This window comes from Hibiscus syriacus, unplaced genomic scaffold (genome assembly GCF_006381635.1).
Source record: "Hibiscus syriacus cultivar Baekdansim isolate YM2019G1 unplaced genomic scaffold, ASM638163v2 tig00007432_pilon, whole genome shotgun sequence".
Classification (NCBI taxonomy): domain Eukaryota; kingdom Viridiplantae; phylum Streptophyta; class Magnoliopsida; order Malvales; family Malvaceae; genus Hibiscus; species Hibiscus syriacus.
The window spans coordinates 2,918-73,349 of NW_024062138.1; the positions used below are offsets into that span (position 1 = coordinate 2,918).

At 34.2% G+C, this 70,432-nt stretch overlaps 12 protein-coding genes and 3 pseudogenes across 13 annotated transcripts in view; 7 read left to right on the forward strand and 8 right to left on the reverse strand.

Moving 5' to 3' along the window:
* The first annotated feature begins 10,705 nt into the window (after window positions 1–10,705).
* On the forward strand, window positions 10,706–22,977 carry LOC120201522 (transcription factor MYC2-like). The gene is made up of 2 exons (XM_039202119.1): window positions 10,706–10,722; window positions 21,638–22,977. The coding sequence occupies exon 2, from the start codon at window positions 21,643–21,645 to the stop codon at window positions 22,975–22,977; it is 1,335 nt and encodes a 444-aa protein (XP_039058050.1). The 5' UTR covers window positions 10,706–10,722; window positions 21,638–21,642.
* LOC120201535 (auxin-responsive protein SAUR32-like) lies at window positions 13,703–14,436 on the forward strand. The gene has a single exon (XM_039202128.1). The coding sequence runs from the start codon at window positions 13,873–13,875 to the stop codon at window positions 14,224–14,226; it is 354 nt and encodes a 117-aa protein (XP_039058059.1). The 5' UTR covers window positions 13,703–13,872; the 3' UTR covers window positions 14,227–14,436.
* Window positions 16,450–19,097, reverse strand: LOC120201532 (ribosomal RNA small subunit methyltransferase NEP1-like). The gene is made up of 8 exons (XM_039202126.1): window positions 19,023–19,097; window positions 18,021–18,340; window positions 17,743–17,835; window positions 17,446–17,590; window positions 17,244–17,354; window positions 17,070–17,152; window positions 16,936–16,993; window positions 16,450–16,682 (listed from the first exon to the last, which is right to left on the reverse strand). Exons 2-8 carry the CDS (start codon window positions 18,312–18,314, stop codon window positions 16,603–16,605), a joined length of 864 nt encoding a protein of 287 aa, XP_039058057.1. The 5' UTR covers window positions 18,315–18,340; window positions 19,023–19,097; the 3' UTR covers window positions 16,450–16,602.
* Window positions 19,562–20,444, reverse strand: LOC120201531 (annotated as a pseudogene).
* A 6,014-nt stretch (window positions 22,978–28,991) lies between the features above and the next one.
* Window positions 28,992–30,818, forward strand: LOC120201536 (annotated as a pseudogene).
* Window positions 30,819–31,559: 741 nt separating this feature from the next.
* On the reverse strand, window positions 31,560–45,256 carry LOC120201526 (NAC domain-containing protein 43-like). Its single transcript, XM_039202121.1, has 4 exons — window positions 45,166–45,256; window positions 44,827–45,095; window positions 43,838–44,697; window positions 31,560–31,581 (listed from the first exon to the last, which is right to left on the reverse strand). The coding sequence occupies exons 1-3, from the start codon at window positions 45,254–45,256 to the stop codon at window positions 43,924–43,926; spliced, it is 1,134 nt and encodes a 377-aa protein (XP_039058052.1). The 3' UTR covers window positions 31,560–31,581; window positions 43,838–43,923.
* LOC120201530 (3-ketoacyl-CoA synthase 1-like) lies at window positions 32,683–34,438 on the forward strand. Its single transcript, XM_039202125.1, has one exon. The coding sequence runs from the start codon at window positions 32,718–32,720 to the stop codon at window positions 34,311–34,313; it is 1,596 nt and encodes a 531-aa protein (XP_039058056.1). The 5' UTR covers window positions 32,683–32,717; the 3' UTR covers window positions 34,314–34,438.
* Window positions 35,816–37,343, reverse strand: LOC120201524 (annotated as a pseudogene).
* On the forward strand, window positions 37,809–39,434 carry LOC120201525 (receptor-like protein EIX2). Its single transcript, XM_039202120.1, has 4 exons — window positions 37,809–38,253; window positions 38,321–38,377; window positions 38,672–38,939; window positions 39,041–39,434. The coding sequence occupies exons 1-4, from the start codon at window positions 37,809–37,811 to the stop codon at window positions 39,432–39,434; spliced, it is 1,164 nt and encodes a 387-aa protein (XP_039058051.1).
* Window positions 45,257–49,770: 4,514 nt separating the features above from the next.
* On the reverse strand, window positions 49,771–50,773 carry LOC120201533 (cytochrome B5-like). Its single transcript, XM_039202127.1, has 3 exons — window positions 50,566–50,773; window positions 50,271–50,337; window positions 49,771–50,197 (listed from the first exon to the last, which is right to left on the reverse strand). Exons 1-3 carry the CDS (start codon window positions 50,650–50,652, stop codon window positions 49,929–49,931), a joined length of 423 nt encoding a protein of 140 aa, XP_039058058.1. The 5' UTR covers window positions 50,653–50,773; the 3' UTR covers window positions 49,771–49,928.
* A 1,118-nt stretch (window positions 50,774–51,891) lies between these two features.
* LOC120201539 (uncharacterized membrane protein At1g16860-like) lies at window positions 51,892–53,877 on the reverse strand. Of its 2 annotated transcripts, none has more exons than XM_039202131.1 (4): window positions 53,352–53,877; window positions 53,013–53,168; window positions 52,288–52,499; window positions 51,892–52,188 (listed from the first exon to the last, which is right to left on the reverse strand). In XM_039202131.1, exons 1-4 carry the CDS (start codon window positions 53,670–53,672, stop codon window positions 52,020–52,022), a joined length of 858 nt encoding a protein of 285 aa, XP_039058062.1. In that variant the 5' UTR covers window positions 53,673–53,877; the 3' UTR covers window positions 51,892–52,019. The 2 variants fall into 2 exon arrangements, with proteins under 2 accessions (XP_039058062.1, XP_039058063.1); XM_039202132.1 differs by having other exon boundaries at window positions 52,047–52,208.
* A 1,058-nt stretch (window positions 53,878–54,935) lies between these two features.
* LOC120201540 (homeobox-leucine zipper protein ATHB-12-like) lies at window positions 54,936–55,880 on the reverse strand. Its single transcript, XM_039202133.1, has 2 exons — window positions 55,475–55,880; window positions 54,936–55,393 (listed from the first exon to the last, which is right to left on the reverse strand). The coding sequence occupies exons 1-2, from the start codon at window positions 55,850–55,852 to the stop codon at window positions 55,058–55,060; spliced, it is 714 nt and encodes a 237-aa protein (XP_039058064.1). The 5' UTR covers window positions 55,853–55,880; the 3' UTR covers window positions 54,936–55,057.
* An 8,231-nt stretch (window positions 55,881–64,111) lies between these two features.
* LOC120201527 (transcription factor MYC2-like) overlaps window positions 64,112–70,432 on the forward strand; it is a 12,222-nt gene continuing 5,901 nt past the window's right edge. The window contains exon 1 of the mRNA XM_039202123.1: window positions 64,112–64,128. The gene's annotated coding sequence lies outside the window, so the exon portion shown is untranslated. The remainder of the gene's footprint in view (window positions 64,129–70,432) is intronic.
* On the forward strand, window positions 67,111–67,835 carry LOC120201542 (auxin-responsive protein SAUR32-like). The gene has a single exon (XM_039202134.1). The coding sequence runs from the start codon at window positions 67,272–67,274 to the stop codon at window positions 67,623–67,625; it is 354 nt and encodes a 117-aa protein (XP_039058065.1). The 5' UTR covers window positions 67,111–67,271; the 3' UTR covers window positions 67,626–67,835.
* The window catches only part of LOC120201538 (ribosomal RNA small subunit methyltransferase nep-1-like), a 2,520-nt gene continuing 2,021 nt past the window's right edge, over window positions 69,934–70,432 (reverse strand). The window contains exons 6-8 of the mRNA XM_039202130.1: window positions 70,426–70,432; window positions 70,292–70,349; window positions 69,934–70,040 (exon numbers count right to left, since the gene is read on the reverse strand). The exon at window positions 70,426–70,432 is cut by the window's right edge and continues 76 nt beyond it. Coding sequence (XP_039058061.1) covers window positions 69,961–70,040; window positions 70,292–70,349; window positions 70,426–70,432 — 145 coding nt within the window. The 3' untranslated portion in view covers window positions 69,934–69,960. The remainder of the gene's footprint in view (window positions 70,041–70,291; window positions 70,350–70,425) is intronic.

Consider the following 70,432-nt stretch of genomic DNA (forward strand, 5'->3'; position numbering starts at 1 on the left):
AATGCGAAATGAAAATCGCAACGAGATAATCGCAATGCGAAATTATAAACGCATTGCGATTTTCATTTCCGCATTGCGATTTTCATTTCGCATTGCGATTCTCTCGTTGCGATTTTCATTTCGCATTGCGATTTTCATTTCGCATTGCGATAGTCATTTTTGCCTTCAACATAATGCAGATTGAAATCAACAAAATCAACCATTACATTTCAATCAATTAAACAAGCACAAATAAGAATTATGTTCGCATCAATTACACAAATCAACTTTTACAAATCATCTTTTACAAATCAATTAAACAATCAAAAAATAAGCAATAATTCTTATTTCCGATCATCTACTATTGAATCAACTTTTACAAATCAATTAAACAATCAAAAAACAATCAATTAAACTATTGAATCAACTTTTGCAGCTCGACATCATTTTCACGCAGTTCACTTCTGAGATTAACCTGCAGAAACCAAACATTTGTTCAAACAACACTTTCTACACATCTAAACCTACAAACAGCAAATTATTGAATTCTAGTTACTTAACCAAACATTTTCAAACCAAAAGTATATAAACTTACCAATTGTTTATGGACATTTTTATAACGCGGAAGCAGGTAGGCAGCGTCTCGTATATATCGATTTAGCCATATAATGCCGAAACCACAAGCCTACTGCAGCTTTATCTCTATCGGTGGGAGGTAGATACTTGATGCTTCCCGTCGTCAAACGCTCCAACGCCAAGCATACGAGAGGACCACAATCTCCTCTGGCTCCGCTCGTTTGTTGTGGCGCGGTCTCGTCTCTAATAACTGTAATATTGAGCTTCTTTGGCTTCTTGTTTCCAGAACGAGTCCAATAATTGATCGCATCCAAGAATTTAGCCAAATGAGAGCTCCATCCCTTAATAACATCTCTTAAATCAGCCAATGATATGTAATTTATCATGCTGTCATACACTATTGTCTTAAGGGATGGGAGCTGAAGCTCGACGAGAATCCAATGTTTACGTTCCAAAACAGGGATAAACACCTGCAATCATAAGTAATAATTCATTCATTTGCGCACTTATTTCATAAAACCTTTAAACTCAATCTAAATAAATACTAACCTTATCGACCTCCCACCATGCAGGATAAAGTTTAGCTTGTCCATTGCCCAAATCAAATGATTCATCTCGTGCATTCTTCAAGTGAACGGCGTGAAAAGACGTCGGCATTATTGTATATCGTATATTTTTATTTTTCTTAAGTTTTCTTATTATTAGAAGACGTGTCACCCACGCATCGATATGCTGTTTACAAAAAAAGACATATATTAGTGACTTACATAAATTTAAAAAAAAAATTAATCAAATTGAAATATAAGAAAAATATAAGACTTACCCCCCCATCGAAATAGCCATTGTCTTCGACCCCTAATAATACGCCCCACCAAGGCCGTTCAAGCAACAAAAAGATATCATCGGTGAGCTTGCATATGTCAGTGAAACACCCCTTGCTCCGCTCATGTAGATAAAAATCAACTGCGGTCTTAGCCCAAAGGGTGTTATCCAAAATTGTGTCCGGTAGTTGTTCCCTCTCCTCTTCAGATACCGGTATGGTACTGGCCGGTAACTCATACGAGAGCCAACTTGAATCCATCATGTCCGGCACGTCAGAGGGTTTCTCAAGAAGCCTACATATGACGCCATGTGAATCGGCTCTTGAATGGTGGGAGGGACCTCTTCAATGATGACAGTGGCCTCTTGAACGGTGGGAGGGGACTCTCGAGGAATGATATGGGGGGCCCCTTCAACGATAGGAGTGGACTCTTGAGGGATGACAGGCGAGTCGGGCTTCTTCTTGCGGTGTCTTCGCACTATTGGGGTGTACGGAGACTTAATAGCACGTGCACGCTGTCTGATGCGTGAACTCCGTCGTGCAAGCATAACCCGACGTAAAGCATCCACTCTATCGGGCCGCTAAATAATTAAATACAAAAATCAGTAAATAAACAGACATGATATTTAAACAGTGAAAACAAAGACAAATATGTTTCAAACTTGCATTGTATTCACCCAAGTCATTATTCTATCATAGTTCACAAAATGCATCAGATAACAAAGAAAAATATGTTTCAAACTAATACCCTGAAGTTAGTATTTGTCTTTGTTTTGTCTATTGGTTGAAGTAATGCAATCCATTCAAGTTTCAATTTGCAGAAGAAGAAATAGTTTACTTTCGCAACACGAAACTTAAAATCGCAACGCGAAACCAAAATCGCAACGACAGAATCGCAATGCGAAATGAAAATCGCAACGAAAGAATCGCAACGCGAAATGAAAATCGCAATGCGATTTTGGTTTCGCGTTGCGATCTTGTCGTTGCGATTTTGGTTTCGCGTTGCGATTCTGTCGTTGCGATTTTCATTTCGCGTTGCGATTTTGGTTTCGCGTTGCGATTTTAAGTTTCGTGTTGCGAAAGTAAACTATTTCTTCTTCTGCAAATTGAAACTTTCAACCAAAAGACAAAACAAAGACAAATACTATTTCACAGTGTTAAAGAATACACAGTTTAGCAGAATTGGCAGCAACCGAACAAATTTACTTTCAACCAAAAGACAAAACAAAGACAAATACTATTTCACAGTGTTAAAGAATACACAGTTTAGCAGAATTGGCAGCAACCGAACAAATTTACTTTCAACCAAAAGACAAAACAAAGACAAATACTATTTCACAGTGTTAAAGAATACACAGTTTAGCAGAATTGGCAGCAACCGAACAAATTTACTTTCAACCAAAAGACAAAACAAAGACAAATATATTTCACAGTGTTAAAGAATACACAGTTTAGCAGAATTGGCAGCAACCGAACAAATTTACTTTCAACCAAAAGACAAAACAAAGACAAATACTATTTCACAGTGTTAAAGAATACACAGTTTAGCAGAATTGGCAGCAACCGAATAAATTTACTAAGCAATCTAAGTGAAATGGCTAATCTAAGTGAAATTACGAGTAAATTTATCATTAAGTTAAATATGGAAAATCTTAAACTTACCTCGTTGCGTAGAGTATGAACCTCATTCTGCAACGATACTATCATCTCACGTAGAGCGGCAACCTCACCACGTAAAGTTGACACCTCCACACGCCATGCACCATCGTTATCGCGTAGAGTACCGATCTCCTCACGCAAGGCATTGACCTCATCACGTAACTCCCTTGACTCATCCCGTTGAGGTGGAGGTGGAGAACAGGGAGATAGGAGTCGTGGCATCTTTGCCGGTCGCCTATCATGAGGTGATGGTGGAGAAGAGGCTCGATGATGTGACGGGATAGGTGATGGCTCTCGTTCTAGAGGTGTATAGTCGGTTCGATCGGGTGATGGCTCTAGGTGAGGTGATGGCTCTCGAATTGGAGGAAGTGGATGCTGCTCATCATCCGTGCCATCAAAAAAATTCTGACTAGCTTGCCACCAATCAGTGGCAAGCTCTTCCTCCGTGGTGTCAGTCTTTGTAATGGAATGTTGGCCTCCTAAAATATAAAAACTCAAACAAAGTTAAACGTCTACTATTAATAACTTGTTTATATTATATGAAAGTATTTGTGTTAACTTACATTATTTATTGTGGCATATGGTATTAAGTCTTCCCAATCCAACAGAGTTTTCCTCTTCCAGGAAATAGCCCTGGGAATATCATTTGACGTTTTTATTGCATATGTACGCATGCTGGGGAAAGCCTCGAATATCCAAATCTACAAACAATAATAACAAAATTAGTAATTGTTAAATAATTAATTATAATTTTAGAAACATTATATAGAAATTCTTACCTTAAAGGCCCAAACAAAGCCTGACAAAGTGTATTTGGACCCATCGCCCCGCAAACTTTTGCGGTCATCAAAGGCAGACGACAACTTAGTCCAGGTAGCTTTCCATATATACGAACCCCACGGAAACAGATTCCATGCATTCAGGTCCTCTACCAATATTATTAGCTCCCGATGAATAGGTTGTCTGGCCTCTCTGCCTAAAAAGCCGGCATACACAAGTAGTAGAAGGCATACTCGGACAACATCGACGTCTTCCATCCGAGTGAAACCAGCTTTCTTATTAAATAATTTCTTCAGGTCGTCAACATGTAGGTTCGGCTTCTCCATTGACTCATCCGGAAAAACCCGGGATAACCATGATGGGCGGGCGATATGACGAGTGTACCGGCCTACATCATCGTGTCCGAATCGTAGACCAGTGATTAAGCAGAACTCCTTCCGCCCAAAGCAAGTATACGCTGGTGGAAAATGAAACCATATCTCTTCCTCACCACGTTGTATACTGTCGGGTAGATTTGATGTCATGGTCTGAAGCCACAAATGGGTCAAATTAGCATCTCCACCCGGATGCTGTACTCTCAGCCATGGCCCGAAGCAGGTTTCCTCAAACAATTGTCTTTGAGCAGGTGAAAGCTTCTTTGCAATTGTAGTGGCCAGGCTGACTTTATTTCTCAAGGTCAATTGAGCCGAAAAAAATTTCTACAAAAACAATAAACATACCAAGTTAGATATACCAAAAACTACACTGTGAAGATATACCAAAAACAATAAACATAAAAAGTAGTAGTTTATTCTTGAAACTAAAATTTGCAACACTGTTTTGTCTTTTGGTTGAAATGAAAATCGCAACGAGAGAATCGCAACGCGAGATGACAATCGCAACGAGAGAATCGCAACGCGAAATGAAAATCGCAACGAGAGAATCGCAACGCGAAATGAAAATCGCAATGCGATTTTGGTTTCGCGTTGCGATTCTCTCGTTGCGATTTTCATTTCGCGTTGCGATTCTCTCGTTGCGACAGTCATTCTCTCGTTGCGATTTTCATTTATCTCGTTGCGACTCTTCTGCAAATTGAAACTTGAATGGATTGCATTACTTCAACCAAAAGACAGAACAAAGACAAAGACAAATACTAACTTGAAAATCGCAACGAGAGAATAGCAACGCGAAATGAAAATCGCAACGACAGAATCGTAACGCGAAATGAAATCTAAGTGAAATGGTTAATCTATTATTGAAATGACCAGTAAACTTATCATCAGTTTCAATATGAAAAACCTACAATAATGCAAACATTTCAAAATAAAAATAATTAAAAAACTAACCCTCGGAGGTTGATTTTCCATTTCTGAATATTGTGAGGGATTTCTGACCGTGAATGGTTGTGAGGGATTTCGCCAGAGATGGGGACGGAAATCTTCGGAGATGGGGACGGATTTCTTCGCCGTAGAGAGTGAGAGATGGAGATGGGACTGAGTTGTGATTTTAGGTTTTAGGTTATGAGTTGCGATTACGGGATTTTGTCTTAATATTCTTTTTGTAATTTGAAAATAAAATACGCGTAGCGATTATAATGGCGCTTTAAATATCGCGTTGCGATTTACGGATACGCGTTGCGATTTTATGTATTATCGTTGCGATTTACGGATACGCGTTGCGATATACGGATACGCATTGCGATTTACCCATACGCGTTGCGATTTACGGATACACGTTGCGATTTACGGATACGCGTTGCGATTTATGTGTTCGCGTTGCGATTTTCATATTCGCGTTGCGATTATGGAAAATCGCAATGCGAATTTGTACTATCGCATCGCGATTTTCAAGAATCGCGTTGCGATTTTGGAAACTGATTTGCGATTCTGGAAACTGATTTGCGATTCTGGGGATCGCGTTGCGATTTTTATTTCGCGTTGCGATTTTGTTGGTCATTTTGGCAAATCCAAAAAAATTTGGTTAAAATCGTATATTATAACTTTTTTTTGGTCACTGAAGCGATTTTCTCATAAAAAAAATAGAGTAAGGGAGAGAAGAGCACGTGAACATTTTATGTGGAGATATGGGTGAAGGAATAAGTCAAGGCAGGTAGGTGGTGTTGGTAAAAAATACATAATCAGATAATGATAATTATAAAATAATGGAAGAGTGGGGCACGATTTGACATTTACGTGTTGTTCTTTTCTCATTTTCTGTCTGTCACACAAATTTCGAAGGCTGTAAGGGCATCGAAATGTGGAGCTAGTATCGTCGTCTCCCTTTGTCACTCTGTTGTGCAGTCGAACATTCGCTGTAAAGAAGATAGATTATAGAGCATTTTTTTGGCCTCTTCTATTTCGTCAAACTTTGCCTAATTTAATTCGCCGGAAAAAAAAAAAGAAACAATGAGCCAAAGAAAGAAAAAATGACATGCAGAAAAAGAGATGAGAACCCATTAATTCGCGGGAGCTGCCTGTACTGTAGAATGTCACTGCTCTCGCTGAGTTATTTTCCCGACGCCACCAAAGTTAAATTGACCTTAGTGGACTCTGACCAATCTGTCAGTCATTCGTCGCCTTGATTAGAGTAGACAGTACAATCTAAGTGGTTTTTCTTTATTATTTTCTTTTGGGATATCTTTTAACTATTTTCGTGTTTGATGACTGCACCAACCATCATCACCTTAATCTTCACTAATGTACTGATTTCTCAGTCAAACTTTGCTTGTACGAGGTGTTTAACATGGTAATCATCAAGGTAACCAGACGGTTGATATAGGGTTTATAATCCATACGAATAACACCCAAAGTAGACATAAAAAGTAGAATGTTAGACGGTGAAAAGATAGATATTAGTGTGCATGGTGGTCGTGGTCATTTCTGAAACTCAGAAAACAGCTAGTAGGGTCGAGTCTACAGCTATGTTTTATCTTTGTTTAACTGGTAAAATATGGATCTAGTGGTAGATTATTTGATATATATATATATATATATATATATATTATAAATGTAAAGGTGGGTTAGGTGAAAGATTTATATAGTATTTTTTTTCTATTCTATTTGTTTTTTTAATGAAACATATTGGTCTCATTAAAAATTCCTTCTAAACCTAGCAAGGGGAAAGAGTGCCCAAATTATATTAATCAAAGATCAATGACATCGTTTTTAACATTTTGAACAATGATGTCGGGACAAACCGACTCAAAAAACAAAGAACCACTCGAATTTAAAGTCCAACTGGCTAATGCATGAGCAACCTGATTACACTCTCTAGGAGTATACAAGATACAAAAATGAGGATGATCCTGAAAAATAGTACGAGCCTCTTGAACATACATCCCGAGGGTGGAAATATCTGTATAAGTTCGTGTAATCTTATGGACAAACATCAAGGAATCAATTTCAAACTGAATATCGTACCATCTCATATCACAAGCCATTCTAAGACCAGCGAGTAAAGCAGATAGTTCCGCAAAATCCGCATCAAAACATCCAACAGAAGATTGGGCCAAACCACCACAAACATGTCCACACTTATCACGAGCAACAACTCAAATTGTAGACAATCGGCGCTCCGCAACAAAGGCACCATCAACATTCACTTTGATAACTCCCTCCAAAGGTGGAGTCCATCGTATAGCAGTATTTGTAAAGGAAATATGTCCCTCACTTGATGGCTTGAACGTTTTTTATTCAAGGTAAATACATTTTTTATAAGTATAATGTGTATTTTCTTTTTTTTGGAAAAATATTGGAAGAATTATTTAAAGAATTTCAAAATATGAATAATTTTTTCACTATTTATGTACGAGATGGCTTGAGCATTTTTTATAATAAAAAGACTAATAATTACTAAAATTACGAGAGTAAAAAGTGTTTTAACTGATTAATTTTCTGCCAGTTATTGTAGTAATTTCTGCGTAATAAAAGGATTTACATAGCTGGTATTTAATCCTATATTTTTTACATTGGACGGTCCATTTATGGTTCAATGTTTTTCACTCCAAAGTCCAAACTTATAAGTAAAGAAGTTTTCTGATCATTTTAATCCACTCAAAGCACTTCTACTTGTCTCTTCAACAATTTTTTTTATCTTTATTATATAGATTTTATATCCATTGTTTACAACATTTAGTGGAAATTTATTATAAGATAACACTCCTGACACAAAGGGTTAAATATTTATTGTTCAGATTTAGTAATAAATTAAAGGGTAAAGTATAGTAATGGTCACTGAACATTTCTGAAGCTTGCATTTAGGTCCCCCAACTTTTAAAACTTGCAATACAGTCCCCCAACATTTATTCCGTTTGCAATATGGTCCCCCAACTTAAACCAACATTAGAAATTAGGGTAAATTATATAAAAGGTTATTGAACTTTTCAGACACTTGAATTTAGGTCCCCCAACTTTTAAAACTTGCAAAACAATCATCAATTTCATTCTAAACCCCAATTTCCAAAGTAATTCAATTTCATTCTAAACCCTAAATTCCAAAATAATTCAATTAAATTCAATTATGTCAGATTTATTATTATTTAATTTCATCTTATTTCATGCGATACGTATTTTTTATATAAATATAATAGTATAATTTTTATCCGTTGAAGAAATTTTTTAATTAAAAAAAGTAGTTAGGATATAGAAGAGGTTGAAAATAATTCGAATTTTAAATTTATAAAATGTTATTTTGACGTATAAATAAAAGTGTAAACTACTAGGTTGACAACTTAACTATCTAGCCCTTTTTACTTTTGTCATCGATCTTTTAAATTTATCAATCATACAACATAATTATTTAAATGTTTCAACTAAGCCACTAGTCGTTACCAATTGATACAAATGATGAAGTGGCAGTTAAAAGGAATTGACATTATTATACATTCAGTCTTTATTATTTATATAATCAATTTGGTCCTAAATTAAATAGAATTTAATAAATTAATCATTTAATTAGGATCTGACATGTGTTAGCACATGATCATGACACGTGTCATTGGTGACACATGTCACCACCTAATTATTTATATATGCTATCAATTTGGTCCTAAATTAAATAAAATTTAATAAATTAATCATTTAACCAGGATCTGACATGTGTTAACACATGATCATGATATATGTTATTGGTGACACGTGTCACCACCTAATTAGATGAAAATTAAGTTACAAAGAAGTAAAATTTGGGTCTTGGGCAAACTCAAACCTGAGTCACGCAAATGAAAGATACAGGGTGGAGCCACTAAGCTAACACCATCGTTTGTGTTAAGAGATATACAATAATACATATACTAATAGTATGACCAATGCCAGAAAAAAAAAGAATATAATGGAAAAATGAAATAATGAGATTTGAACTTCGGCGAAAAATTTGAAAGCAATAAATGATGGGAAAATATTATATTTTTTTACAATAAAAAATATTATATTTGATAAATTGTTTGATAGATTTAATATTTTTTTAATATTAGTTGATACAATATTTTAAAAGAATAAATTTAAGATTTATATATTTTTAAACTAAATTTAATAATTATATTTTTCATATTTATAATTCATGATTATATATATATAATCTTAAGTTGAGTATTTCTAATATAATTAATAATTTTAATTTCTTATTAAAAATAAATATTCAAAAAATATAAATGATTCATACATTAATATATGAATATATATTTTTTATTTATACATCTAAATATAAATATACATTTATATAAATATATTTTTATTCGTATATTGAAATATTTTGATTAAAATATAAACATATTTTAAATACTAGTTTATACAAGAAAAATAAAATATATCAAAAATATAAATGATTCATACATTTAAATATAAATTGAATCATTTATATTTTCTATACATCTATATTTAATAAGAAAATAAAATTATTGGGGGACTGTTTTGCAAGTTTTAAAAGTTGGGGACCTAAATTCAAGTGCCTGAAAAGTTCAATGATCGTTTATATAATTTACCCTAATTTTCTAATAGTGATTTAAGTTTGGGGACCATATTGCAAACGGAATAAATGTTGGGGACTGTATTGCAAGTTTTAAAAGTTGGGGGACCTAAATGCAAGCTTCTGAATTGTTCAGTGACCATTACTATACTTTACCCTAAATTAAATTAAATCTTATAGATAAAAAATATTATTTTTCGGTTTAATAGTTTGAGTCCATATTATTCTTAATACTAGGGTTTTTGCCAAAAAATCCCAACACCTTTTACTCTTCTTAACTACCCCTTGCCCATATTTTTCTCTTCATCGTCTCATTATAACTCAAAATGCCAAACCCACCAATCTATCATCTCTCAACCCCCCCCCCCCTTGAACAGAGGTGAGACTCTTGGGGGAACTAAAGGGATAAATAAGAGAAACACAAGTACACAACCCTTAGCATCAAACCCTCTTTTGAAGAAAGTTTGAATCCTGATGTTGTAAGGGAGCATTTCCTTTGAGGGGAATGTTGTCTGGATCGGGGACACTTGTTTTAAATCCATCGTTATTGGCTGCCAGTGTCGTCGGACCAGGCTTCATTCCCCCCAATCATTGCTCCCATATATGAACTTGATGCTTTGCAAAGGCTAAAATTTCAGATCAACCACTGCGGAATGTAAAGGTTCCGGTTTTCAGCTTTTGATGGTTATTCGAGTTTACGTTAGATCATTGGATTGGGTATGTTGTTAGTTACGTGTGGTGTGATGAAGAGTTTTGACTAATTTGATTTTTCATCATCATCATTTGTTTTTCCTGTGTGTTTCTGGCAGTACTAAGTTGTAGCCCTCCTTTCAGGGTCATCATTACTCTGATCTTTCCCATGATGTCTTTTTTATTTATCTCATCTGTCAGTTTCAGATCCGGCTTTGAACTTTGTCAAACGTTATCCCTTCTTTTCAGCGCTGTTCCCTTCTTTCTTCTTTTTCCTAGTCCATAGGGTTTCCTTTTGACAAAGCCTAAGCCGAGAGATGCAAGTTTATTTTTGATCAGCTTTCTTCTTCATTGAGATGCAACCTTAAACCCTTACATTGACCAACAACTCATTACATGCTTAGCCGAAAGGTTAGACATGGTGGAGTTAATGGTCTGAGCGGTGAAAGCTTATTGCATTTAAATCCTGGACGTTAGGAATCTACGAAACCAATGTCACAATCTTCTTCTTAATACTTGTACCTTCAGGCTACGACAGCTATAAATCTCCTAATTTCTATAGACAGAATTAATGTTGTATTAAATTTCCGTTGGACCAAATAGGTTGGATTACAACCTAGACGTTAATGCCTCTATTTCAACTACGAGCATAGTATTTAACAAGCATAGACGTTAAAGCTTGGTTTCATTTCATTTCACCGAAAGCTGCTAGCCACTTCCCATTAGCTGAAAGGACGTCTGATTTGGACACATGTCGGGTTTCCAACATGTAGATGGGTTTCTAACGTGGTTTTATGGCACTTTGAAGAATCTAAATGTCTAAACTCATTTACAAATTTAATATGTCATTCAACTCATCCAATTGGTAATTGTTTAAATTTAATAACTATAGTCTCAGGTGGAACCGAATCTTTGGCTTTGTATGGTACAAATCAAAAGCGTTACAATGACTTTTGAAAACTAGTTTTGATACTTTATTCGTAAGCGATGAAATTGAACAAGCCTCTATGTACCATTTATTTAACGCAAGGTTAAGATTCTAAAATCAAATCATAATCACAAAAAGAAAAAGTTGCTTTGGATGCATGTGGTGTACGAATAAAATGGACGGACCAACGATGATTTTAAAACAACAGCCTATGATTCCATTTCGTGGAGCCTCCATGTGTATGTATTTAGATAAGTTTATGTGTCGAATAATTAAATCGATTGATTATTTCATTTTAGAAAAATAGTGGCGAATAATTCCACTTTGGGTGGTGTTTGAAATGACACTCAAATCATTTATAATTGAAACTAACTTGATGTCACTTAATTTTAAAACTAATTCTATCTGTCCAATTGATAGAACTATTGAAATTTTATATGGCAATGAGCTATTTTTAATATTTTATATAAAGTTAATAAAAATGAAATTGCCATCTTAGTCTTACAAATGGCTCTACATGTGTTTGACCTTATTTTCTAATTGTTACGGCAAAATACGTACTCTTGGAGACACCATTGTCCTTTGCTATTTTAGCTTTTGTTTTTCCGTAGTGGCCAACGGTTAGATCTTTCAAGAACACAATACAATAACACTCTTATTGTTTTGTGAATAAAAAAGTATCATTAATATTTCTTTTTCCTATGAATTTTCTTTTCGATATTTCTCGGATCCTGACTCTGCATCAAAATTAGATTATTATTATAAAAATGTAGACATAAAAATCAACATTATTTTAAGTTTTAATTTAATATATTATACATAAACTTTAATTTTATACAATTATATATATTAAATTCTAATTTGATAAGAAATTATTAAAACCCTTATTAACTTAGCATTGTTTATTATAAATTGTAATAGATTTTTTAATTTATTTTTCTTGTAGTATCTTGTATTATAATATTCAAAGTTTATATTTACGAAAAACTCGTATGTGTTAAGAATGACAATTAGTTAAAAAAACGAAGTCATAAAATAAAGATATATATTGTATGAAAAAATAATATAAAAACATATAATAAATTTAAAATGCCGTAATATTAAATAAAATATACATTTAAAACTATAAGCCTTAAATACATTTATATTTAGGGTAAATTAAATGGTACATGACTATAAGATGTTATTTTGTTGAGTCACCTGACTATTAAAAGTTACAAAATGGTCTTGCGACTATAGGGAGTTACTTTGTTAGGTCCCCCAACTATTAAAAGTTATAAAATGATCACCTAACTAATTATTATGTTTCAAACTCATTATTTTTCGTTAAAAAATTAAAGACAGTCTGCGGTGGTTGTTAACTTGGTGACTGAGATATGATAAAATATGATCTCACAATCTCAAACGACTATCATATCTCAGTTACCATGTTAACGTTCAACTCAACTAACTGTTATTTTTAAATAGAAAATGAAGAGTTTGGAATATAATGAATAATCAAATGATTATCTTGTAACTTTTAATAGTCGAGTGACTCAACAAAACAATTCCCTATAATCGGGGAACCATTTTGTAACTTTCAATAAAATAATATGTTATAGTCGGGGATCATTTGTGTACTTTACCCTTATATTTATCAAATGAACTTGGATAAAATAAATCTTTAATTTATTTGTTTGTTTTTGTTTTCTACTCGATCAACATTGTTCCATAGAAACAAACGTTTGCACTGATTAGAAAAAAGAGAAACCACTAACACGTAAGGTGCAGTTGGAATAAACTTCTACTTATTATTTTTTTAAAAAGTAAATTTAGAAAATTCACAAAGCTGACTTCACCTTACCGCCTCTTCGATGCCTATTTGGACACGCTGGAGACCTCAATTTGTCCTTAAATAGTTTTAAAAAGTTTAATTTTTTAATATTATTTTATTTATAAAATTAAAACTTAAAAACATGAATCTATTTCATTACCGCTCAAAGCCATTTGATACCGCAGAACGACATCTTTCATGTCGTCTGTTGGCAATTTTCTTATTAGTTCAAATAAAAAATCCTATTCCCCTCTTCCTCAATCCACGTGTCTTTTCCCATGGATTCCCATTAATTAATTACATACTTGACCATTTCTCTCCTACGTCCCACCCCCATTTCATCCGTTACAAAGATTAAATCGAACCCCTTAAATCATCATCAGATTCCCTGCTAAAGTCACACGTCTAGGAATCAAACTTTCTATAAAAGAATAAAAAAAACCCAGCCCTTTCCGTAGCATATGAAAACCATCTCCTTTCTTCCTCCATATTACACATTATATATTCTGGGTACTAGTTATGAGTTTGCAAGTTGGTGTAGAAGACTATCAACCATGACTAGAGTCCCCAAGTCTCTTGTCTACTCTTCACTTGCAAGGAACCCTTGGCCCTTTCCTTCTTCTTCCTTGTAACCCTTTGTTTTTTTTAAAGCAGGGTTTTCAGTTTAAAGCTTTGCTATTTTTAAATATGGGCGGTGGAGAGAAGAATACAGTGAAGACCTTCCATTTACACCTACCGAATCTTCATCATCATCATAATCACCATGGGAAGAAGCAAACAAAGGATGTGCCAAAAGGGTGTTTGGCTATCAAAGTAGGGTCAACAGAAGAGGAGCAACAGAGGTTCGTGGTGCCGGTTATTTACTTCAACCACCCATTGTTCATGCAGCTGTTGAAAGAAGCCGAAGAAGAGTACGGGTTCGACCAGAAGGGTACCATCACCATTCCTTGTCACGTAGAGGAGTTTAGGAATGTTCGGGGCTTGATTGATGGGGAGAAATCCCTTCTTCATCATCATGTCGGTTGTTTTAGGGTTTCATAAAAAAAATCTTGTTATCAATAGATAAAGAAAAATGATACAACGATGACGATAAAACGTTGTTTATAATTGCATTGCCCCACGTATATATTTGTTTGGAATCATATTGGAAAAGAAGCAGCGAATGCCTCTCTCCTTTTCATTTATTTTCAATCTTTAAAGATAATATATTGAGGACAAGATCCCTTGGTAGGCTCATTGCCTTTGCTTTAATTTTGAAATTTGGAGATGTGGAAATCACTACCGGCAAATGGAATCAAGTACCACAATGAGGGAGGCCGTCCCCGTTTAGGGTCCGGACATGTCTATAAAGATTAAATACTTTATTTGTGGATCACTTTGTTGTCCAAGCCGCATTGAGCTTGAGTTAGGTGTTGGGAATTGAATGAGATGTCCAACAGTGTGAAGAATGAAAGTCAAGAACGGACGGTGGGTTCAATTAATACCCTGTTTGGGGCAATTCATTTCCTTGACAACAAGGGCTTTTATGCGTGTGTTTTTGTTTGTAGGGCACACGCAATTTACATGTCCTTAAAACATAGGAATAAACCAGCCTTTGGAGACCCTTATGGAAAATTCAACGTCTTAACCCGAACAAAGGATAGTTAGTCGTGGAGAAAACATTGTGGGTGATTCATCCCTATGCTCTATATAAATTGAGAAATTAATCCAGTTAAAAATATTATCATACCTTAGTATTAAATTATAAATATTATCATAATTAATATTTCAAACCAAAATTAACTAACGGATGGTTAAGGGCCGGCCACCGAATTAGTTTGGTCGAGGAACGATTATTTTGGTTCAAAATTGATTAATTAACCGAATTAAATGAAAATAATAAATATTAAATATATATATTAAGTTCAAATCTATTAAAAGTTAAGACCCAATTATTTTTCAACCATACTAGATCAATTAAATTATCAAGACCTAATTAAATAATTTTAACTCAAATAAAAATACCTCTATTAAATTCAAATTAATCTAACTAAAAAAATTATATAAAAAATCAGTTCAGTTAACTGTTAATGAAAAAATAGTTTGATTAATTCGATTAATGAAAATTCGGTTCGATCAATGACTGAATGAACCAAATGAACACCCCTAGTTTTAACCTTATCCTATAGAGTTGGATCGAATCGAAATATGTTGAGTTTGTCTCACATATTCATCCTTATACACAATCAAATGGAAATTGAATGTATCGATAACTAGAAGCAAACATTATAACACATACATAATTTTATATATGATAAAACTCAAATATGAAACACCGAAAATTCCAACACCTCAATCTGACCATAGTTTTTTCATCTTGCTTTGTTTTGTGGATTGTGACTGGGGAACAAATAAATATAACTTGCGAACTATTTGATCAACAATTTATTTAATCAAATAATATTAGTTCGTAATTTCGATTTAAAAAACCAACATGATGTATATTATTCAAGCTATATAGCTGACCAAATGTCACATATCGAACTAAGTCTTTATTATTATATTGACAAAGATGATGAGGAACGGATTCATGCTACAAGGCCTATGGGATTAGACTTAATGCTTAACGAACCGTTCATGATTGTGAGAAGCTAATGTCATTTTAATTCGTCCACGGCTATAGAGGTATCCAATTGGTGCACTGAGATTGGTTTGGTGCATGAACAAGACAGTTTTTAATTGCAATTGGTGCACTGGGATTGGTTCAATGCATGAACAATATAGTTTTTAATTGCAAGTTTCAACAATAGGATAATGAGTAGTTATCAATTGGGCATTTGTTTTTTAGTAGTTACAATTGGGCGTGAAAGAATAACGATTGGATCTAGAACAGTCGTATATGACCCAAAATATAAATTTGACCATGTCTATTCAAATTTAGATTTAACTCAAATCAATTTAAATTTGTTTATTGTACTGAAATCTAAAAAGAATAGGTAGAGAACATCATTAGAATTAAAACGATTGTATTAGTCGTTAAGCTTAAAAAAACATAAAATATTATTAAATTTATCAAACCACTATAACATAACTATTGTGATATCATAATAAATTTTAAAATAATTTTATAACATAGTAATAAATTTTAATAATTATTTCATAACAAAAATTGTCTAATCATCTACATTTGAATAATATCTGAACATTTGAACATTTGAATCGTTGAAATGAATATTTTGGTCACCAAAAAGGGTCGAAACCGAATAAAAAGCTTTCAGGATCGAGTAGTATCAAGCATGGAAGCTTAAATCAATTGTAGCATGCAAACAAAGAAACACCCTAGTAAAAAAAAAACATTGTTCTTTTAAATAATATTTTTACTAAGCAAAAATAATAAATAAAACACGGTGGACAAGAATATATAATTGTTTGATGGAGTTACAATATATTCCACTTATCTGCCAAAGCTTCAGTAATCCTTGCAATGCACATTGCAGCACTTAATGGATAACCAGAAACTGAAAGAAATGAGAGAAATAAAACCATATAAGACAATGAAGTAAGTCATGTCCCATTTAAGCATGATAAGAATTAAGTTGTATGCATGTAAAGTACGACTCTTGTATACATATAGTAATAAACTCGGACTTGGGATAACTGCGAGTACCAGTATGATTCAATGGTTCTTATAATTCAAAGGTTACGAATCGAAAACCTTGAAATTTCAGGAACAAAATTTAACAAACATACACATATGAATGTGGGACTTACTCGCTATAAAATCATCTGCATAGTCTGTCTCTATTTTCCCATGGGCCATTGCACCCACCTGAATAGAAAGATGCACAGAGACAGGATAAGGAGACAATTATAAATAAAGAACTTGTATGTCACACGAAACTTACCACAAAAACAAGATTCACATCATCACCAACAGCATCTACATATTTTCTCATTTTAACCAGTTTCTCCGAGCTATATGAGAAACCTGAATTTCAAGAAAAACAAATTGAATTCTGGAAACAACGGGTTTGCATAGACAAAAATACAAGAGTAAAAACAACCAAACTCAAGCCCACCTATTTTCCGAGAATTGACAAGAAAATAGTTCGTTACGGGATTCTTTATCACTCGTAAAAGTTTTTCACGATTGCCAACAGCAGTTATATTTAGTTTTTGAAGCAACTGCACTGCATGATTGTTGAAGAGGTCAATAAGAAACAGTCTGGTAAAAATTTTAAAATGCAGCAGAAGAGACATAATTTCAGCATGAGAACTTACACGTGATACCAGAGAACCGCTTGTATGTTCTCGGAATTCGAACGTGAGGTTTAACTTCAAAAAGTACACCTTTCTCGGTTCTAACATACACAGCTTGCAATCTCCCAGCCTTATTGACCGGGCTATCTAAAATAGATAGAAGAGCCTATAGGGAAACAAAACAATTGGCTGTTAGTTAAAGGAGTTAATCTAAATCATCCATCAGGTTTTAACATCGAGAATGCAGTACCAATTAAATAATAATAGTTTTAACAATATATAAGATTGAAATAAATAACAAAAAAATAGGAAAATAACCTGATGTGTTATGTCAGGCCTGTAATCAGCAGGATTCTTGTTATTTTTCAGCAAGAAATTGGCATGATCATCCGAGTTCAAGAGTTGGAAACTCTGTAACAATTTACAACCAATAAGATAAAAATACAGTTGAAAACCAAATTTCATTAAAGGACAAACAAAAAAACAATTAAAAACTACTATAAGAATAATATATACACGAACAGAAGCTCACACAAGTAAATGATAACAGATATGTTAAGCACAGCATATATATACGAAGTCTAAGTTCCATATACCTTTCCAACTTTAGCAACTTCCAGGGAAGCCTTCTCAAGAACAAAAATGACCCCATTTTTGTTGGTCCTTTTATCACTGGGGACAACTGGGATTCCCACAAGTTCATCTGTTCCGGCTTTGCCTTCTTCCTCTTCTTTACCTTCTACTTCCATTGTTGGCTTTTCAATAGAAGCTCTCTTTGCAGGTTCTTCCTCTTCTACTTCTACTTGTTCTGCACGTTCCTGTTCTTCTTTATCATATTTCTCGTCTCTATTCTTCCGTTTTTTCACTTTTATAGCATACGGTCTTACCATTTTATTGGCTCAAAATATTATTTATCCTTCAAATAAGAAGAACCAAACCAAGATAGCATTACATTAGAAGCAGCAAAGACAGTATTTTCAGGATAGGAAGAGAGGGAGTACTTTTGAGCAAGACTGACATTGAGACAAGTGAAAACCCAAATAGCGAGAAGCCCGAGCTCAATTAAAAATTCACTACTCAAAATTCAGTTTAAGCTCGATCAAGTAAATTTTTAAGCTTGAGCTCAGCTCGAGAAAAAATAAATTTCAATTAAGCTCGTTTACTCATTTTCCATACTCAAACTCCAGTTTGAGCTGGAATTAAGCTTTTGCATATACAATTTTTTCATTATAGTTAAATTTTCATACAAATTTATTCGATTCTAATATACACAATTAGCAGCCGCTTTGTATATATATTATCAGCTCAGCTCAAGCGCTGGTTTGAACGGTGAGGTTGCCTGAATGACTAGTTGCACGATATAGATGAGAAATCATATTTGCCATTGACGATCCATTAAAGACTATATATCCCCTATTTGTTTCTTCAGAAGGACAAGACAATTCTAGGGCCAATATAAAGGAAATCAATGTTAGCATTACAGAGTTTATGCAACAAAGTTTAGGGACATTCCAAGTGTAATCAAATTTCGTAAAACAATGATGAATTTTCAATTAGGAAAGTTTACAGCTTACGTTCGATAGTTGAACAAAACTTACAGTTACAGTTGGCGGAGCAAGGAAAGCGGGGAGCTGACGATTGAGGGCGGAGCAAGGGCAGCTGTTTAGGTTTTTGTTTTCTTCTTTCAATTTCTTTTATAGTTTCTAATGAATTATTAAATTTTGGATTGGGCTGAAACTGTATTTGGGTTGGGATTCTACGTATAATGGGTATATATATATATATTTGTTTGAGAGTCCATATTTATTTATTCGTCAATTAATTTAATTAAATATTATAAATATTTATTTTTAATGATTAATTTAATTTAATTCAATATATTTTATTTATAATATTAAAACCAAAAAACAACTAATAGTGTCTCATCAAAAATTCATTAATTAGTTAAGTGGTTAAAGATGTTCCTATTATCCTACTTTATATGGATTCCAATCCTAATATTTATCTTGAAAAAAATAATACCTTTTAATTTAATCAAAAGAATAATACCTTGCTTATAATTATTTATTATGTATATATTCTTTCGTACAAATAGAACACACACACACATATATATATATATATGAAAATTGTGAATATGTGGATCTCAAACATCGCTCTTGAGGGAAGAACTGCATCCGCTTTGATCATCATAATACTTGGACCAAAGCATAATGCCACCGTACTTGGAGGAATTCTTTATGGCAGGGAGAACCTTGGATATGAGATCATTGACAGGGATGAAACCGCTGTCGGCTGCATCCGAAGATGCTGGTAGGCCGAGGAAAATCTTTGTCGCCGGGATATCCGAAGTCCATTGTTTCCATGCATCTTCGAGGTTGGCAATATCGGCGGGTGGTTGTTGAATTGGACCCAAGCATAATCAAATAAACCCGTTTTGAGTGCATTTCCAACCAAAGCATCAGGGAATGGGCATTGAGGAGCTGCAGTTAAGTATACTTTCTTGCCTTTCTTGCTATACCCCGAGAGGTACATTGCGAGATCGTCCCAATGTTCGTCCGTTCCTCCCTCAATATCGAAGTCGATTCCATCGAGAACGGCAGGTCCGAGAGGTCGAGAAGATGACGTTCCCCCAATAAATTATTCCAGATATACGTCGACTTGTCTAGCGTCATCAGAGGAAGCGAGGGAGTAACTACCAGCGCCTCCACCCAAAGAAAGAATCACTTTAACACCTTTGGCTTGACACGATTTAATGTCGGAGCTCAACCCAGTGCAGCCGTTGCTATATGGATCACAATGACCGGCAAGGTTCATCATGGGAGTTCGGCCATTACCAAATGTTGCCAAGAAGGCTATATTTAAATATTCGTACTCCCCGTCCCACAAGTCTCCGCGAGGGTCCCTTCGTTGCCGTTTTGACCCCAGTAGATAGAAATCCCACCACCATTTGAACCAGTTGCTAGCACCAAAACCATCAAGCAGATGAACGAAATTGATATTTTAAGCTTGAAAGCCATGTTCTTAGGTTACTTTATTACACGACCGAGTTGTTTCTGTGTTGGAACTATGGTGGTGAAGCTCCACATTTATAGCAGAATATTGGCGCTTGTCGTTTGACAATTATTTTGAAGTCTCGCAGCCGAGAACGTAGCTTTTTGGGCACTTCATTTCAGTGAGGCAAGCAACACGCCAACTTAAGGGCAATGCCTGAAACATGTTTTGTTGAACACTATATTTTCCTATGGCATTCACCATATAGCTCCATGTCCAGTAACTTGCTGCTGGGGCAACTGCAACATTCAAGCAAACTTAATGGACAAACAGCAAAATAACTGATAAAACCAACCGATATTAAACTGATTTGGTTGAACCAATTGTATCTAAATTGATCAATCAGTTCAGTTTATGCTAGAACAATCGATCAAACCAACCAAACCGAATATTGACCTTCACCTTCCGTATGACATATAGCCCTAATTAATCATTTGCTTCTTGTATCATTCAAGCACACCTGTCACTGACCTGAATAAATCTTGGACCACAAGAAATTAGGGTCCTGACAAAATACATAAGAAAAAATATTTATTATTCATGTTTAAAAAGAAATTACAAAGTGGAAGAGGACCGACCCACAGCCATTCTGGTGACGCTCCAACTGCTCTCTACTAAAGGTTTGACCTGTTTGCTCCTCGCTCTCTCTGATCTCCGCCCTGATTTATCGTGTTATTAAGGATTAAATGGATATATTTAATCTACTAAATCTTATTTTACTACTTTGATATTTGAAGTATTTTTATTTACTTTATTCTTTTAATATTTTTAGTAATGATTCTATCATTTTTAATTCATTTTTATAAAAATAACATAACACAATGAAAATCTATCCAATATATATTAAATTTGAAAACTTTACAAAAATTATAAAATAAAATAAAATGATTTTTTATATTAAAATGTGACCTGTGAATTATTAATATAAGCCTAAACTAAATCATAATACAGATAAATTTATATAAATTAATTTTTTACCTAATTTAAATATATAGGCGATTTCCTTTATTTATATAATTGTATAGAAATATAAAATTAGTTTAATTTTATATTATTCTTATATATGACACGGTTACGCGAAAAATGGGGGGAAAGACTCGTTTATCTCCTTTTTCTTGCATCTCTTACTATTTCAGTCCACACGTTTTTCTTTTCCCAGCAGCCATGGAAGAGAAAATAATCTCTTCATCCTCCTCCTCATCACTACTTTCATTTTCCCAGGAAACTCCATCTTCAACCCTAAAGCAGAAGCTTCAATTCCTTGTCAAAAGCCAGCAAGACTCGTGGGCATACGCTATACTTTGGCGGACTTCAAACGACGACCAAGGTCGTTTGTTCTTGACTTGGGAAGATGGTCATTTTCAAGGAACCAAAGACTCATCTCCAAAACCATCGGCGCCCACCAAAGTTTCCGATGTTCAAGCCTTACATAATGAACGAAGAAAGGACATGAAAGGACTCCAAGGCCTCATCGGAGACAACCACGACATCGACTTATCGTTGATCGACGACACAGATATCACCCATGCCGAATGGTACTATGTGATGTCTCTCAGTCGATCTTTTTCGGCCGGCGATGGGGTTCTCGGCAAGGCTCTTAGCACTGGCTCTTTGGTTTGGTTAACCGGTGCTATTGAGCTGCAATTTAATGATTGTGAACGAGCTCGAGAAGCACAGTTGCATGGCATCGAAACTCTTGTTTGTATACCGACTTCTTCTGGTGTTCTCGAGCTTGGATCCTCAGAAATTATCAATGAAAATTGGGGACTAGTCCAGCAAGTGAAATCCCTGTTCGGGTCCGATCAAAATCCGAATCCGAATTCAAATTTAACCCCGAGTTCTATCTCAGAGCATTCAGATTCCGACTGCCCATTACGTGCCAATAATAAAACAGATACAGAGAAGATAACTCCGAATAAACGTGGAAGAAAACCGATTCTCGGACGAAAGAAACCGTTGAACCAAGTGGAAGCCGAGAGGCAACGCCGTGAGAAGCTGAACAGTAGGTTTTACGCGCTCCGAGCTGTAGTCCCGAACGTCTCACGCATGGACAAAGCATCTCTCTTGTCAGATGCCGTCTCGTACATCGGCGAACTAAAGTCGAAAATCGAGCACTTGGAATCACGGCTTCATAAGAACAACAAGAAAGTAAAGGTAGAAATGTTTTATTCCATGGCTAACCAAAGCACCACCTCATTAGCGGAACAAGCTAGGCCGAGGAATTCATCAGCCGTCGCAACAGCTGGGTGGCGTGACCTACAAGTCGATATCAAGATCATGGGAAACGGTGATGCGATGATTAGGGTTCAATCGGAGAATGTGAACTACCCAGCTGCTAGGTTAATGGGTGCACTTCGTGACTTGGAGTTTCAGGTCCATCATGCAAGCTTGTCGTGTGTTAACGAGCTCATGCTCCAGGATATTATCGTCCAGATCCCCCATGGATTGAGAACTCAAGAGTCACTCAAAGCTGCTATTCTGCGGACACTAGGGCATTAAGGTCATTTATTAAGTGTGTAATAATATCAGTTTTTAATGTTTTTTCCTCTAATTATCTGGTTCATTCTGTATTTGATCTGCTTCAAGTGAATTCTTCTAATTCAGTGTTCGATATAGACAAACTTGTCTCGTTTATAAAGGAGACTCGTCTTTACTTTTTTTTTTAACGAACCTTGCTCCTTTAATTTTCCTTACCGGAAAAATAAATATTACTAAAACAATCTGTGTCCCCATCCTAACCAACGATTTAAAGATGAGTCTCTTTCTTCAGCAACAATTTTAAAATTTTCCACACTAGAACAAAAACAAGAAAAACGTGATACTGCTACATTTTTTATGGCCGTGTACATCCTATATGTTTTATTTTTCTTTAATTATTATTATTATTATGACAGTAATGAAGTAGTGAAAGCCCTATCAGATTAGGTACCAGTAACACTAGTGGCTTAAAGTTAGCACGTACCGCGCGTCAGAGAAATAAGTTAAATAAATAAGGGTAAAGTATAGTAATGGTCACTGAACATTTCTGAAGCTTGCATTTAGGTCCCCTAACTTTTAAAACTTGCAATACAATCCCCCAACATTTATTCCATTTGCAATATGGTCCCTCAACTTAAACCACTGTTACAAAATTAGGTTAACGGTCATTGAACTTTTCGGGCACTTGAATTTAGGTCTCCCAACTTTTAAAACTTGTAAAATAGTCCTCAATTTCATTCTAAACCCCAATTTCCAAAGTAATTCAATTTCATTCTAAACCCTAAATTCCAAAATATTTCAATTAAATTTTAAACCCCAAATTCTAAAATACTTCAATTTAAGGTTTAGAATGTAATTGAATTATTTTGGAATTTAGGGTTTAGAATGAAATTAAGGTGTTTTGAAATTTTGAACATGAATTTACTATTTGACAATATTTATTTCAATATAAATTTGAGGTTTGTTTAACTATTTATATCAATTTTGAATAACAATATGCATTGATTAAACATCCCGAATAGCAAAATGGAAGCACTCTATTCGGTATTTCAACTTCCCATAAACTCTGCTCATTTCTTCAACTTTTGACTATATGAAATTCGGAACACTCATTTGGAGCATTATGATTTAAGTACCACTATGTTCTTGCATGCTATTTTTTTATCAGATTTGAGTACCTAACCCTTCAGTGCTTTACAGTGCAATCATTTATGATTCACCTGAATTTGCTCATACAGTGATCATTTATGATTTAGTAGAATCAATGGTTTAGAAGGAAATTGAATTACTTTGGAAATTGGAGTTTATAATGAAATTAAGGACTGTTTTACAAGTTTTAAAAGTTGAGAGACCTAAATTCAAGTGTCTGAAAAGTTTAATGACCGATTATATAATTTACCCTAATTTCTAACAGTGGTTTAAGTTGGGGGACCATATTGCAAATGGAATAAATGTTAGGGGACTGTATTGCAAGTTTTAAAAGTTGGGGGACTTAAATGAAAGCTTCAGAAATGTTCAGTGACCATTACTATACTTTACCCAATAAATAAATGTGTAAATTAGTACGAAGTGATTGCTTTAAATAAATAAACGTGTAAATTAGCACGTACCAGTTTTTAATGTCAAAGAGAACACAACAAGAATCAGGTCATGGATCGCTTTACGGACTTGGAAAATCAGCCCGTTTAAAGACGTGTTCTCCTTGCTCTGTAGCCTTGGAGGCCATAGAAGAACAATAGAAACGTAAACAAACACCTTCAGTAAAGGCAATTCTTTCAGGGCTTCAATGAAAATCACATATTCTATGGATAATTACTGACACTCGTTTCCCGTACGATGAAATATCTGTCGCTTAGGACTTATTTTATTCATTTTACTTCAAGGTGCATGAACACATATTTTGGTCACGTTCTACGTACTTTTTGCAAAAGGCTTTACAATTTCGACGTGAAAATAATTGGCATTTTGTTATGATGTGGGCCACTTGATAACTCGTGACGCAAACAAAGAAACATTGAATATAGTAGTACTATTAATATTTTATAATATATTAATTAAATAATACTAATACATTATTATAAAAACATATTAATTATAAAATAAGTTATTATATGAATAATAAAATGTAAGAATATATTGTTAGTAATGCTCTGAATTTTTATGTCATTTATCCTACATTTGGAAGGAAATTACCTTTGAAAAGGTTTATGTATGAAAACTCATTCCTTTGTTTGTTGAATGTGGTATGACAAGTTCTTCGCACGCGTATACAGTTATCGTTGCCAGTTTACTTTTAAAATAGTAGTTCGCCATGACACAATTTACTGTTCATTCATTTCTGTTATTTTTATTTAATTATCCAGTCGGTTTTAACATCTCAATTTTGTATTCATTATTTTCGACATATATTTATCAACTATATTATATATTATTAATTCAAGTTAATGGTTAGTTATTAAATTTTCATGCTATCACTACTTTTATATTTTTTCATATTCTTTATGATACATTAGATGAGATTCATTTAATAAAAATAAATAATATAAATTTAATTAATAAAATATTTATATTGATGTGACATGTCTATACTTCAAACATATAATATATATTATTTTATTATATTAAACACGTTATATATATCACTTCATCACTTTGGACACGTGTTACATAACATGTCATTATTTATATATACACAATAATGGCATATCATTACTTTGTGACATGTGTTAAATGTTATGTCATCATTTATACATATATTATATGTGACATAAAATAAAATAGTAAAAAGCTAAAATTTATAAAATAAATATGAATTAAAGTTACTAGGCAATTAAATGTTGGATATGAATTTAAACATTGCGCTTTTTAAATTAAACTAAAATTGTAAACTTTATTTTTATCCGGACCCATAACAAACTCAAGGTCAAAACTAAAATTCAAAACTAATTTTTGACATTAGATGGTAATGCAATTATCTCTTAAATATTACATATTTAAGGATTATTATAATAATACTTTCTTTATATTTTGGTAAACTACGGAGTTGATCATTTTTATTTTATTCTTTTAATGTACAGTCCCTCGACTTGAAAAAGTTAATCTGTAGTTATTTTTATTTTGTTTTAATTAAGATATGGTCACTGAAATGTTAATTTTCGTTAGTTTGATGACGTGATATGTTAATAAAAGGGATTAATTTTTATTTTAACCCTTGAACTTTAGATAAAATACTAATAATAGACCTTTTTGTAAACCCAAAATAATTTAGGGATAAAAATTTAATTTTTGCTTTCTCTTTCAAATCAGCTTCTCCTATGGCATCTTCGTTATCCACTTTCCATATCTCAACTCTTCATTTCCCCCTCGAAACATGGACAATGGCAAGCTTTCCAGTTCTCTTTGTCCTTCACCCATCAACTTCTCCCCGCTCATCTCTTCAACTCCAAGCTGCTGCCCCCACGTCGTCTTGGCTACGAACCTGGTGCACGATCCTAGGTTTCGTTGAAGAATCCTCGAAAGCCAAGGACAGCCCACCCACGTGCCGTTCGCCTTGTGGAATTCGACGGCGATAACTCCCCCTCACGTCCAAATTCCCATTACTCTCAGCTTCAGCGCGTGGGCTCCATGGCGTCGAGAAGTATTGACAGTGCCGTCGTCGTCTCGATCTTCGACGTTATCAACTATCGACCAAACATCATCTTCACCAAGTTCCGCGTCGTCAACGGTAGTGTCCCCTTGGCCGTGTCCATAGCTAAAGTTTCCGAGAAACCGCTAGCTTCTGCTGGTGGTCAACCGCCGGCCTTTCGCCATCAAACAACCAAATACCATTCAATATCAAAAACCAAAATATCAAATATCGAGAAAAGGAATTGAAAACGGAAATTAAATAAGGTAAGAAAAAAAAGAAAATTAAAAATATAATCTAAGAGGGTGGGGTAATTTGAAAGGGAGTCCATTAGAGAAAAGACTCAAAACATTTTTTTTTCATTTTCCGTTGGTAGAGAAGATGGAGGTTTGCGGCGCAAGAAGATGGGGTCAGAGAAGAAAACATATTAAAAAAAGGAGTAAATTAAATTTTTGTCCTTAAAATATTTTGGGTTTATAAAGAGGTCCATTATAGTATTTTATTTAAAGTTTAGGGGTCAAAGTAAAATTAGACCCTTTTACTAATTTGTCATGTCATCAAACTAGCCGAAGTTAACGTTTCAGTGATCGCATCTTAATTAAAACAAAATAAAAGTAACTACAAATTAACTTTTTTTAATTGAGTGACATACGTTTAAAAAAATGAAACAAAAGTGAACAATTATATAGTTTACCCTTATATCTTTTCTTATTTTATTTTATTTATCAAATAAATATGAGAATTGTATATATATATATTTATCGATTCGAGTGCCTTTTTTCACTATAAAATATAGATAAATTCAAATCGATTGAAGTCCTTTTAAATTATGATGAGATGGATGACCGATGAAATATATAAAATTTAATTAAGTCCTAGATGTACGTATCTACCTTCCGGTCCTAAAGAAATCAGGTGGAGATAGGATTTGGGCCTTTGATCATCCTGCAAGAAGAGATGAATTATGCAATTATGAGAGAGAACGTGGGTTTTGGCCTAAATCAATTACACCGCAACAAAGGATCGTGTCCTGCCTGTATCAAATGACATATGGTTATGATTTTTCTAATATTGTCTTTTTTATTAATATGCACGAATATAAAATAATATTTGCTTAAAAAAATTTAATCAGTTAATATTATATTTTCATACATTCCGTGTGGTACTCGAACTTAAAACTTTAATAACATTTTTTAACTATTGAAATCACTCGATTTATGCACATTTAAATATACTTAAATATATTTAATTTAAATAAATTCATTAATCTCCATATAAATATCTCATTGTTCAACTTGATTCTATCACATTTTAAATTAAAATTGATCGTTCAAAGCAAATATAGTAGTTGTAAGAAATTAAATGGACAAGGTCAGAGGGAGAATTTGGTCAATTCACGGCAGCCACGGAAGGAACAGATTATTTCCGAATCCACGTCATCATATTCCGGGCTCCACTCATTTCCATCTACCAATATTAATGGCTTCATACGTATGACATAATTCGTATTGAAATCCTTCACTCTTATCCCTCCCTGACCGTTGCCACCCTCCATTCCTTCCCGCCACGCCAACAAAAAGCCATATTCCGTTGTTTCTGCTACGGAGGTTGAAGGTGGAAAATTGAGCACGAAAAAGAATAGTAATGATACGACGACGGTGAATGTTCGGACGACGAGGACACGCGTAGGAAGTACGAACCGGGAAGGAATTTGAGCGAGGGGAGTTTTGCCAAGGTTAAATTCGCTAAGAATGTCGAGACCGGCGAGTGTCTCGCCATTAAAATCCTCGACCGTGATCAAGTCCTCCGTCACCGGATTGTCGAACAGGTAAACAAGAATCCCATTGCTGAAATTCAATCATTTTCTTTTGGATTAAGGGTGATTTTGTTTGGGGCAGATAAAGAGAGAAATATCAACAATGAAGCTTATAAAGCATCCCAATGTAGTTAAAATCTATGAGGTACGTAAACAAATTAATCCCTGGAATTATGATGTAAGGTTGATTAATCCCGTTTAGGGTTATGGCAAGCAAGACAAAGATTTATATCGTGATCGAGTACGTTGGTGGAGGCGAGCTTTTCGACAAAATTGTAAGCGGTTGTCATTAAGTTATAAACGCTCATGGAGTTTATTGTTTATGATACCAAAAATCTTTGATATTTTTTAGGCCATGCGAGGGAGACTCAAAGAGGATGAAGCCAGGAGCTATTTCCAGCAGCTTATTAATGCTGTTGATTTCTGCCAGGGTACAGGCGTTTTCCATAGAGATTTGAAGGTTCAACTCTCCCTTTGATGTAACTGATTCATTAGATGAGTGTGTTTCAAAGCTTTTGATTTTAGAAATTGGAGCTTGGTTCGTTCTAGCTTCTAATTCCATATGTAATTGTCCATTTTTGCAGCCTGAGAACTTTCTTCAGGATTCCAATGGTGTTCTTAAAATATCGAATTTTGGATTGAGTGCTTTTTCAAAGCAAGTTCGGGTAAGCATATAGTGTAACCATAAAATCCTACTTTTGTTCCTGCTTATAACAATATTCTTCCCAATGTAGGAGGATGGGTTGCTTCTCACGGCTTGTGGGACTCCGAATTATGTTGCTCCAGAGGAATGTATATACCATGACTTCATAAAGATAGTGAGCCACAATACTGCGGTTTCTTCGTCATTCGTGTCCGATATTTCCTTATCAGGTGCTTAAAAATCAAGGTTACGACGGTCGAGCATCGGATATTTGGTCTTGTGGAGTTATTCTCTTTGTACTTATGGCTGGTTATTTGCCCTTTGATGAACCAAACCTTATATGCTTGTATAAGAAAGTAAGTAACCTCCATATCCGCCTTCTCTTTTTCATGCGAAGTTGCTTATGACTTTTGGTACATCTTGATAAAATTTTCAGATCACAAAGGCCGATTTCACTTGTCCTTCATATTTGACGACTAGTGCAACTTATTCTTGATCCAAACCCTCTTACGGTAACCCTTCATGCTTTGCATTTTATGATCATCTGCTGTCTTTGAAGCCTCTTTACTGTGTATGATACATGCATTGTGTTGAAATTTGCGTGTTAATTGTGCCAGCGTATAACTGTTCCTGAAATTCTAGAAGATGAATGGTTCAAGAAAGGGTACAAACCGCCCCAATTCGAGCAGGAAGAGGATATAAATCTCGATGACATCGACAACGCCTTTAATGACTCAACGGTAGTTCATTTCATACTCTATCTGTTCTGTTTCTCTGCCTAAACAGAGTGACTACAGAAGCATATACAAGCGCTTTACAACGTGGTCTGATAGACTGTTATCTGTTGTCCCAAAACCAAGTACTTGATTAATGTTATTCCGTTTTCCAGGAAAATCTTGTAACAGAAAGGAAAGTGAGACCTGTTTCGATGAATGCTTTCGAGCTCATCTCCAGGTCGCAAAGCTTTAGTCTAGACAATTTGTTTGAGATGGTATGCAATTAAAATCCCTCTAGTTTTCACTATACTGAATGTTGAATGCAATGTGTTTAGACTGGATCCCCACTTTCCATCTTAGCTGAGTGTATCCCTTTTTGTTTGTTGATCCGAATTGGAATGGCAGCGTCCTGCGAAGCGAGAAACCAGTTTTGCTTCCCAATGTCCTCCGAACGAAATCATCTCCAAAATTGAGGAAGCTGCAAAGCCTCTAGGTTTCAATGTTGACAAGCGAAACTATAAGGTTCGATTCATCTTCATCTACGTTGCAACTGCTGTTTGTATGCCTACAACTTCTGTTTCATGTCTCATGTACTTGTATAATTCACATTGCCATAGATGAAGTTGAAAGGTGACAAAAGAGGGAGAAAGGGACAACTATCCATAGCTACCGAGGTAACACAATACTCCCTGTTTACAATGCACATCTTATTCGATATCGGAGAAAAACAACACGATAATTCATCGCTCTTTGATCTCAGGTGTTCGAATCCAGGTTGCTCCCTGCTTACATGTGGTGGAGTTCCGGAAAACCGGCGGAGACACATTGGAGTTTCACAAGGTACACACTTGAATTTTAATCTGTTTTTGTTTTAACTCTAATTTGTCGAATGTCGATCAAATCTAACCTTGCAATAACTGTGTGATACCCCATTTTAGCTGTGGTTTTTTTAACATGACAGTTCTACAAAAACTTTTCATCTGGATTGAATGATATAATCTGGAAAACTGATGGAATTCCTGAAGAAAAAGAGAAGTGCGTGGGCATTAAATGCATTTAATTCCAATTTCATTTAGTTTATTTCATGTCAAAATAAAGTTTCTCGACTGTTATTTGATTGTGCAGGTCATAAGAAGGCGGCATGCGACCGTTTGTTCTAGCTTAGCCACCGTTAATTAACGATGTACACTTATTTTTTTTCCTTCCGTTGATTATTTTTTTAAAAATTATTATATATAGTTGCACATTTGTATAATTACGTTAGAATAATTAAATGTAATATATAAAAGAAATTATAAATAATATTAATATTTTTATATAATTTTCTCTGTTCAGTTGTTTTGGCAGTTTTAGGATTTTTCTTTCATTACCCAAAGGACAATTACAAATTAACAAGAAAAATCAACACTCTATTAATTTAGGGATTAAATGTTTGATTTTTTTAAGTAAGATTAAGAATTTAAATTTAAAATAAATTAAATTGAGAGGATTATTCATATTATAATTTTTATAATATTTAATATAAACTAATAATAGTAAATCAATTATTATTTTTTAAAATAACTGCATCAATTGTTCATTATTAAGAAATATAAACAAATTTGGGTTACAATATATATTTTCCTTTAAAAATATCCTTCTTTGTATATCCATGATTAATGTCACATGCAAAGATGATGTGGTCCACTAAGTACCTAACACGTGATGGCATTAGGAAATGGTCATTTGAAAAAGAAAAAGAAAACTCTTTTAGAGAAATTGAAAAAATAGGAGTAATATTTTAAAAAATAATTTTACAAAGCATCAAATTATATATATATATATATATATATATTAAAAAAAAAATTAAGAATCGTTATTTTAAATATTTCCTATTTTTTGACTAATTTTTATATATTTAACAAAATAATTATTTTATCGCACTTTATCATAACATTTTATGACAGTTTTTTTAGCTGTTCGCATCATCCTAATAGATGGCTTAAATAGAAATAAAGGTTTACCATTTCAAAGAATAAATCAATAAAAAAAATTATTCAAACATCAAAATGAGGAAAACAAACAACTTTATAACTAAATTTAAATAAAAAACATATATATTAATTCCAATTGAATTGGGTAAAGCCAGTTTAGATTAATAAATCCAAATTGAATTGCGTAAAGCCCGTTTAGATTGAATTAGATTGGGTAAAGCAAGTTTAAATTTTGATTTTAATTTTATTGAATTGAATGATAAGAAAAACAATATTTTGAAGTAGAAATTTAGAATTAATTAAGTAGAACCTAAGACCGGTAGGGTAGGCCGGAAAGTACAGTGTTTGGGGAATTTGGAGAGTTAGCGGCAACCTTGTTTGACCAATGTAGCTTAGCCTGTATTTATTATTCTCTATTGCAAGTCACCTAAACTCCACCGGCCGATTTCCACGCGTCTCTCTCTTTTGACCTTTTAATTTACGCTTTCCTCCGTTGCTGAGCTTTGAAACACAACCCAGTTTTGTTGGCAATATCCAAAGGATAGCAAAGCACTCTTCCAGCTTCCTTGAAAGCAACCTCCTAATCTCACATGGCGGCACAGTCATCAATTAGCATCCCAACTCCCACACCTCTAAAATATACCAGCATTTTCCCCAGTTTTTCAACATTTTGTCTCAAAAACGAAAATGTTTTAATTATTATTAATATTACTGTTGCTAAATTACTAATCCCGTAACACATATATTCTTAAGCTGGTTGAGCTATCTATCCTTTTCTTGGACCTCTACCCACCATTAATTCAACACTCTGTTTCCGTCCAACTTTCCTTTTTTTGTAGTTATTGTTGTATTTAATTCCTACTGGTCTAGCTTCCCTCTCCCTCAGGCTTCAAAAGCAAGATTTTCCCTTTTTTTTAGGTGATTTTAGTTCATCTTCTTTAATTAAACACAAGCAAACAGTCATTTTTCCTTCAGAGCCACTCAAACTATGGATAGGGATAGTATAGAGATGGACAAAGAACGTCTGACGGCGGAAATGGCGTTCAAAGACTCGTCCTCCGCTGTCATCAGGATCCGTAAAAGGTTGCCTGATTTCTTGCAATCTGTGAAGCTTAAATACGTTAAATTGGGTTACGGTTATTCATGTAACCCGGTCACCGTTCTCATATTTGCTCTTATCCTACCTTTGTTCATTATCGCTTTAGTTCAGTTCACCGGTCTGAAACCGGACAGAGTTTCCCAGTTATGGACCAACCAAGCCCTTAGGCTTGAGAGCATTGATGCTGCTACGAGACTATCTGGTTTGTTAATCTTATTCTTCCTCTTCGGTCTCTACTATGCAAAGCGATCCAGGCCGGTTTATCTCCTCGACTTTGCTTGCTACAAGCCTGAAGATGATCGTAAAATGTCGGTCGACTCGTTCTTGAATATGACTGAAGAGAGCGGCGCTTTCATGGAGGACACGCTTCAGTTTCAGAGAAGGATATCGACTCGGTCCGGACTAGGCGACGAGACGTATTTCCCGAGAGGGATAACGTCTAAGCCACCGAATCTGTGCATGGAAGAGGCTCGAGCTGAAGCTGAAGCTGTCATGTTCGGATCAGTCGACCAACTTTTCTCGAAAACCGGAGTTAACCCGAGGGATATCGGCATTCTTATTGTGAATTGCAGCTTGTTTAATCCGACACCGTCGCTCTCGGCCATGATTGTCAACCATTACAAGCTACGTACAGATATCAACAGCTACAACCTCGGGGGAATGGGTTGCAGTGCCGGCCTTATATCGATCGATCTCGCAAAACACCTCCTTCAATCCAACCCAAACACGTATGCCTTAGTGGTGAGCACCGAAAACATTACTCTCAATTGGTATTTTGGGAATGAAAGATCCATGTTGCTATGCAATTGCATATTCCGCATGGGTGGAGTCGCGGTCCTGTTGTCGAACAAGCCACGAGATAAGGCTTGTTCCAAGTACCAGCTTGTTCATGTGGTTCGAACCCATAAAGGAGCCGACGACAGACATTACAACTGCGTGTACCAAAGAGAGGACGACAAAGGAAAGATCGGAGTTTCATTGGCTCGTGAGTTGATGGCCGTGGCCGGTGACGCTTTGAAAACCAATATCACCACGTTGGGTCCCCTCGTTTTACCATTCACGGAGCAGTTCATGTTCTTCATCACGCTCGTCCGGAGGAAGCTTTTGAAAGCCAAAGTGAGTCCTTATATACCCGATTTCAAGCTCGCTTTCGAGCATTTCTGTATCCACGCCGGCGGAAGGGCGGTGCTGGATGAATTACAGAAGAACTTGCAGTTATCGGATTGGCACATGGAACCCTCGAGAATGACTCTACATAGATTCGGAAACACTTCGAGTAGCTCATTATGGTATGAATTGGCTTACACGGAGGCCAAGGGACGGGTATCGGGCGGTGACCGGGTGTGGCAGATTGCATTCGGGTCGGGTTTCAAGTGTAACAGTGCTGTTTGGAGAGCTCTTAGGTCCACTCCCGTGAATGAGTCAAGAGGAAATCCTTGGAAGAATGAAATTGATAAATATCCGGTCAAAATATCTCTCGCTTGAGAATGCTGACCTGGCCCGGATCTGTAGGCTGTTTGCCATAGGCGGTGGGGTTCCTACACATCTATATTATTAATTGAATTTTTTTTAATTTTCTTCACTTTTAATAAAAACTATTTTCTGGTAAATTAGGCACATCAAACATGGATAATTTTATTCACATCATTCTTGGGATTAAATTTGGAGTGATATTTTATACAATATAATTCTATCAATTGCTAATAAACCAAATTTTTATTTTTTCTAAATTTTTTTTTTATTTTTCACTTCTTTTTACTTTTTAATCATCAAATTTTTAATATTTTATAAAGTTAAATCATCTCAAAAAATCTAACCCCAAAATCACTTGAACTTAAACCTAAAAATACCAAACTCAAACCTACCCAAATTGAGATCCACTTGCCACCTCTAATTAAACGTGTCTATTAGGCACATAAAATATTCTCCCATCAATAATATAATATCAAATAAAAATATGATAAATTGTATTAAATTTTAGAGTTTGAATTATTTATTTCATTGATTTTTATATTAAATTATAGTACCTGATTTTCATTTAATTGTAATGTAAGTATTTAGCTATCAAAATTTAAACGATGCGGCAGTACAGATAGATATTTTTATCACAATGATAAATAAATCAAAACAATATCATTTTGGAGAATTATATAAAACTTATTTTATGTTTTTCTTTTTATTTTCTCACATTTTTTAAGCTAATCACGAATTTGATCAAGCTTTCATTCGTCGATGTTAGTCTCATCTTTGGTGGTCGAAATTTTATAAAATATATCTTTCAATTTATTTTCTTTTTCTAAACCCAAATACAAGCTCAATTTTTCTTAAATCTAAATATTTGATATTTCATCATCGAATTGTCTTGATTTTCAACTATATTGTTTCTATTGTTCTATCGTGTCTCGTCACTATTTTGATTCTTAAGATGATATTCCGGTTACAAAAAATAATAATTTACCGGAGAAGATGAGACCTTTTATTTTATTTTATTTTGTTTTGGTTTAATTTTTTTAACATTTTTTATAGATTAGGAGTTAAGGTTATTATGCTTTTCTAATTGATATTTTAGTTATTTTTTATGTAAAAAACAAATTTTTTTATATTTTTAATATTTAAGATAATAATTTTTCAGTAATGAATTTGTTTGCTTGCTGGTGATACTATTAATGTGATCATTGATTTTTGGACGTTAAAAATTCTCAAATCTCAGGGATTGAATGGGATTTGGTAAAAAAAATTACACTTTACTTGTTATTGCTATTGCCTTGTATGCATTTAAGAAAGTTAATATTGCATCATTAATTAGCTGCTATGCGTATGGCATACAGGAGAAGGGTCGAAGTTTGGTGAATACAATGTTCCTGCAACAGCCGAGGGATTTACAGTAATCTTCGACACAGTTTGATTCTAATGCCATGTTGGTGATACTAATATTAAATAAGTACAAAACAAGCTATACAGTGCGAAAAGATGAACAAAACGGAAAGCTAATATTATAAGAGAGGATTACACTCTGGATGTTCCAAGCTTTCGTTTAAACATGCGTTTCAAAAGGAAAACTTGAAGGACGCTTGCCGCTATAAGTGCAGCTGATTCGAACATTGCCTTGTGAAGTGCTCGTCGCTCCAAGTTATCATTCACTGCACGCAGCCCCATGTCCAAAAATGAAGAATTCGGGAGATTAAAACATTAAAAAGCTAATACCTATTGCCTGTCGATCGGTCTGAGACTCGATCCAATGCTGTTCGAATTGGATGTTGTAAAGAGCTTCCTCCAACCTTGATATCTGATCCATCAAAGGATCGATATGCTCTGCAAACATCATTTACAAATATAATCCAAAGTGAAAACAAAAGGGAAAAACAAATAACTGTAACTCACATTCTTTTGCATGCTGATGACTGTACGTAAAATGCCCGACTTGTATATCAAAATCAATGGTTTCGTGGTAAGGAGAGTTGTTAGTAAAGCAGGACTTGTAAGCCCCTTGCTCGTGGACAACAAACTCGTGCTTGTCACTTATTTTGTTTTGAAAATCATGAATCTGGTCTCCTAATGGTCCCTTTATCTGTGCTCATCTCACCACCCTTTAATCAAATGTTGGGGTAATTGTGAAGATAATTATTTAGCTGACAATATTTTTTTTTAGTTTCCACTATAAGAATTTAAAAAGTATATTACGTGTACTTAATTGACATATTCTATAAGCGGAGTTTTCTGACTCTTCAAACAAAGGTTAAAAGTTATCATATGTCCTTGTACAATATTAACAAGTAAAAATATAATTAATCCCTATCTACAGAGTTCAACCGACCATAATTAATTATTTTCGAAAAAATGAACCTTAATTACTCATCATAACTTTATTTTGCGTAATTCATCGAGTGATTTCAACAATTAAAAAGAGTATTCTAAAAGCCATAATCCCCTTACATGATAAAACTTTTAGTTTAACCCTTTAAACTATAAAAAGATAATGCTAAAATTATATTTTATCTCGCCTTAAATGATAGAATTACGGGGTTACTTTTATAGTATCACACAATTAAATGAGACACTCAATTTAGTTATCACATCTTGCCTCGCTTATAGCTTCAATTTCAACCAAGAATTGATGGAAAGAACAATAAAAATCAACAATGGAAGTAATGGAACATACTATAAAACTAGTCAAAAGCAACAGCTATACTGATACAAACTGTTTTTTCTTTCTTTTTTCAAGTTGTATCATAGATGTGATCACCTCAACCACCTTCTGAGATCACTAGTTGAAGATGGGGACATCTCACCGCCAAGGCTCTCGATACAATAAGAAGAATAGTTAGACTATAACTGTAACTTCCTATAACTGTAACTTCCGTATCCCATCCCAATGTCGTACAGTCCTGGGACAGGAAACGATAGCCTTTTCTTCGCCGAAGCAATTCGGTCCCTCTCTGGTGTTGATGGCCTCTGCCTCTGCCTCGTAGCACTTTGGGACCTGATCCCGGCTTTTGCAGACTCTGTTGATGCCATGTAATTAGGCAACATGCCGGTGTTATTGCCAATGACACTGGTTCTCTAACCTCACCAATCTTAAGTGCTCAATCTAAGAGGAAATAACTTCTTGGGTACCATCCCTTTTTGGATAGGAAATTTTTGCAAGTTGAGGATTTAGAGACTCAATTCTAACGGTAATCTTCACAGTGGAATCATCAGGTTTTTGGACCGTTTATCAGCTTGCCGAAATAAAAGCTTGGAGATACTCCATCTCGGAGGCAAAAAACTAGATAGAAGACTTCCAGAATCATTAGGTGCATTCAAGAATTTGCAATAACTTGACCTCAACACTAACTTCTTTTGGGGTTCAATTCAGCTTCTATAGGGAATTTGTCATCGTTGTGGTTATTGGAACTCTCGGATAACAAACTCAATGGCACAATACCCCAAAGTTTGGGAAAACTAACTGAGCTATCAATACTGGACCTGGTAGAAAACCATATGGAAGGTGTTTTGACAGAAACCCATTTAGCCAATCTCACAAGAGTAGACTCTTTCATACTCACAACGTACCCTAACAGGTCTTTGATTTTTAATGTGAATCAGGATTGGGCTCCTCCTTTCAGGCTTAAAACTCTGGTACTGATTAATTGCTTGGTAGGTCTTTATTTTCCAGTTTGGCTGCAAGTTCAGACCCATCTTTCCTATGTTATACTTTCAAATGCTGGGATTTCGGACACCATAGAAGAAGAATGGTTTGCCAGGTTATTTTCTAATTCCTGGTACGTAGACCTGTCAAACAATTCCATCAACGCCAAACTACCGTTGGAAGTTCACTCCGAAAGGTTGGATGTTGTTGATTTGAGCAGGAATCGTTTCGAGGGTTACAACCCTCTTTGGTTGACTAATGCAACAGATGTGTATCTACAGAGAAATTCATTTTCAGGTTCTATTGCGGACAATATCGGGGAACTAATGCCATGGTTAAAACTTTGTTTCTTTCTCGGAACCAGATCTGCGGCAGGCTGTCATCATCGATATCCAAGATGAAGCGGCTGAAATTTCTCTCTGTCGGTTACAACAGACTCTTCGAACAACTCCCGGATTGTTGGAATAGATTGAGAAGCTTAAAACTTTTGGATGCCTCCAACAATAGCCTATCTGGTGAAATCCCAAGTTCCTTAACTTCGTCATGCAACCTTGTTGTGTTTATGTTGGGCGACAATAGTCTTCGTGGGAAGATTCCTTTTCCACTAGATAGTTGTCGGGAAGTACCATGGTTTTACGTTCTTAACTTCGATCAAACCTGCTTGAGGGGAACATTCTTGAACAACTTTGTTATCTTTCTAATATCCACCGTTTAGATCTTTCGAACAATAATCTTATTGGGTCCATTCCCAAGTGTTTCCACAATTTCACCGCCTTGAAATACGGGAATGCAACTTTGGACTACGAGTATTTGTTTGAAGTCCAAGATAACACCATTGGTGAGCAAACAATGCTGGTCGGGACAAAGGGAAGGGAGCTTGAGTATAGCAAAACTTTTCTGAAGATGAAGAACATTGACCTTTCTAGGAACAAACTTACAGGTGAATTCCCCATAGGTCTATGTAACTTGGCCTTTTTGGACACGTTGAATTTATCGAGAAATCATTTAAGTGGAAATATTTCCGACAACATCGGTGATTTACGATGGTTGAAGTCCCTTGATTTATCGTTCAACAAATTTTCAGGTCCCATTCCTCGAAGCCTCTCATCATTGACGCTATTGAATCACTTGAACTTGTCTTACAACAACTTATCGGGAAGAATCCCAACAGGGAATCAGCTCCAGACGCTCAACGATTCATCCAATTACGAAGGCAATCCATTTCTCTGTGGGTTCCCCTTTCAACAAGCTGTCCAGGAGAAACCATCTCTCCTACCACACCATATTCTCGAGATGGTGATGATTCGAAAGACAAGTTGTTTCTCTATCTTAGCATTGCTATGGGATTCATTGTGGGATTTTGGGGTGTTTGTGGTACCTTGGTTTTGAAGGAATCATGGTGGCATGCTTATTTTCGATATGTAGACGAGTTGAAGGAGAAGGTGTTACTTTGGATTGCATTATTTGGATTGCATTAGCAGTTGCTCGCTCGCAAAGGATGTTCGCCAAGGAAAATAATTAAGATATCTAGAATTGCATTATGTAGTACGTTGGTACTTTGTTGCCGAATATCAGAGCTTTTGTTTGGGTTTTTAGACTTTTAGTTTTACGTTGGTACTTGTTTTTATTTTAAAGTAATATTATTCCATTTTTTTGGATAATTAAAATTTTTATTACCCAAATGAGCATAATTCTGCTACAAAACAATCATCAAAGGAAAGTCAACAAAATCATGAATAACCTATTACAAAACAAATTATAGGTTATTCAAGACTCCAATTCTTACAAAGAGTGATATTAATACTATCTAGTCTATTAATGTTCCGACCTCTTAGTTGAATGCCGACCATCTCCTTGATAGCTTTAAGAATTTCAACTACAGTTCTAGAGTTTCCTTTGAACAATCTTCTGTTTCGTTCCTCCCATAGAGAATAGAGGAGTGCACACCATGCAAGTTTCAATATAGTGATAAGAAGGGATTTACCTTTCCAAGTAAGGGAAGTCGATGCTAAAAAGTTGTTCCAGGACAGTGTTGTTGACCTTAATCCGGAGAGGTGCAGAATGGCCTTCCAGAGGGAGTTCACCATTGAACATTGAAGGAACAGGTGGTCTCTTGTCTCCCGATCTTCATTACACAGAACACATAAGCCATCAGTTATAATGCCTATTTGTTGAAGCCTATTCCGAGTGGGAAGTCTGTCCAAGATAGCCATCCAAGCAATCATTTTGTGTTTTGGAATGTGTAGAGGAAACCAGATTATGTTATGCCAGTTGACTTTGTCTCCTTTAACTCTAATCTCGTCCCAGATGGCACGAGTCGTCGTAGCTCTTGTAGAAAAAACAGTTTGTGCTTCTCTTTTAAGGTTTAGAAGCTTTCTGAAGCTCCAACTAGCATTAGTACCACCTTCTTGTTGGAGAAAACGTGTTATTTCCCACACGAACGTAGTTTTAAAATTGACCTAAAATGTCAAGATTAAAACCACCAAAGGTTGCACAGCGGATAAACCTGTCAAACTATTGAATATTGAAACACAATGGAAAAGAACCGAATAAAAAACAATAAAGGAGAGAACACACCAAATTTACGAGGTTCGACGAGAATATTGTCTACTCCTCGGGCACCACACCGGATGATAACTTCACTATATCGCCAATATTACAACAAATGGAATTCTTTGGAATTCCCAAAGTGGGAGAATAAAGAATACAAGAGGAAGAGAGAACTTGTTTTTGGGATGATTTCTAATGGAAATACTTAGGCCTATTTATAGTTGAGTTTCAAGAACAATATGTTCAAAGTTTGGCCACCTACCAAAGAATTTTCCAATGTGTACAAGTTAGCCACCAAATATGAAATTCACATGTTCAAAGTTTGGCCACCAACCAAGATGAAATTTCCAATAAGTTGGCCACCAACCAAGATGAAATTTCCAACTTGTCAACTTAATTTCTAGACAAATCTAACACTTTTGAATGCCAGAAGTCTTTATTTTTTAACACATAGAATTTCACCCAAGCTACCCACAGTGATCCCTCTCCTGCTAGGATGTTTCTGATTAGCTGGATCATGCATGCTTTGTTCCATGCTTTTAGGTCCTTTAAGCCAAGTCCTCCTTCAGATTTCGGATGGCATATCAATTTCCAGCTTACTCTAGCTCCAGTAGCAGCCGTGTCAGAACCTTTCCAGAGAAAGCGAGAGCAAAGTTGCTGAATTCTGTTTATAATAGACTGTGGTAAAAGTAACTGCCTGCACCAGTAGTTAGCAACACTAAATATGACAGCTCTGATAAGTTCAAGTCTACCTGCATAAGACAAGTGTCTTCCAGTCCAGTGTTGGAGTTTGGATTTTATTTTTTCAATGAGAACTACACAGTCTTTTTCAGAGAGTTTTCTCGTAACTAGAGGTGATAGATTCGTAGACCTAAATTTGGGTAATGTCAGTGGTTATACCGAGTTGAACTATTCATAACCAACAGATTGAAGGATTGTTATTCTACTTTGAGCTGTCTGCTTCGTAGGGTACAAATTTGAGTGCTATAGTCTGCCGTCTTCCATGCCTAGTTGGTCTCATTCACTGTGTAGTAACATGCCTCAAACAAACTAAATATATAGACAAAGTTGTATACATCATTTAGTCTTTGATTCATAATTTCAAAGTAAAAATTAAATAAATAATACATTTAACGGTCTCTTAACTTAAATTTAAAGAGATTCCTTTATTAGATTCTCCGACCTCGTTTTTCTTGAAAAACGGATCTGTTATGTCCGGCCCTTTTTAGCCCACGTGCCCTATTTTGATTAAAGATGTAAACACTGTGGTCGCATGGTCCGCCCCCACGCCCCCACCTAACATGATTAACTCTCTAATTGTGTGTGATTAACAAGAATTATGACCCATCGACGGCAACCCTGCTCTCGCAGTCTCCTTTATACTAACAACCAATTTTTGACTAAGCCTCGTAATGTCCTAGTCGGCACTCGGCACCACCAATCTCTTGTCCCCGTTTGGTCTCCACTTTCACCACTTTGTAATTTCGTGCAATTTCAAGTTTTGCATGACAACTTCAATCCATTCCCATTAACAGAGATCAATTCACATGAGTTGATGAGTATTTCTTAATATTTTAATAAATATTATGTTGAATCTAATTAATAATTTTCAATAAATGATTTATATATGTTGATAGGAATAAATTGATTTTACTTTGTAGTTAGCGATTCATCCCTTTCAATTCGAACGATAAATCGTGATCAATGGGAGAATGACCGTTGACCAATATTTTTGTATAGGAGAAAATAATCATGGAGGATAAGACGACCTAGGGGTTGCAAAGATCCCACCTTTTTTCAGCATTTGGTTGGAACTATTTATAATGGTCTTTAGTATGTGTCAGTCCTAATGATATTATGGCTATTTGTAGATTAACGATTAGGCATGTTTGATTGTTTAGACCCTAGATTACATTTTGGTAAGTTATGTGAGTATTTTAAAGATTTTGTCTATACACTATAGTTGACTATGGGATCTATGTTTAGAAGATACAAGCTCATTTATGAAAGTTATCTTAAGAGATATAATAATACATATTAATGTTAATTGTATACAAAAATAATGGTATATATTAATCTTAAATCGAGAAAATAAATTCAAAAATGTAATACAAATAATGGGTTTTGGATGCCATATTGGTGTAAGCCTTTTAGTGGGGGGGGGGGGGGGAAGGTTGACGGGGGATATACACCCAAATTTTCATCACCCACGCAGGAAATTAAAACTTTTTTGAGAAATTCATTGACGATAAAAAAATCTTCATGTTCTTTTGATTTTGTACAATGGAAATTGCTGCCCAGGAAAAAGACATTACAATCAAAGTGAAAATAATGTATTAAAGAGTTTGTTTGATGCTGACATTAACTGGTGTTTATGTTGTTTGGAACTGTTGGTTAAATTCTCCTTGACGATGATTGTTCTTTCTTTTACCACTATACTTTAGTAAATTTCTTCATCGTTCAGCTGACAAATGCTTATGTACCGAAAGGAAGGTAAATATAATTATATATTGTTTAAATAGGACTGTAGATTAAGCATCAAATAGTTAAGACACCATGGCTTAGAGCAGGAAAGTGCAACATCTTTTTTACTGAAAAAAAGATGTTGGTTTGAACAAATATCTGAGATGTAAAGATTGGAGAAACCCTAGGCCTAATTTATGATAATAGAAGACTGTTTTTTTTCTGCTTGCGATAATATTTTAATTTGGTTGACATTATTCGATCGTTACTTAATTTTGAATATTCAAAAATATTTCAAAAGATGAATTTGATTCATGGGATGAATAAAAAGGGGACCTCCCTCGTTTTAGCTAACTAATCATGAAAGTGCCCTTTTCTACAATAACCAATGGTGGTCAAGGAACAAGACGACATCTCTTTTTTATTTTTTTTCAACTCTCAACCATATCATTAGGGCATTCTCTCTTCCTTCTCTCAACAAATCTAATTCATCCACCTGTACAGATAAAAAGTGGTTTAACCTACCAAGTAATCATACTTAAATACACTAGTCAAGGTTGACGACCCTATTGTCGTCCACCGGATTATATGAGAAGATGCATGGACCATTAAGCAATCCATCCAACACCTAAAACAATCCGACAAACCATGTGGCTCAGGTTGATGATCATTGTATATACAAAAGAGAAAAAAGGTGATTAGATTTATTGTTATTATTAATATTATTATTATTATTGCTGTTAGGTATTATCAAATCACCCAGAAACTGCTAGATTTTTTTTCCTGAGAGCGAATTTGATGATAATGGTAGACAAATTGATTAATTAAAGATAATGTGGTTGACAATGTCGAATTTTTATTTAATATTATATATATTCATCAACATAAGTGATGTAATAATAACCTTTCTGACTATGGTAACTAAGGTATGATTATATATATTGGGCTATTCTGTTATACACTAGCATTCACCACGTGGCAGCACGATGGGTCGGATGATGACAAAGATGATGACGATGCTCCGGTGAAACTCCATATGTCTATTTCGCTGTTGAAATGATGTTGAGTTCCATGGTAAGGCCTGTTGGTGGATATTGATGACGATGATGATGATAATCCAACGGTCGACAATTGGAGATCTTGACTATCAGTGGTACTGGTGTTGCAGTAGGTTGCCATTGTTTGGTCACTGAAGCGGGCCAATTGTCTCGATGTCTCTGTTTCCCCGCCATTGAGATGAGAAGCTACAATCCGGTCGACTGCTGCCCAGTTGGTGAGCCCTAAGTCATTGTGATGATTAACGGAGTTGTGATCACCGATGCCACAGCCACTCACCTGGTTGAGGATTGAGCCTTCGTTTTCCGTCATCATGGGTTGGTAACAGTTTTGGCTGCTGGTTGAGTTCGGGCTGTCTAGGCTCGGGAGCTTCGTGAACGGGTCAGGGTAGCCATTGTTGTCGATGGCAATCTCCATGGGCTGCCGGAGGAATCTCGTGGCGGTGACATTGTTTGCTTCACCGTCTTCCTTGCAAGTCCTTCCCATATATTCAATTATATGCTCCAATGATCCTTCATTGCTAGTACTCGTCATGAACATATGGTTCCTCGTTTTTTCACCCAAGGAGGAGCTGATAGGGTTTTCTAGGGTTTTGTGGTGATTTTTCTTCTTGAAGATACGACATACCACCCATCCCTCTTCTTGGCTCCCCTCTCCCATGGCATTGGAGACCTTGAACCAAAAAAGAAAATTGTCCAAAAATAGCATGATGCCTACATGGCTATATTTATATGTATACATGTGTATATAATGTGACGTAACATTTACCAAGAGAAGAGGATTTGAGGTTTAAAGGCTTACGTTGATTTCAACGGTGTTATCGTCTAGTCTGTATTCGTGCATGATCCAATAAGATTTTTGACCATGAGGTGCCCGACCTTTGTAAAACACCAAAGTCTTCCTCATCCCGATCCGCCGGCAGTTGCTATTTATGACCTTGTCGCGGCCGGTTGCTTTCCAAAATCCAGCAGCTGTGGCGCGGTTGGTGCGAGTCCCGGTGGGGTACTTCTTGTCTTTGTGGCTGAAAAAGTACCAATCGTTCTGAGGCGTGGTTCCAATCTTGCAACTCTCTATTATAGAAATTAAAGTCACAAACAAGCATATAGCAAAATGGAACATAAATTAGAGTAATATATATACCTTGAATATCCCAAGGCTCGAGCTTGTTAATATCAACATCACGAATGACATCACGAATGACATCTAAATTAGAGTAATATATATATAGCATATTCTGCACGTTCGACTCTAGATAGAGTGAGTGTTGTTTGATGAATTACTAGTCTATTTCTGCTTAGATATATTGTTTTGGTACTCACATAGTACTATGTTATTGTTAGGTTCTCATCTCGTAGGACCAAGTACTACCAATAGTGAAAAACATAATTCTTAGCTGATGTTATTTATCTGATATAAGTGTGTTCCTTGATTTGTATTATATGTTTACTTTTCCATAATGTGTTTTGTGTTCCTATTGTATATTACACTGGGTTATGTGATTCTTCATTAATGTTATATTATTTATAATTTGTACGTTAGTGTAAGTTTCTGCATTGAGACTATCTACGAAACAGTCGGGTTCTTCCTCGAGAGTAATGTCTCATCTTATTTCATGTTTTTTTGTTATGGGTTCATCTTTGGAGGGTAACGTCTTCATCATGTTTCCCGTTTTCTATTTGGGTTTCTCTTCGAAGGGTAACGTTTCCATCCTGATTATCTGCAACGAAAGGTAAGATCGTAAGAATTTCTATCATGATATTCTGATAATAAATAACTGATTTTACTATTGTTTAAATTGTATATTATATGTTATGTCACCACAAAGTTATATATGTTTTGTAATGAAAATTTGTTGTACTTAGAGGACACATTGAGCCTTATATCACACATTTTAATTTGATTTTTTAGATTTCTCTTATCTTTTGGGCTTCGACTGGTACTTGAAAGACCGAATGTTACCTTATCTTGTTAGATATTGTATGAACATTTTCAAACTTAAACTCTTTGTACAATTTTCTATCAAACTTGGCTTTTTTGTGTGTTTGGGATTTTGAGACATTGTGTTGTTTTATGGAGTTTTTGAATTCGTTTTTAACTTGCATTGTTTTATTTTATGAGAACTCGAATTATACTTTTGAGTTATATAGATTTTCAGTCACCAGTGTTATAATTTGAATTTGTTTGGGGTTATAATATTTATAAAAGAACTCGGAAAATTTTATGTCTTCTATTAATTTAAATTGTTGTGATTTATGAGATTTGATCGTAACATCTAAATTGAATTTAGGGGTTTTCAATATGTTAATAATAATATATTACTATTGACAGCTATATAGATATATGTTAATATTTATTATATGTGAAAATTTCAATACTTGATATTAATATTGAAAATATTTCAAGAAATTATTATTATTTTAATAGACTACTCATAAAGAAATTTAAAGTCAATGTTATGCAAGAATAAATTTTGAAGGCCAAGGGGTAGGTAGAGGCGTTACCATCTTAATTCCTCCAAACAAATTTTTTAAGTAGAGGAGACCTATTCAAGTACGTGTAAATTACGAATAGATACAACAACAATAACAAAACCCTATTCTCATATGCAATGGGATAAGGGGAGGTAGGGTAGTAGGCTGTCCCCAATATCAGATTGAGAGCAGCTTCCGTGGAAGACCTCCGGCAGTTAGAAAAATTAAAAGTAAAGATAAAAATGCCATGCATGTATAAATAAATAAATAGTTGAACAGTCTTCATATGCACTCTACATATGTGCGTCTGAAATGTGAAGTAATCCCTGCATAAAAATCTCTGCATATAGACAGAAACGTAAGACCCGACTAATATTTAAAAAGAGCAAAACTTGAAGTAAAGGATACACAAAATTCAACAATAGCAAGCAACGAGAAGGAATAAAGTCAAACGTGTTAAAACCTAAACTAAAGCAACACTACTCCGCTACCGTAGTTCTAAGCCTTCATAAATTCCAATGACAGAAACGTATAAAAAGAAGAAGTCATGGAAATTACTACAAATGCATAAAAAGAAGACAGAGATGATATACCCTATGGATGTGATTTGTACTACTCAGATACACTGATCTTAAGTCTCCATACTTTCCTATCAGAGGTCATGTCCTCAGTATGGGCTAAATCCTTTAAATCAAATCTTAAGCAGTCTTCCCACTTCCGTCTTGGTCGTCCTCTCTTTCTGGCACCGTCGACTGTAATCGACTCCACCTCCTGACCGCATCCGATGGTTACTTAATTCTATTAGTGGGGCGGATGTCAAATCAAAGCACGTTAATTACATTGCTAATGTTGACCTTAGTTACAATTAAAAAAACATGATTAAAATGACAAGGGTTCAAATGACAATTTGTCCAATTAAAAACATGGTTAAAATTTGTTGATGACAAGGCTAAACCTAAACCCTAAAACTTGGCCACAAAACATTTAGATATGGCATACAGTATCTGCCCGCATCACATCATCCTACTCACCTTTGCTCGCAAATCATCTTCCTAATCAGAGCAAATACGTGTTCAAATTGATTTCAACCTCTACTTTAATTCAATATTTAGTCAGTGACATTTACTAGAGTTTAAATTTTTAATTAATAATAATAGTTAATCTTATTAAATAAATATAATAAAATTACAATATATATATATATATATATCACGATAGATTAAATCATGTCAATCAATCATATTTTTTATAATTATCCATGTACACAAACTAACTACTATGTATTAAAATAGAATTGTATGAAGAAATTTTTTTTTAAAACTAATTAAAAACTAAAAAAATTTGATAGATATAAGTAAATATTATTATTAAAAGTAAAAAATAAACAACGTCAATATTAACAAAAAAATAAATATAATAAATAAGAATTACTTAATTAATACTAATAATTTTTTCCTTTATTCATTTTGATATTTATACTTGGCTGATACGTTAAAAGGATTGATCTGATAATTAGGTTATTTATTTTAAAGAGTGTGGAAGGTGAGTCACTGAGTTGTGAATCATCCACAGTAACTTTTTTGTGTGCTTATGTCCGGCTGACGACAGGGGACCTGATGACTGGTTCATTGCCTATTATATAAATTAATAATTTATTCCGCAGATTAAATAAGACCAGTCTTAAACTAAACGAACTATTAATTAATAAGGTAAGAAGAAAAGGGACCAATCAAAATCCAACAAACATATTTGTTTCTTCTGCAATTAACTAAAAACGCCATTACAGCAGATCAGTTTATGCTTACGAGGTTTTTTTAAGCAGCATTTCCTAAAAGATTTTGTCATAACCCCACTGTTTGTAACTATATTATTTATCCACAAAAGATCATAAATGGAATTGGACGTTTGGCTAAGGTTCAAGAGTTTATATTCATTTCTATTGCCTTTAGAAAGGAAAAAAAAAACTCGGATCGATGTTTGGTCTTGAATAACTAATAAAATTATCGATAATGATTAAAATATTAATATCATTAATGTAACAATATGATTGATAGTTTACATGTGAACAAGTAATTTATTTTAAAAATTTCAAATATTACTTCGGTTTTAAGGAAAATTATCAACTTCATGTATAATAAACCAATTATATTTGATGCAGGAGTCCAAAAGGCCTATTGGGCCAATTTAGTGGATTTTTAGCAAAAAGCCTTGCAAGTTTAGGCAAACTTGTACTAAATATTTCAATTAATTTCCCAATGCATTTTGGATCACGTCTCTTGTACTTGGGCCACATCAACATTGGCAGCCGAGCACAGCTTGAATTAGAGAGAATCAAGTTGGATGGGCGTAGATCACACCATATTGAACCTCTAATCTGAGGTTAAAGTAGTCAATACAACACCCGTCAATGTTTGTTTTTCCTTTTTGTATTAATACATATTGATATCGATGTATTTAAAATATTATACCAATCGGTATTAGTAACATTGAAATGGACCGAAACATATCGAAATAGTCGGAACATATGAAAATGTAATTTAAACTATTTAGTAGACCAATACAACCCGGGAAGGGTGCAATGTTAGGATGCCCGAGGCTGCCCGGGATACTTAGTCTCATCAAATAACATCACAAGCTAGAAGCAAAGCTCTTGAATAGCAAATCGCAAGAAATGCCAACATGACCAAGTGATACCGAGAAATACTCAAGGGAAAGGCCCTGATGCAGTTACCTTTCTCTCCAAGTTACAGCTTAAGTTGGAAGAAGCTGTTGAAATCAAGGACATCGGCTGCATGGGTTTTCAGGATATCGGCAGGAGAAGCTGTTCCTCAGAGGCATGTGATTAATGAAACTTGGAACGATCACAGGCCAAGAGCAGCAAAGGTACACTGGAGGAAACTTATATGGAATCCACCCTATATTCCTAAGACTCAATGGTTGCAAGAATAGCCATAATCAAAACAGGTCACCAACAAAGGATGTGCTCCTCTGTTGGGGAATGAAATTTGATGGTGGACGGAAAACTTTTCTTTCGCATCAAGAAACTAAAGATACAGGTAGTTCCATAGACTGGATGGTTATGCTTAAGAGATGCCTAGATACTTGAACACTGTAAGGCTAAAAGCTATGTAGACTCAACAACCTTAGTCTTGATACGATTAAACAACATGACATGAACTATTAACGCATTAAAATCCAAGTAAATGTATAATACATTAAATGCGAAACATGAAAATACACCAACATGTCGCAAATACAAGTTATGCAAGAAGGGGCTATAACGCAGACATCTACTGCTTATGTTATGCAAGAAGACTAAAACTTATAACAGAAAGTGTCTCAAACAACAGAAACAGATTCGAAATGACAATGCTAAGCCATTATTACAGCAAATACAGCTTTCCTGAGGGAGTTTCTTTTCGGGAAAGTAATCTAAGTTTCAGTTTTCTCCTTCTTCCAGAAGAATTGCAAGCCGAATGCAAAGCCTAAGATCAGGAGGGGTACCAGGAACTGCAGTTTCTTAGACAGAAAGCCAGACTCATTGTTGTGTTCGTGAGCTACTGTTGTCGATGTCTGCGGTTTGAGCGTTTTACGTAGGGGAACAGTGGTGCTGTCGACCTCACCGATGAGATACTTTTTCATCAACTCTCTTGCATCATCACTGTGACCTACGTCTTCGAAATCATCGGTAGCATCTTTGCCTGTAGAATCAATTGTTCATATCAGTAGAATTAAGCCGGTAATTGTCGGCAGAGAGTACCAAGAACAACTTACCACTAGCAGCAAGCAAGACTTCATCCCCACCAGGATGCTCCTCCAAGAATTGGGTTACATCATACACCTTGGGAAACAAGCAAAGAAAGCCAATAATTAAAATGAAATTGCTTCCATCAATACACACATGCAACTATGAACTGCCATCTGTTTTCAATTTCATCAAAGATGCAACTTTTATGCAAAAGAACAAACAAATAAACTAGTTTTAACATATAAAAAATCAAAATTCAAATTCTTCTCAGTTTGATACAAGAATGGAAACCCCAAATCATAAATGTAAAGAAAATCAAACCTTTCCAGAGATCAAAAGCCAACAATCAGCTCTGTCTTTGTGCTTGACCAAATCTTCATAAACAAAAACCTTTTCTCCAGAGCCCATATCTTGAACTACAAAATGGAAAAAGGGAATTCAAAGAGAGAAGAGGAAAGCAGAGTGGTGAACTGGAAAAATGAAAACTTTAGGGGGAAAGTGTAAATAGAGAAAGGATTATCTAACACGCTGATGGGAAGTCAAAGGAGAGGAATCGGGTAAAAGTGAAGCACGGATGTCTGAGAGTGAATGGGGTGGCTGAGGTAATCTTGCCTTAAAAACGTTGCCATTTGCTGACCATTCAGGCGCACTGCGCACACTGGACGCGTGCTTCTCACTCCTCTCCACACACTAATTTCTAATCATGCCTTCCAATTCTCTATTTTAATTATAATTTTAAACCATTTTCATATTATTTATAAATTTAAACCCCTTTTTTATTCTTTATTCTTTTATAAATTTCATCATCTTACTAAATTAATTTATTATTCTTTTATATAAATTTGTAACTTGGTGTAACTTTATATGAAAATCTTTGAAAGTTAAGTAATTGTTTTATAATTAATGATCAATAAAAAATATTTTACAATTAAGAGATTATTTATATATTTTAGCCTAAAATCTTATTGCGAGCTAAGTGCTATCTAGCCAGCTAAGTCGCCGTTTCGGACTCTGCTACCACCAATAATAGTCATCAATTTTGGGTGGCGGAAAAAATAAATTCAGTTGGCAACACCTTTTTTCTAGGGTAAATAAAATTCAAAACAATTTCTACTTAGAGAAAAGAAGAAGGGAAATGTTATTCCTAATGGGTATTGAATTTATAATTTAGGGTTAACTACTTACTCTACAAGTTATTAATGAGATTTCGATTCAATAGTAAAACCTTAATGATATTTCAATGTCTTATATTTGAATTTTATCATATTTAAACTTTTAATTTTGACGTAAATTTTATCATATTTGTTCAAATATATTATAATAATTATTTTTAATAATAATTATACTAAAACATATTATTTATATTAACAACTTTTATTGTAACTATAATTTTATTTGTAACCTTGAAAATAAAATAAAATTCCCAAATCTAATGGGTTTGAACCCGATTAATGTCCAAACTATAAGTCTAACCCGAATCAAAAGTTGGACTAAGGCCCAATACAGTCCTATAATGGTAACACGTTTTGCAATTTGAAACTTTCACCAGACAGTAACTTTATCTTACCATTGGAAAAGTAATTGGAAGGGTAAAAAAACACAAACTTTAGGCTTAAAATTCCGAAACTCAATTTATTTTTCAAATTAGCCTTTATCAATTATCACCATCCAATACCTTCTTGTTGCCTAGAAATATTTCTATGAATATGTCAGACATTACTGTTCTGTGTGTCCAATGGAATTCATTGAGAGGTTAAGGGCAGGGTTATTATGTATCAGGAACCTCCGGGGGCCAGTATCAGACCATCGACATCGACAGGGAGAAGTAACCGTCGCCATAAGCATCCTGTGGATACAAGCTCGGGCAGTTGAACAATCATTAGAACGTCGTCAATTTTTCGCAACATTCCAGTTACAGTCACCGTGTTGCCTTCCTGTACATACCTGCAAAAGCTCATTCAAATCTGCAGGTTGTAAGTGTTTTAAGCTAGCATAGGCTGAAGTAGCGAGGGATTCGAGATTGATGTTGTATAAGTGGGTTACCCTTCTTCGAGACGTAGCAGTCGGACATCTCCAGAAAGGTTTCGTTCTCGTAACCAATTGATTAGGTGAGGAGATAGGACTCTGCATTGATTCGTGGTGGTGACGAGTTTGCTCTCGATGATCAAGGGGATAACTTTACATCCTGAACCGGCTTTTACCACAGCTCTTATACCGGATTTGCGATCGGTAATATAGAAATCTGTAGAAAACCTCTATAACGAAAAATAAAGTCAAGCGAAATAAATAACTCTAACATAAACATGTCTGCTACAGACACCATAGTGTAGAGATTCAGGATAAGGCAGAGAATAAACATGTTGAAGGCGAAGAACCGCCATGGTATACCGAGTACCATATCAAGAACAGCAGAACATAAGTCTGATAAACCATGTTATTGATTTGGACAGCATATTCAAGAATCACATACAATCTGACTAATATAGCACAGGCAACCTATCACCACAAAATCTTAGAGTAATGCATATAATGACTAGTTAATCTTAGAGTATGCTATGCTCTAATAATCATCGAGTTCCAAGGTGATAAAATGCTAAGATCAATCTTCAAATTTAGCTGCATTTCAAGATTTAGAAAGTAATCAGCACAAAATCAGGACAATTGGACCAATGCAGCAAAATGGCTCCGATTCAATTCAACAAGAACACATATATGCTTAGACTCATAGCTTGCAGAAGGACAATACTTCAGTGGCATGACTTACATACCTCACAATATGCCAGGTTCCATTGGAACCAAGATCTTTTGACATTAACCGGTTTCAGACCAAATTGTCCATATTCAAAGAGAAGGGTAGATGCATATATGCATCTGGCAACCCTTTCATATGAGGTTTCCAAAGATAAACTCCCACATGATGCTACCTAAGAAATGAACAAAAACAAAGGGCAACTGTAAATAATAAATTGAACAACTAATTGCACTCAAGTCCTTAATGCTCCATAAATTCTGAGAAACAAAATGGAACCCCACGAAAACTTACAAGGAACCCACACAATGCAACATACAAAAGGCAATAAAAACTGAAACTTTTGGAATGAAAGTACCCCAGTGATCTTCACGAGCTGTCCTTCACGTGCGAGTCGAAGATCAGAGTCAGGTAAAGAGTTAATGAAGAAAGAGAAAGCAGATCTGTTGTGATGTCTCCAGTTAACAGCGTTCCAAGCTAAGAAAGAAGCGACCAGAGCTAATAGCAAAAGGAAAGAGAGAAGGAAAGCAGCGTTGTGGACCACAACAAGAATGAAAATGGAGACAAATAGACTGATGAGGGAAAGAGTTAGAAGGCTGAAAAGAGCTAACCTTGGTATGGGTTTGCAACTGAAACTAGTTTGGTGTTCGCTTACAGCTGCATAGGAGAGGTCGTTCATCACTCTTTTTACTCAAAAAGACTGAAATGGGAAGACAACTGGTGTGATGTGTGAGTGTATTGAAAAAAAGTTGGAAACTTTAAAATGGATAAAATAGGATAAAGAGATTTTTAGGACAAAAAAGGATGCAGAGGTTTGTTCATGGAGTCAAAGTTGGGCCACTATCATAAAAACTCTTCTGAAGATGAAGGTCCAGCCCAATGAAACTAGAGGGTTCACCAACTTGTTAATGTTGAATACTGTAAGGTCCCCATCATAAAAAACACAACAAAAATGAATCTCTGGCCTCCTCATAATTGTCCCTTCAACTCATATCTTCTGGGAGAAGGTGAAAATTGCTGTCATCCATGATTCTTTGAAGCTGTTTGCTTCAACTATTGAAATGAAAAAGCTTGATGCTAGTTAAATGGAAAGCAGTAGAACTTCAGAGTTCAGCATTTGCTGCAAGCTTTGAAGTTTCCATTGTTTTAAACAAGCTGCCACACTGATTGTCTTGAAATTTCAGTTCTTTGATAACTTTTATTTTTTATGAAGGATAATTGCAACCAAACTGGCATGGTCCAGGCCGAGTAGATTGAACTTGAATGCCCCAGTTTTTGGCTTATACAGAGTTCTTAATATGCCAAGTATAGCTTACCAAGCTATGAAAGAGCATTTAGGTACATTAAATGAAAATCACATCACCATTAAGTTTTTATCACAATTCTAAGAAGAGGGTTCAAATTCAAATTTTAGAGATACCATTTTTGTTAAAGACAATCAAGACCTCAAAACGATAGTCTTCACGGACCCTAAAAATAACATGAAAGATACCTTAATTGTTAAAGAAAGCACATCAAACTATGCCATGGAAGGGGATTCTGCTTTGCTCTCAATTAGATCCTTTGTCATGAATGCTGAAACCTGAATGTTCTTAAGGATACTGGTTGTTTTCCCATTTGGTCACATGTTGTTTTATTGAGGTACTATAAGGCCTACATTTCTCTGGATAATTCCTGGAGAATCCTGCAACATTACATGATACTCCTGACAAAGACATTATGTGGGGAAAAATCTGGATTTTCAGGTAAAGATTTTCTTCTTCTTTTGTTTTCATCAATTCTATTTGCTCCCTGTGTATCTCTTAATTTTATATTAATTTTTGCAAATTAAGATGTCATTTTTAAGCAAAACTCTACTTGAATGAGTATTGAAAATGGCATGTGTCCCTGTTTCAGCATATAGAAGAAATGGATGAAAGTCTCAGACCCTAAAATCTGATTTTTCTTTCTCTAGATTAACTGATACATAATATTTCCCCTATCCTATGTCCCCTGCTTGCTACATTTCCCCAACACCTTAGAAGATTATTTACATTCAAATTTTTTCTTCATTATTTCATTTGTTCAAGACCAAAAATCCCACCACTGATACCCACAACCGGACTGATCAAAGAGAGCATCGGATTCAAAACTTTGCCAATCATCCGGAGATGTTAAAGCACCAGCAGCTGGTTCCACCATGCTTATAAGTTGAGGCTCTTCTTCTAGTCTAAAGTAACCCGTCATTATGGCACTATCGTCATCCGACAACACTTCAAGTGCATGTTCCGATCTTTCCATTGAAAAACTCCGCTGCTCTTCAGACTCGGACTTCACTGCATCTCCCTCGTAACTATTTACTTGTCCACAACATTGTTTTTCCTCTTTCGGCTTCTTACGCAAATCCTTGAGCTTCTGCAACTGTTAATTAAAAAAGTAACTTGACCAGTGTCTTTATTAAAAGAAAATAACTCCATTGGTTTCTTTGGAATTGTAAGTTACCTGAGAAAGTAAATCCTGTTTTTCTTTCTTTAGGCCTTCGAACAAGGAATCTAGATTGTTGTAATTCTGTAGTAGGTTGTTGTAGTCGCGTTCGAGCTGCTTTGATTTCCGCCTGGCTCTCTTGTTCTGGAACCATATTGCAACCTGTCGTTGCTGCAATCCCAAGTCTTTAGCCACCTGAACCTTCTTCGGAGGATCGAGCCGGGATTCCGATTCGAATATCGATTCCAAGGATCGGATTTGGTCGTCGCTGAACCTTCTCTTGTTCTTCTTCTGCTTCCTTTTGGTTGTCGTTGTAACTTCAGTCATGGTGCAAAAAGGGTGATCTTCCATAATCTCCTGGCTACTATAATCTGAAGGAAATCTTTGGTTGTTCATGTGTAATTATTACAGCTTCTATTACTAATAAGAATAAACAAAGGTGGAAAAGGGCATGTTAATTTCTAGATAGCATTTAAAGCCCCCATATGCAATTTGTCTTGATTTGGGGTCCGATTGGATTTTCTGGGTGCTGCTAGCTACCCTCATATATATAGTATTTAATTACTACACCATATAAAATTATTTTCTTACTCAAATATTTAATTATTAAACAAATATGTATAAATAATAGAGATTAAAATTATGTGTATTGATGTCATATTTTTACTTTTTAATTTCCAAAAAAAATACTAATACACTTATAAATATAATTTCAATCTCAATCGTATTTATATATTCATTTAATAATTATATTTTTATATAAAATTAATAATTTTTATATAATATAGTTGAATCATTATAGATATATCCCAAATTCTGTGTGAATCTCATAAGTGACAAACTACAAAGCCTTTCCTCCTTTGCCTTGTTAAAAATAACCAATTTCTTTTCTGGATCAAATTAAGTAAATTAATTATCATTTCCATACTTAATTCTAAGTTCAAATAAAAGTAATAATAAACAGAGATTGTATTATAGAATGGATAAAAATTCCATCCCTAATACGGAAATATTCTTCTCCGACCTGCGGACAATATCTTCCAAGTGTCACCGCCTAAGCCAATAGTTGTTTACCACCTGGCACCTCCAGCCGGTCAAAACCTGTGACGTAGTCATTCTTTCTTGTCCGAACGTTTGAGCTGATGTGTCCAGAAATTTGTGGTTTGAAAAAGCTTGGGTTAATTTAATCAGACACGTGTCCAGCTTTTGTTTCAATTTAGGGACTTAGTGCGGGGACAGAGCTTTTTTAAACTACAGGTGTCTGTCTCACTTGGCTTTTTCCTACGTCTCTCCGTCTGCTTGCCACGTAGATATATATTTCTTTTATATAATTAGGGATAGATCGCGAGGAATTAATAGGGTAATCGTTTTCGTTTAAATTTTAAATATTTATTTATTTTATGTTCATAATTTAATTTTTTTTTTAAATTCATTTCTTAATATAAAATTTTACACACCAATACCAATGTTATTAATGGCGAGTGTTCATAGTTATTTTCCTTGAAACTTGGTCTAGGTTTTGGCTTGCAAACAATATCTTGCTCTCAAGTTGTTGAATGTGGCAACAATAGGATGGTTAGGATTGGATGCCTGAGCCCTCGCTTCCTGGTTTATCACATGCTTTACGTAGGCCTTTTCCCTTATCGAAATCCAACCATTCTTTAGAAAAAGCTTAACCTCTTTAATGAAGTTATATTAATTAAGTATCCTAAAGTAGTAGATAATATAAATTAAGAGGGGGATTAGAGTGGTAAACACGATGATTAAGACTGTGTTTTGATAGTGAAATAAAGTTTTGTTTGCATTAGGCGAGACTATGATTGCATCAACAGTAGCATTCTATTCCGTATGTGAAAGATTAAGACAACGGACCAGTTTGGGCATATCAAAAACTAGTTCAAGAGGGGATGTTCATCGTGTTGATGTGTCTTGCACAGATAGAGCTGACTCAGCTTTTAAGTTTGTCGTATGGAAGTTGAGTTAATAATATATTAAAAGGCAACAAAGAAAATAACTTGGTATCATATATGGGTAAATTGAAAAGTATATGATCTGTTGTGAATTTATGAGGAACCCATAGTCAAGGGATAAGTAGGAATAACGCCCTCCTCGAATGGTAAAAATTTTATTTTAACTCCTTTCGATTTTCTGAAAATTTTAGATTAATATGACATTATAATTATATTTTGAAACTTGAATTGAATAATAAATTTATAATTTATTCTCTTGAAAATTTAAATTAATATCGTGATTAAAAATACTTTTTGATGATATTTTTCCTAGCTTTCAACCCTGATAAAGTTGTTAGAAATATTATTGATTCAAAATAAAATATTAGTAATGACAATAGTAAAAGGATTTTTGTAAGAAATTAAAATAAATTTATTATGTTATGATAAAAATCATTGTCTTATAAACGATTTTGTCTTGATCGGTATAATTGTAAAAAGAAAGTCTCAAGTCTCCCTAAAGTTAACACAGTTTTTATATTTGTGCACTTAAATAAAAAAATGGAATATATATAGCATCATTATTTTCGGAGAACATAAAATGACGACGAAATAAAGAGAAATAAAAATGAACATACGATGTATTCTACATGCAATAATCGATTTGGAGAAAACGAGATTGTAGCCAACTTCAAAGAAGGCAGCACTTATTGCCACATTTGCAAGAACTAAAGGTCCACCAAAGACAGCAGCCGAGGCAAGATGGCAGAAAACGAGTGGGATGGGACCTAATAAGATGCAACATATGAAAATTTAGTGTTTTTTAGGTTATGTTGGTAGCCACAAGGCAGGAGATGGGGAGGGATGAGAGAAAAGGATTGCATTAGAGTCATATTCAAGGAGTTGTGTCGCTTTGAGTTCTGGGAAGTTGAACGGAGGAGGAACAAGTGAATCGAAGATGACATGGTCATAAGTTGTCAATGTTACAATGATTCGTTGATAAGTATTATTACAACTGTTGATTTGTCTGCCCTTCCTATGATGATGATGACATCGCATGCACACCATGGCAAATTCTATAGGCATTCAACATTTCGGAATGACTACATCTGGCCCAAATTCTGCCCAAATTCTGCCGTGTTTCTTTTTGGGCCATAAACATTTCTGCGGCTGGCACTCATGGATCCAACTGGTAGTTTGGAAAGTTGGTCCTAGCCCCTAAACTAGATAATTATAGGATAAAATACACAAATTGTCCCCCAACTATAAGGTATTGCTTTGATGAGTCCGTATATTATTGAAAGTTATAAAATAGTCTCATGCTCATAAGATATTGCTTTGTTGAGTCTCATGACTATTAAACATTATAATATAGTCACATGACCATCCATATATTCCAAACTCGTTTTTTTCGTTAAAATATTGACGATTTTCTGAGGTGGACTTTAACATGTTAACTGAAATATGATAAAATCTGATCTCAGAATGTTTGAGTTGTATTTTGTGGATCGAGTCTCTGTTTACATTATGTCGTCGAGCTAGTGCTTGAAAGCAACAAATATGTCAATAGAAATATTTAAAATATAATTTTTATCACATCCCAGACAGCATGTTAATGTCTAACTTACACTATTATCAATTTTTTAACAAAAATGATGAATTTAGAAAATATGAATAATCGAGTGTCCATTTTATAATTTTTAATTGATATGAGACTCAACAAAACATTGAAAAAATTTATACATTTTAGTAGACAAACTCAATAAATTAACACCATATAATTAGATATTATTTGTGTACTTTACCCATAACTGTAAGTGTTAGATGAGATGAATAAAAAAAATAGAGTAAGGGAGAGAAGAGCACGTGAACATTTTATGTGGAGATATGGGTGAAGGAATAAGTCAAGGCAGGCAGGTGGTGTTGGTAAAAAATACATAATCAGATAATGATAATTATAAAATAATGGAAGAGTGGGGCAGGATTTGACATTTACGTGTTGTTTTTTTTCTTCTCGTTTTCTGTCTGTCACACAAATTTCGAAGGCTGTAAGGGCATCGAAATGTGGAGCTAGTATCGTCGTCTCCCTTTGTCACTCTGTTGTGCAGTCGAACGATTCGCTGTAAAGAAGATAGATTATAGAGCATTTTTTTTGGCCTCTTCTATTTCGTCAAACTTTGCCTAATTTAATTCGCCGGAAAAAAAAAAGAAACAATGAGCCAAAGAAAAAAAAAATGACATGCAGAAAAAGAGATGAGAACCCATTAATTCGCGGGAGCTGCCTGTACTGTAGAATGTCACTGCCCTCGCTGAGTTATTTTCCCGACGCCACCAAAGTTAATTTGACCTTAGTGGACTCTGATCAATCTGTCAGCAGTCGTCGCCTTGATTAGAGTAGACAGTACAATCTAAGTGGTTTTTCTTTATTATTTTCTTTTGGGATATCTTTTAACTATTTTCGTGTTTGATGACTGCACCAACCATCATCACCTTAATCTTCACTGATGTACTGATTTCTCAGTCAAACTTTGCTTGTACGAGGTGTTTAACATGGTAATCATCAAGGTAACCAGACGGTTGATATAGGGTTTATAATCCATACGAATAACACCCAAAGTAGACATAAAAAGTAGAATGTTAGACGGTGAAAAGATAGATATTAGTGTGCATGGTGGTCGTGGTCATTTCTGAAACTCAGAAAACAGCTAGTAGGGTCGAGTCTACAGCTATGTTTTATCTTTGTTTAACTGGTAAAATATGGATCTAGTGGTAGATTATTTGATATATATATATATATATATATATTATAAATGTAAAGGTGGGTTAGGTGAAAGATTTATATAGTATTTTTTTTATTCTATTTGTTTTTTTAATGAAACATATGGGTCTCATTAAAAATTCCTTCTAAACCTAGCAAGGGGAAAAGAGTGCCCAAATTATATTAATCAAAGATCAATGACATCGTTTTTAACATTTTGAACAATGATGTCGGGACAAACCGACTCAAAAAACAAAGAACCACTCGAATTTAAAGTCCAACTGGCTAATGCATGAGCAACCTGATTACACTCTCTAGGAGTATACAAGATACAAAAATGAGGATGATCCTGAAAAATAGTACGAGCCTCTTGAACATACATCCCGAGGGTGGAAATATCTGTATAAGTTCGTGTAATCTTATGGACAAACATCAAGGAATCAATTTCAAACTGAATATCGTACCATCTCATATCACAAGCCATTCTAAGACCAGCGAGTAAAGCAGATAGTTCCGCAAAATCCGCATCAAAACATCCAACAGAAGATTGGGCCAAACCACCACAAACATGTCCACACTTATCACGAGCAACAACTCAAATTGTAGACAATCGGCGCTCCGCAACAAAGGCACCATCAACATTCACTTTGATAACTCCCTCCAAAGGTGGAGTCCATCGTATAACAGTATTTGTAAAGGAAATATGTCCCTCACTTGATGGCTTGAACGTTTTTTATTCAAGGTAAATACATTTTTTATAAGTATAATGTGTATTTTCTTTTTTTTGGAAAAATATTGGAAGAATTATTTAAAGAATTTCAAAATATGAATAATTTTTTCACTATTTATGTACGAGATGGCTTGAGCATTTTTTTTAATAAAAAGACTAATAATTACTAAAATTACGAGAGTAAAAAGTGTTTTAACTGATTAATTTTCTGCCAGTTATTGTAGTAATTTCTGCGTAATAAAAGGATTTACATAGCTGATATTTAATCCTATATTTTTTACATTGGACGGTCCATTTATGGTTCAATGTTTTTCACTCCAAAGTCCAAACTTATAAATAAAGAAGTTTTCTGATCATTTTAATCCACTCAAAGCACTTCTACTTGTCTCTTCAACAATTTTTTTTATCTTTATTATATAGATTTTATATCCATTGTTTACAACATTTAGTGGAAATTTATTATAAGATAACACTCATGACACAAAGGGTTAAATATTTATTGTTCAGATTTAGTAATAAATTAAAGGGTAAAGTATAGTAATGGTCACTGAACATTTCTGAAGATTGCATTTAGGTCTCCCAACTTTTAAAACTTGCAATACAGTCCCCCAACATTTATTCCATTTGCAATATGGTCCCCCAACTTAAACCAACGTTAGAAATTAGGGTAAATTATATAAAAGGTTATTGAACTTTTCAGACACTTGAATTTAGGTCCCCCAACTTTTAAAACTTGCAAAACACTCATCAATTTCATTCTAAACCCCAATTTCCAAAGTAATTCAATTTCATTCTAAACCCTAAATTCCAAAATAATTCAATTAAATTCAATTATGTCAGATTTATTATTATTTAATTTCATCTTATTTCATGTGATACGTATTTTTTATATAAATATAATAGTATAATTTTTATCCGTTGAAGAAATTTTTTAATTAAAAAAAGTAGTTAGGATATAGAAGAGGTTGAAAATAATTCGAATTTTAAATTTATAAAATGTTATTTTGACGTATAAATAAAAGTGTAAACTACTAGGTTGACAACTTAACTATCTAGCCCTTTTTACTTTTGTCATCGATCTTTTAAATTTATCAATCATACAACATAATTATTTAACTGTTTCAACTAAGCCACTAGTCGTTACCAATTGATACAAATGATGAAGTGGCAGTTAAAAGGAATTGACATTATTATACATTCAGTCTTTATTATTTATATAATCAATTTGGTCCTAAATTAAATAGAATTTAATAAATTAATCATTTAATTAGGATCTGACATGTGTTAGCACATGATCATGACACGTGTCATTGGTGACACATGTCACCACCTAATTATTTATATGCTATCAATTTGGTCCTAAATTAAATAAAATTTAATAAATTAATCATTTAACCAGGATCTGACATGTGTTAACACATGATCATGATATATGTTATTGGTGACACGTGTCACCACCTAATTAGAAGAAAATTAAGTTACAAAGAAGTAAAATTTGGGTCTTGGGCAAACTCAAACCTGAGTCACGCAAATGAAAGATACAGGGTGGAGCCACTAAGCTAACACCATCGTTTGTGTTAAGAGATATACAATAATACATATACTAATAGTATGACCAATGCCAGGAAAAAAAGAATATAATGGAAAAATGAAATAATGAGATTTGAACTTCGGCAAAAAATTTGAAAGCAATAAATGATGGGAAAATATTATATTTTTTTACAATAAAAAATATTATATTTGATAAATTGTTTGATAGATTTAATATATTTTTTAAATATTAGTTGATACAATATTTTAAAAGAATAAATTTAAGATTTATATATTTTTAAACTAAATTTAATAATTATATTTTTCATATTTATAATTCATGATTATATATAATCTTAAGTTGAGTATTTCTAATATAATTAATAATTTTAATTTCTTATTAAAAATAAAATATTCAAAAATATAAATGATTCATACATTAATATATGAATATATATTTTTTATTTATACATCTAAATATAAATATACATTTATATAAATATATTTTTATTCGTATATTGAAATATTTTGATTAAATATAAACATATTTTAAATACTAGTTTATACAAGAAAAATAAAATATATCAAAAATATAAATGATTCATACATTTAAATATAAATTGAATCATTTATATCTTCTATACATCTATATTTAATAAGAAAATAAAATTATGGGGGGACTGTTTTGCAAGTTTTAAAAGTTGGGACCTAAATTCAAGTGCCTGAAAAGTTCAATGATCGTTTATATAATTTACCCTAATTTTCTAATAGTGATTTAAGTTTGGGGACCATATTGCAAACGGAATAAATGTTGGGGATTGTATTGCAAGTTTTAAAAGTTGGGGGACCTAAATGCAAGCTTCTGAATTGTTCAGTGACCATTACTATACTTTACCCTAAATTAAATTAAATCTTATAGATAAAAAATATTATTTTTCGGTTTAATAGTTTGAGTCCATATTATTCTTAATACTAGGGTTTTTGCCAAAAAATCCCAACACCTTTTACTCTTCTTAACTACCCCTTGCCCATATTTTTCTCTTCATCGTCTCATTATAACTCAAAATGCCAAACCCACCAATCTATCATCTCTCAACCCCCCCCCCTTGAACAGAGGTGAGACTCTTGGGGGAACTAAAGGGATAAATAAGAGAAACACAAGTACACAACCCTTAGCATCAAACCCTCTTTTGAAGAAAGTTTGAATCCTGATGTTGTAAGGGAGCATTTCCTTTGAGGGGAATGTTGTCTGGATCGGGGACACTTGTTTTAAATCCATCGTTATTGGCTGCCAGTGTCGTCGGACCAGGCTTCATTCCCCCCAATCATTGCTCCCATATATGAACTTGATGCTTTGCAAAGGCTAAAATTTCAGATCAACCACTGCGGAATGTAAAGGTTTCGGTTTTCAGCTTTTGATGGTTATTCGAGTTTACGTTAGATCATTGGATTGGGTATGTTGTTAGTTACGTGTGGTGTGATGAAGAGTTTTGACTAATTTGATTTTTCATCATCATCATTTGTTTTTCCTGTGTGTTTCTGTCAGTACTAAGTTGTAGCCCTCCTTTCAGGGTCATCATTACTCTGATCTTTCCCATGATGTCTTTTTTATTTATCTCATCTGTCAGTTTCAGATCCGGCTTTGAACTTTGTCAAACGTTATCCCTTCTTTTCAGCGCTGTTCCCTTCTTTCTTCTTTTTCCTAGTCCATAGGGTTTCCTTTTGACAAAGCCTAAGCCGAGAGATGCAAGTTTATTTTTGATCAGCTTTCTTCTTCATTGAGATGCAACCTTAAACCCTTACATTGACCAACAACTCATTACATGCTTAGCCGAAAGGTTAGACATGGTGGAGTTAATGGTCTGAGCGGTGAAAGCTTATTGCATTTAAATCCTGGACGTTAGGAATCTACGAAACCAATGTCACAATCTTCTTCTTAATACTTGTACCTTCAGGCTACGACAGCTATAAATCTCCTAATTTCTATAGACAGAATTAATGTTGTATTAAATTTCCGTTGGACCAAATAGGTTGGATTACAACCTAGACGTTAATGCCTCTATTTCAACTACGAGCATAGTATTTAACAAGCATAGACGTTAAAGCTTGGTTTCATTTCATTTCACCGAAAGCTGCTAGCCACTTCCCATTAGCTGAAAGGACGTCTGATTTGGACCCATGTCGGGTTTCCAACATGTAGATGGGTTTCTAACGTGATTTTATGGCACTTTGAAGAATCTAAATGTCTAAACTCATTAACAAATTTAATATGTCATTCAACTCATCCAATTGGTAATTGTTTAAATCTAATAACTATAGTCTCAGGTGGAACCGAATCTTTGGCTTTGTATGGTACAAATCAAAAGCGTTACAATGACTTTTGAAAACTAGTTTTGATACTTTATTCGTAAGCGATGAAATTGAACAAGCCTCTATGTACCATTTATTTAACGCAAGGTTAAGATTCTAAAATCAAATCATAATCACAAAAAGAAAAAGTTGCTTTGGATGCATGTGGTGTACGAATAAAATGGACGGACCAACGATGATTTTAAAACAACAGCCTATGATTCCATTTCGTGGAGCCTCCATGTGTATGTATTTAGATAAGTTTATGTGTCGAATAATTAAATCGATTGATTATTTCATTTTAGAAAAATAGTGGCGAATAATTCCACTTTGGGTGGTGTTTGAAATGACACTCAAATCATTTATAATTGAAACTAACTTGATGTCACTTAATTTTAAAACTAATTCTATCTGTCCAATTGATAGAACTATTGAAATTTTATATGGCAATGAGCTATTTTTAATATTTTATATAAGTTAATAAAAATGAAATTGCCATCTTAGTCTTACAAATGGCTCTACATGTGTTTGACCTTATTTTCTAATTGTTACGGCAAAATACGTACTCTTGGAGACACCATTGTCCTTTGCTATTTTAGCTTTTGTTTTTCCGTAGTGGCCAACGGTTAGATCTTTCAAGAACACAATACAATAACACTCTTATTGTTTTGTGAATAAAAAAGTATCATTAATATTTCTTTTTCCTATGAATTTTCTTTTCGATATTTCTCGGATCCTGACTCTGCATCAAAATTAGATTATTATTAAAAATGTAGACATAAAAATCAACATTATTTTAAGTTTTAATTTAATATATTATACATAAACTTTAATTTTATACATTATATATATAAATTCTAATTTGATAAGAAATTATTAAAACCCTTATTAACTTAGCATTGTTTATTATAAATTGTAATAGATTTTTTAATTTATTTTTCTTGTAGTATCTTGTATTATAATATTCAAAGTTTATATTTACGAAAAACTCGTATGTGTTAAGAATGACAATTAGTTAAAAAAACGAAGTCATAAAATAAAGATATATATTGTATGAAAAAATAATATAAAAACATATAATAAAATTTAAAATGCCGTAATATTAAATAAAATATACATTTAAAACTATAAGCCTTAAATACATTTATATTTAGGGTAAATTAAATGGTACATGACTATAAGATGTTATTTTGTTGAGTCACCTGACTATTAAAAGTTACAAAATGGTCTTGCGACTATAGGGAGTTACTTTGTTAGGTCCCCCAACTATTAAAAGTTATAAAATGATCACCTAACTAATTATTATGTTTCAAACTCATTATTTTTCGTTAAAAAATTAAAGACAGTCTGCGGTGGTTGTTAACTTGGTGACTGAGATATGATAAAATATGATCTCACAATCTCAAACGACTATCATATCTCAGTTACCATGTTAACGTTCAACTCAACTAACTGTTATTTTTAAATAGAAAATGAAGAGTTTGGAATATAATGAATAATCAAATGATTATCTTGTAACTTTTAATAGTCGAGTGACTCAACAAAACAATTCCCTATAATCGGGGAACCATTTTGTAACTTTCAATAAAATAATATGTTATAGTCGGGGATCATTTGTGTACTTTACCCTTATATTTATCAAATGAACTTGGATAAAATAAATCTTTAATTTATTTGTTTGTTTTTGTTTTCTACTCGATCAACATTGTTCCATAGAAACAAACGTTTGCACTGATTATGAAAAAGAGAAACCACTAACACGTAAGGTGCAGTTGGAATAAACTTCTACTTATTATTTTTTAAAAAGTAAATTTAGAAAATTCACAAAGCTGACTTCACCTTACCGCCTCTTCGATGCCTATTTGGACACGCTGGAGACCTCAATTTGTCCTTAAATAGTTTTAAAAAGTTTAATTTTTTAATATTATTTTATTTATAAAATTAAAACTTAAAAACATGAATCTATTTCATTACCGCTCAAAGCCATTTGATACCGCAGAACGACATCTTTCATGTCGTCTGTTGGCAATTTTCTTATTAGTTCAAATAAAAATCCTATTCCCCTCTTCCTCAATCCACGTGTCTTTTCCCATGGATTCCCATTAATTAATTACATACTTGACCATTTCTCTCCTACGTCCCACCCCCATTTCATCCGTTACAAAGATTAAATCGAACCCCTTAAATCATCATCAGATTCCCTGCTAAAGTCACACGTCTAGGAATCAAACTTTCTATAAAAGAATAAAAAAAACCCAGCCCTTTCCGTAGCATATGAAAACCATCTCCTTTCTTCCTCCATATTACACATTATATTTCTGGGTACTAGTTATGAGTTTGCAAGTTGGTGTAGAAGACTATCAACCATGACTAGAGTCCCCAAGTCTCTTGTCTACTCTTCACTTGCAAGGAACCCTTGGCCCTTTCCTTCTTCTTCCTTGTAACCCTTTGTTTTTTTTAAAGCAGGGTTTTCAGTTTAAAGCTTTGCTATTTTTAAATATGGGCGGTGGAGAGAAGAATACAGTGAAGACCTTCCATTTACACCTACCGAATCTTCATCATCATCATAATCACCATGGGAAGAAGCAAACAAAGGATGTGCCAAAAGGGTGTTTGGCTATCAAAGTAGGGTCAACAGAAGAGGAGCAACAGAGGTTCGTGGTGCCGGTTATTTACTTCAACCACCCATTGTTCATGCAGCTGTTGAAAGAAGCCGAAGAAGAGTACGGGTTCGACCAGAAGGGTACCATCACCATTCCTTGTCACGTAGAGGAGTTTAGGAATGTTCGGGGCTTGATTGATGGGGAGAAATCCCTTCTTCATCATCATGTCGGTTGTTTTAGGGTTTCATAAAAAAAATCTTGTTATCAATAGATAAAGAAAAATGATACAACGATGACGATAAAACGTTGTTTATAATTGCATTGCCCCACGTATATATTTGTTTGGAATCATATTGGAAAAGAAGCAGCGAATGCCTCTCTCCTTTTCATTTATTTTCAATCTTTAAAGATAATATATTGAGGACAAGATCCCTTGGTAGGCTCATTGCCTTTGCTTTAATTTTGAAATTTGGAGATGTGGAAATCACTACCGGCAAATGGAATCAAGTACCACAATGAGGGAGGCCGTCCCCGTTTAGGGTCCGGACATGTCTATAAAGATTAAATACTTTATTTGTGGATCACTTTGTTGTCCAAGCCGCATTGAGCTTGAGTTAGGTGTTGGGAATTGAATGAGATGTCCAACAGTGTGAAGAATGAAAGTCAAGAACGGACGGTGGGTTCAATTAATACCCTGTTTGGGGCAATTCATTTCCTTGACAACAAGGGCTTTTATGCGTGTGTTTTTGTTTGTAGGGCAAACGCAATTTACATGTCCTTAAAACATAGGAATAAACCAGCCTTTGGAGACCCTTATGGAAAATTCAACGTCTTAACCCGAACAAAGGATAGTTAGTCGTGGAGAAAACATTGTGGGTGATTCATCCCTATGCTCTATATAAATTGAGAAATTAATCCAGTTAAAAATATTATCATACCTTAGTATTAAATTATAAATATTATCATAATTAATATTTCAAACCAAAATTAACTAACGGATGGTTAAGGGCCGGCCACCGAATTAGTTTGGTCGAGGAACGATTATTTTGGTTCAAAATTGATTAATTAACCGAATTAAATGAAAATAATAAATATTAAATATATATATTAAGTTCAAATCTATTAAAAGTTAAGACCCAATTATTTTTTAACCATACTAGATCAATTAAATTATCAAGACCTAATTAAATAATTTTAACTCAAATAAAAATACCTCTTTTAAATTCAAATTAATCTAACTAAAAAAATTATATAAAAAATCAGTTCAGTTAACTGTTAATGAAAAAATAGTTTGATTAATTCGATTAATGAAAATTCGGTTCGATCAATGACTGAATGAACCAAATGAACACCCCTAGTTTTAACCTTATCCTATAGAGTTGGATCGAATCGAAATATGTTGAGTTTGTCTCACATATTCATCCTTATACACAATCAAATGGAAATTGAATGTATCGATAACTAGAAGCAAACATTATAACACATACATAATTTTATATATGATAAAACTCAAATATGAAACACCGAAAATTCCAACACCTCAATCTGACCATAGTTTTTTCATCTTGCTTTGTTTTGTGGATTGTGACTGGGGAACAAATAAATATAACTTGCGAACTATTTGATCAACAATTTATTTAATCAAATAATATTAGTTCGTAATTTCGATTTAAAAAACCAACATGATGTATATTATTCAAGCTATATAGCTGACCAAATGTCACATATCGAACTAAGTCTTTATTATTATATTGACAAAGATGATGAGGAACGGATTCATGCTACAAGGCCTATGAGAAGCTAATGTCATTTTAATTCGTCCACGGCTATAGAGGTATCCAATTGGTGCACTGAGATTGGTTTGGTGCATGAACAAGACAGTTTTTAATTGCAATTGGTGCACTGGGATTGGTTCAATGCATGAACAATATAGTTTTTAATTGCAAGTTTCAACAATAGGATAATGAGTAGTTATCAATTGGGCATTTGTTTTTTAGTAGTTACAATTGGGCGTGAAAGAATAACGATTGGATCTAGAACAGTCGTATATGACCCAAAATATAAATTTGACCATGTCTATTCAAATTTAGATTTAACTCAAATCAATTTAAATTTGTTTATTGTACTGAAATCTAAAAAGAATAGGTAGAGAACATCATTAGAATTAAAACGATTGTATTAGTCGTTAAGCTTAAAAAAACATAAAATATTATTAAATTTATCAAACCACTATAACATAACTATTGTGATATCATAATAAATTTTAAAATAATTTTATAACATAGTAATAAATTTTAATAATTATTTCATAACAAAAATTGTCTAATCATCTACATTTGAATAATATCTGAACATTTGAACATTTGAATCGTTGAAATGAATATTTTGGTCACCAAAAGGGTCGAAACCGAATAAAAAGCTTTCAGGATCGAGTAGTATCAAGCATGGAAGCTTAAATCAATTGTAGCATGCAAACAAAGAAACACCCTAGTAAAAAAAAAACATTGTTCTTTTAAATAATATTTTTACTAAGCAAAATAATAAATAAAACACGGTGGACAAGAATATATAATTGTTTGATGGAGTTACAATATATTCCACTTATCTGCCAAAGCTTCAGTAATCCTTGCAATGCACATTGCAGCACTTAATGGATAACCAGAAACTGAAAGAAATGAGAGAATAAACCATATAAGACAATGAAGTAAGTCATGTCCCATTTAAGCATGATAAGAATTAAGTTGTATGCATGTAAAGTACGACTCTTGTATACATATAGTAATAAACTCGGACTTGGGATAACTGCGAGTACCAGTATGATTCAATGGTTCTTATAATTCAAAGGTTACGAATCGAAAACCTTGAAATTTCAGGAACAAAATTTAACAAACATACACATATGAATGTGGGACTTACTCGCTATAAAATCATCTGCATAGTCTGTCTCTATTTTCCCATGGGCCATTGCACCCACCTGAATAGAAAGATGCACAGAGACAGGATAAGGAGACAATTATAAATAAAGAACTTGTATGTCACACGAAACTTACCACAAAA

Coding starts and splice junctions, on each gene's coding strand:
- LOC120201535 (XM_039202128.1), top strand. CDS start 13,873: ATGGGCGGTGGAGAGAAGAATACAGTGAAGACCTTCCATTTACACCTA.
- LOC120201532 (XM_039202126.1), bottom strand. CDS start 18,314: ATGGTAAGACCGTATGCTATAAAAGTGAAAAAACGGAAGAATAGAGAC. Junction 17,836..18,020: donor AAGTTGCTAAAGTTGGAAAG/GTATATGGAACT, acceptor AAATTGTTACAG/AGTTTCCAACTCTTGAACTC. Junction 17,153..17,243: donor TGTCAATTCTCGGAAAATAG/GTGGGCTTGAGT, acceptor CTTGAAATTCAG/GTTTCTCATATAGCTCGGAG.
- LOC120201522 (XM_039202119.1), top strand. CDS start 21,643: ATGGAAGAGAAAATAATCTCTTCATCCTCCTCCTCATCACTACTTTCA.
- LOC120201530 (XM_039202125.1), top strand. CDS start 32,718: ATGGATAGGGATAGTATAGAGATGGACAAAGAACGTCTGACGGCGGAA.
- LOC120201525 (XM_039202120.1), top strand. CDS start 37,809: ATGGAAGGTGTTTTGACAGAAACCCATTTAGCCAATCTCACAAGAGTA. Junction 38,378..38,671: donor AGCGGCTGAAATTTCTCTCT/GTCGGTTACAAC, acceptor TCCACCGTTTAG/ATCTTTCGAACAATAATCTT. Junction 38,940..39,040: donor AACTTGGCCTTTTTGGACAC/GTTGAATTTATC, acceptor ACAAATTTTCAG/GTCCCATTCCTCGAAGCCTC.
- LOC120201526 (XM_039202121.1), bottom strand. CDS start 45,256: ATGCTATATATATATTACTCTAATTTAGATGTCATTCGTGATGTCATT. Junction 45,096..45,165: donor CGAGCCTTGGGATATTCAAG/GTATATATATTA, acceptor TTTCTATAATAG/AGAGTTGCAAGATTGGAACC. Junction 44,698..44,826: donor ATAACACCGTTGAAATCAAC/GTAAGCCTTTAA, acceptor TTTTGGTTCAAG/GTCTCCAATGCCATGGGAGA.
- LOC120201533 (XM_039202127.1), bottom strand. CDS start 50,652: ATGGGCTCTGGAGAAAAGGTTTTTGTTTATGAAGATTTGGTCAAGCAC. Junction 50,338..50,565: donor GGCTTTTGATCTCTGGAAAG/GTTTGATTTTCT, acceptor TTGTTTCCCAAG/GTGTATGATGTAACCCAATT. Junction 50,198..50,270: donor AGTCTTGCTTGCTGCTAGTG/GTAAGTTGTTCT, acceptor TTGATTCTACAG/GCAAAGATGCTACCGATGAT.
- LOC120201539 (XM_039202131.1), bottom strand. CDS start 53,672: ATGAACGACCTCTCCTATGCAGCTGTAAGCGAACACCAAACTAGTTTC. Junction 53,169..53,351: donor AGCTCGTGAAGATCACTGGG/GTACTTTCATTC, acceptor TTCATTTCTTAG/GTAGCATCATGTGGGAGTTT. Junction 52,500..53,012: donor GGAACCTGGCATATTGTGAG/GTATGTAAGTCA, acceptor TTTTCGTTATAG/AGGTTTTCTACAGATTTCTA.
- LOC120201540 (XM_039202133.1), bottom strand. CDS start 55,852: ATGAACAACCAAAGATTTCCTTCAGATTATAGTAGCCAGGAGATTATG. Junction 55,394..55,474: donor AACAGGATTTACTTTCTCAG/GTAACTTACAAT, acceptor TTTAATTAACAG/TTGCAGAAGCTCAAGGATTT.
- LOC120201542 (XM_039202134.1), top strand. CDS start 67,272: ATGGGCGGTGGAGAGAAGAATACAGTGAAGACCTTCCATTTACACCTA.